This window comes from Polypterus senegalus, chromosome 16 (assembly GCF_016835505.1).
Source record: "Polypterus senegalus isolate Bchr_013 chromosome 16, ASM1683550v1, whole genome shotgun sequence".
Taxonomy (NCBI): domain Eukaryota; kingdom Metazoa; phylum Chordata; class Cladistia; order Polypteriformes; family Polypteridae; genus Polypterus; species Polypterus senegalus.
The window spans coordinates 35,289,556-35,361,644 of NC_053169.1; positions in this window are offsets into that span (position 1 = coordinate 35,289,556).

A 72,089-nucleotide genomic window follows, 5' to 3' on the forward strand; every position below is an offset into this window, starting at 1 on the left:
CGACACATTTGTTCTCCAGAGATGGATTATGGGTGGCATGTTTTTAACTTCTCTAGCTTTTTATAAAAAGCCCACACAACAAGGAGTATTGATTTATGTGCTTTAGCAAACAAAAATTGGACAATAACTGTTTTTTTCTGGCCCACAGAATTTATTTGTGTAATGGCACTCTAAATGATGTTTCATGTTGCTGAAACTGAAAAGCATGTGATGATTGATTGATATACTGAAAATGAATATTGCTTCTGAAAAGTGTTTAGACCCCCGTGCACGTTTCATGTTTGGAAACGTAAAGCTTGCAGTCATGGATATATTTAGCATATAAATACCCTTTTTCAGACATTCAAACAAAATAAAGTAGTACAGAAGAAAATTTATATTTGACTTTTTTGGAAAATAAATTTGAGTCAGTTCCCAATTTTGTTATATTCAATTCAGGTTTATGGAGAGTTAGAGCCTCAGCAGCAGTGGGCACAAGACAGGAGCCAGTCCTTCATGGGGCACCAATTCAAATACACTGCTTAAAAAATGAAGGAAACACAGAATTATCACAGTCTAAAACTAAGTCCATTAAGCTTCAGGGATATCAATCTGTCCAATTAGGAAGCATAAGCAATTGTGAATCAAGAAAAAAAAAAAGTGAATAGATTTGCAGAAGGAGGTCATAGACAGTTGCTCTCCTTGTCCTTCCTGGCGGATTCTTCTCTAGTTTTGTATTTTGCTACTAGCCTTGTCACTTCTAGAACCTTGAGGTGCTACGTGCAGCTGATTTAGGTTTGTTTTGTCTTGGTAGAGTTCTATATTACGCTACTTTCCCCTTTTGTATTCTTTATTGTATAGCCTTTGTCAGAATGCCTCAAGTCCCATATCACTCTTTATAAGGTGTTCAACTGTATAACTTCAGCCCATCTTCCCTTCTACATCTATAACCGCAGGCAATTACAAAGAGTAAAAGACAAGCAGGAGTTAAGTTACAACTTTAAATAATGTATAATTGATAATAGTCATAAAATAATGACAATAAGCAAAGTGCATGTGAATATTGGCAACCATAGAACCTGATAAATATTGACGTGTAGTTTCCGACAGCACAAAGACTTGTCATTTACTTAAATCATCATTTTTAGTCAGCTTTTTTCAGAACAGGCCACATGTATGACTGCTGAGCTGTGCTTCTCAGTGTGGTCTTCTTTTCAGTCCATGGTATGTGAGATGCTCCTTCATCATGATGGTGTGAAAGAGAGGGAGGGGTAAAGCAACCGAATTTATACATTCTTTGTCCAAATCCTTACACCAATAGGGTGTCGTGCTACAGAATGGTCTGTGATTCAAACCAATCCCAAACAACCATACCTATGACCAATGGGGACACACAATACCTTTCACATCTGCCCCCAAAACCATTTGATGAGCCGAAGCTTGCCAGATAGGTGATTTGGCTTTCCTGTTTGGGTTGATTGAGAGAGTCTACCAGAGAATCATTTGCCAAACTGGTTTTAGACACTTCCCCTGACCCTGCCATAAAATTCCTCACTCAGTGCTAAAGATTTTTAAAACTCAAACCATTGCTGTTTTTAATAATGATTTAACACTAATACTACATTGCTTTGTCTATGTTACAAATAAAGACATACAAAATATTTGTCAACTTGTATACAAAATTTCACACCACAACAAGGTTGCACTGGTAGTTCAGCTCTTCTAAGATGGCACGTCCATATGTGCCATCGCAAGAAGGGTTGCTGAGCATCCCAGCATAGTCTCAACAGCATGGAGGACATACCAGGAGATGGGAGTTACACAAGGATGGCTGGACATGGCCGGGGAAGGGCATCAGCAGCAGGACTGGTATCTGCTCCTTTGTGGGAGGAGGAACAGGAGGAGGAGCACTGCCAGAGCCCTAGAAAATTACCCCCAGCTGGCTACTGGTGTCCATGTTTCCGACAAAACTGTCACAAACAGACTCCATGAGGGTGAAATGAGTGCCCGATGTCCTCTAATTTGACTTGTGCTTACAGCCCATCTCACTCAGCTCAATTGGCATTTGCCGGGGAATGCAGCTCTGCCACTGGCACCCCGTTCTCTTTACAGATGAGAGCAGGTTCTCACTGGGCACATGTGACTGACGTGAGAGAGTCTGGAGATGCCATGGTGAACGATATGTAGCCTTCAACATCATCCACCATGACTGGTTTGGCAGTGGGTCAGTAATGGTCTGGGGAGACATATCCTTGCAAGGTCCATGTGGTAGGCAATGGCACCCTAACTGCTGTTATGTACTGGGATGTCATCCTCAGGGCCATTGTCAGACTTGACACTGGTGCATTGGGCCCTGGTTTTTTCCTGGTGCAGGACAATGCCAAACTGCATGTGGCCAGAGTGTGTTGGTAGTCCCTGGATGATGAAGGCATTGACGCCATTGAACTAGTCTGCAAGTTCCCCAGAATTAAATCCAACTGAGAACCTCTGGGACATTATGTATTAGAGCATCTGACACTGCCAAGTAGCATCACAGACTGTACAGAGGACATCCCCCATCACACCATCCACCCTCTCAGTAGGAGCATTCCCAGACATTGTTGGGGGTGCAAACAGGCACACGGGGGGCCATACACCGTACTGAATCACATCATGAGTTGCCGTGCTGAAATCCACACAAGTTGCATCAGCCTGTGATTTCAATTTTTGTTTTTGGTTGTGATGTTTAATCCAGCCCTTGGCGGGTTGGCGATTTTGGTTTCCATTGACCACTGTTACATCAATTTATTTTCAATGAATTACACAGTATTACTCAAGAACTATTTTCCAGTTGAATATTTTGTTCATCACAATACGAGGTGTGATTGAAGTGTATAGTGATGGAACCAAGAGCGTCAGCAAGCCCCAAAACCTCAAACACGAACACACACAGTGTCCTGGGTTCAAATACAGGTGTGTTTATTACACCACAATACTCAAAAGTAACACAAAATATAGATTTCTCTCACTTCCTAAAATATTCTGTCTCTCACCCGTGCATTGCCCTCCTCCAGTGGAGTATTGCCTCTCTTCCTCCAAGCTCCGACTCTCCTAGATAAGGGAGTGGGGTCCGTTTTATTACAGACCCGGGAGTTCTTCCGGTGCCAGGGTGATTGCCTAATGGAAGTACTTCTGGGTCACATGGAAGCCTATTAAAACAGGGAGCTTGTCTCCCCGCAGTGCTGCCTCCCGGGACCCAATGACCCTAGCAGGGCTACTTTGCCGGACTACATCTCCCAGCATGCTCGGCTGGTTTCGCACTGAGGACCGACATACAGGGCTGCCATCTAGCATGCTGGGGGAGAAAAAGGCCCCCAGAGACATCTTCATTGTTTAGTGGGCTATCCGTTCACCGTTTCTGGTTGTTTTTTCAGGGTTTGATACACTTCTCCTCCCCGGCTGGGATGCCTGTCAGCAATGATAACCTGTTTCACTGTTGTATAAATATGAGACGACACACAAACCACATTTCCCTGAGTCATCCGTCATAATGGGAAGCACATGAGAACAAAGTAATGATATAAGACAAAAGATTGTTGAGCTGCACAAATCTGGTAATGGCTGTACAAAAATGGCTAAACAGTTGAAAATGCCCGTTTCTACTATCTGAGCAATAATTAATATTTTTAAGGCAACTAGAGACGTTATGAAATCGGCTTGGAAGAGTATGTGTGTCTATATTGATTCCACACATGGTGTACAGGATAGTTTGAGTGGCCAATAATCTCTAAGGATCACAGCTTTAGAACTGCAGGACGTCTTCCAAACCACGATCAGACACCAGCTACATAACCACAGGTTGTTTGGTTTGCCAGAAAAAAAACCAAAACATATCATAGACCTTACTTGGTGCCATCGAATGCTCCGGTAACAACTGTAGGCACTTAACTTTGTTGTTTGTTGACAGCAGAAAATGTTTCAAGCCACCCTCCCAAACAATTTGTGGACAAGTAGGTGGTGTCTGATTGTAGTTTTGGAGAAGTTTGTGACATTTAATAATTCTGCATTTTTTTTTCTACACAAATGAGTGTCATGAACCTTTTCCCTCTGGATACTGCATTTTGATTAGTGTTTCATTATTCTGTTTTAATTACATTTTGGAACTGACTCTCCTATTAATGACTCGCACTGTATTCCTATGTAAATACAATCTTTTTAGACTTTTTACTATAACTTTGTGTGTTTACGTGCACGTGGTGTGTTGTCTCAGATCTAGCACTGACTGGTTGGGGAGCTTTCTTCTCTTGGTTTTTTTTTTTAATATTTTAAAATAAAGCTTTATTATAAAGAATATTTTTCATACCTTCTTTGGGCTAGGGTTTAAACAGTTTCCCTCTTGTTTTTGGATTTTAATACTAGAATTGCCAGAGCCTACAAAAACACTTGTAGATCCAACCCACCTTAAATCTGTTCGCACCTCTCCGTCAGTGTCTTTTGTCCTGTAAATGTGCCGATAAAGACAAGCAGCAAGCAGCCTGCTATTCCATCCCCCCACAGCCACAGAATGTGCACAAAGTTCTCCCAGCTCATGTCTTGATTGATTATCTGGGAGTGAAGTGCTGGAGTTTTTGAGTGGAAATAATTGATTGTTATTTGGAACACATGCAGTTCTTGTGTGTTCTGTTTCTACAATAATCTGTGTAAACACATTGTTAAAACAGAAACGTTTTTCATATTTTAGTGGTAAATGGCAAAATGTTGGCATAAACTATATAATGTGTGAAGCCTGAAGTCTAAAGATCAAATAAACACTTTCCCAAAAGGTTCAAGGACAATACAACAGCTTCCATGGTGTAGCAGTAAGATTTGCTGACTTGTAATCAAGAGTCCCCGGTTTGACCCCGACCGCCTCCTATATTTGCTTTTTCAGTAGTGAGCTGCTCTTATTGTTAATATTATACAGTACACACATACATTTGGTTTGTGTCTATAACAGACGGTGTACATTTATAGGACTTGTAAAAGGTACCTTTTTTTTTCACTTTTATTCTCTCAGTCATGATCACGATATATACTACCGCCCTAGGGATCTGACACTGTTAGTTTTTATTTAAAACTTGGAGTAACTGTAGATGCGAGTGGTGTTTAGAGGCAATGGACCTGGACATTCTCTGATCTGGATGGATAAAAGCTGACACACAAACGCTGGTGAATCTGCCTTCTTCATATCTCACTGTCACTGGCACTATTACTTAGAGTCAGATCAGGAGGGGCGGGGTTTGGTGGGGGGTACAGCATGATCATGATTGAGAGAATAAAACTGAAGAAAGCTAACTATTACAAGTACAATAAATTTATACCCAATGTCCCATATATTTGTCTCTTTCTTTTTTTCTCCGTGCTGCGTTGACATCATTCACCAGAAGGCGTGAGCTTATTCAGTGCGGCAGGAACACACAGGTGGCCAGTTGCTGTGTGCTACAAAAAGCTTGACCTGGCAGCGATCAACACACATGCAAGGGGGCCACTGAGAAAAGAAGAGTGTTCATGGCTCACATGGCAGAGGAACTTCATTGTTGCATCTTACTAGAAAAGGTGATGGAAAAAGAAAAGGAGGATGCTACATCGACAAGCTTCTTTTCCAAGACAGCCGCTTTCTCCAGGAAAGTAAACTGAGTCAGTGTCAGGTGCCCTTTCAATGTAATAGGAACCACAGCATAGAGAAGAGTGTGCGCATTGCAACAGGTACAGACATCGTAAATGTAGGAAGGACGGTCCTTGCGTGTGTGTAAACTGTTAACATTTGAATTTGATGATTGCAAATATTGCTGAACTGACCTCTCTGTACTATTCTTTCCTCTGCATGTCCTGGAGTACAAAAGAAAGAGCCCCATACAGTAACATGGAGAATGGCAAGATTGAGAATAGCAAGATTGAGAAAAAAAAAACATGCAGTCACTGATAACAACCGCAAGATGTTATGCGAATTAATATGAATAACATTTGCATCCGTGCCACAATGTTTTCCAAAATGTACTATACAGGTTATAAAATGAATAAGTCCAAATATCATATATCCATATGTCTCTGTTTTGTTTTTTTTTTTGACATCATAGCCTATAAGGTGCATACTAATTCAGTGTGAGCAGGAACACTCAATAAAACTGAATTCTAGAAATCAAGTGACGGTGAAATACAAAGAAGGCAGATTCACCAGTGTTTGTGTGTCAGCTTTTATCCCTCCAGATCAAAAAATGTTCAGTTCCATTGCCTCAAAACACCACTCACATCTACAATTACTCCCAGTTTCAAATAAAAACTAACAGCGTCAGATCCCTAGGGCAGTAGTATGTATCGTGATCGTGACTGAGAGAATAAAAGTGAAAAAAAAACCCAATAATTTTTACAAGTCTTATAAATCTACACCGTCTGTAACAGACACAAACCAAATGTATGTGTGTACTGTATAATATTAACAATAAGAGCAGCTCACTACTGAAAACGGCAAATATAGGAGGCAGTCGGGATCGAACTGGGGACTCTTGATTACAAGTCAGCAAATCCTACCCCTACGCCACGGAAGCTGTTGTATTGTCCTTGAGCCTTTTGTGAAAGTGTTTATTTGATCTTTGGACTTCAGGCTTCACACATTGTATAGTTTATGCCAACATTTTGTCATTTACCACTAAAATATGAAAAGCGTTTCTGTTTTAACAATGTGTTTACACAGATTATTGTAGAAATGGAACACACAAGAACTGCATGTGTTCCAAATAGCAATCAATTATTTTCACTCAAAAACTCCAGCACTTCACTCCCAGATAATCAATCAAGGCATGAGCTGGGAGAACTTTGTGCACATTCTGTGGCTGGGGGGGGGAATAGCAGGCTGCTTGCTGCTTGTCTTTATTAGCACATTTACAGGACAAAAGACGCTAACGGCGAGGTGCGAATGGATTTAAGGTGGGCCGGATCTACGAGTTTTTTCGTAGGCTCTGGTAATTCTAGTGTTAATAGTACTGGCTTTTTGAGGATACCATGTGCAAGCCTGAATGTGAGTTTTTAGGTCCACGTCTACTTTTTGAAATCTTTTTGAAGTTTTGTGTGCTGGAATTTATAACACAATCTCTGCGGACCGAGTGTGCATGCCTCAGTGAACATGTCCTGAGAAGGACAGACAACTGTGATGGGTTGCATCACAGAATTTGTGTTGTTTTGACTGTCATTATGCTTTACTTTTTTCTTTATAAATAGTTACAGACACATATTTTGGCAGATGAGTAAGTGCTAAGGGAGAAGCTCAGTAAGAAACAGTGGTACAGGTGCACAACTTTGCATTTCCAGTGGAGAGGGGCTTGGGGTATACGTACCTCAGAGCGATAAACCATGTTGCCATCCCAACGTGAGGCCGAAGCTACGAATTAATCTGTTGCACTTCACTGAAGTCATTTACAGAAAAAATTACCTATCAGAGGGAGAAACAGGGAAGTGGAAGATCGTTTGGTTGCAGGCAGACTTGCATGCAAGTCTGTGCTCCAGCAAGGGAGGGAAGGTGACACATTGCCAGTGTCATGTAGTGGCGCTTATTGGAGGGAATGGGACTTGTGTCATCAAACTCTAGCCGTGCCAACCCTCTGGCAAACACTAAGTGTCATTCTTTGTTGACCAGAGGGTTTTGGTTGAACTGTCTGTGCCGTGAAAGGACAGAAGGTGGCTGTGAAAGAGAATTAAGTCTTAGAGTGTTTCTATAGAGCTTAGTTTGGGTGAACACATCGCTCATTTAGTTTTGAAAATATTATTTATTTTTCCTGTGTTCGTTTTATTGGGTGTTGTTTTTTTTTTTTGCATGACACTGCAATTGTTTTGTTTGATCACTAAAAATACAGATTTGCTGTCTTTTCTCTTTTACCTTGTTGTTTGTGACTCGATTCTCATCACCACTGATCTGTTAAGTTACACCTCCAGATGCCAGGAGTCTGAGTTGTGCTAAGGATCAAGAGGCAACAAAAGCCCATCCTGGGTTTTCTTTGCGCCTTCTACCCAAGGCTGAAGGATAGGCACCAGCTTTTCGTGACCGTAACCATATAAACTGGTTAGAAAAAGGAGGGATTAATCGTAATGTGTTATCAAACTAATGTCCTTAAAAATATGGAAAAACAAGACTAACAAACAAATGTAAGTAAAATACAATGCATATTCATCATTACCTTTTTTTCAAAAGAAAATAAGAAACCAGGGAAAGTCTCTTTATTCTAAGATTAAAAAAAACCTATACGTAAATAATGTTAATACCATCTTAGAATGTAATGTCTCTGTCTTCTAGACTACCGAGCCTTGCTGTTTCAGCCGCCTCTGATAAGCCTCACACATATAATAAAGGGATTGCTGAAAGACAGCAAAAGCTGTCAAAGCTTAAAGCCACACACATCTGCCTTTGTTGCTTCTGATTATTCCTGAGATCTGAGAATTATGTAATCTTTCTTTCAACTGCACCATGGAAGGTCCACCGAAGGCCTATGTGGAATACAGTAATTAGACTGGAAACTGTTTAACCATTCACCTTACCTTCTATACTTCTTGAAGGATTATCAAATTGCCTGTCATTTATCTGCACGCTTGAAGCTTATAGATGCCCCAAAAAACGCCCTTCCCTGTCTTGATAAATGTAACTCTTTGCAAGCGTCATTTTCATATCTGTAAGCAAGAATTACAGAAATGATGAAAGGAAAGACAAAAATGAAGCTGCATTTTTCAATTTATTGCTTAAAGGGTATACCTGATTTTGCGAAAGATAATAATGAGGCAGAATGAAACACTACGTGTACCTTTTGGAATACCAGCTCCTTTGTTGCCATAATTGTAAGAATTATTGGAAAATAAATATTTTTTGCATTGTAAAAGATTTTTGAAGGATTTAAATGATCAAGGCAGTTATAAACCTAACCATACATTTGGAAGGAACGCCAATTTAAAGAAAGGGCAACTGAATTATTTGGGAACTAAAAATTAAATGAATTGACATTGCTTCCTTTTGCTATTTTTCAATATTATCAGTTGATTAAAAAAACACTTAAGTAATTGATGTTGTGCTTTTTTCTTTTTTTTAACATTTTATTGAATTTACTAAAATCAAATAACATTTAGTACCAGCAAGTCAAGTTTTACAAAACTAGGTTCAAAGCAAAGCGTGCTTTTTTTTTTTTTAGTTTGGTAATATTTTGACTGATCTGTTTTGAAGTTTGAACTTTGCCTCTGGTTTAGATATTTGAATTTCGGATTGACCATTTTGGTTGGGTTTGTTTGAGTGAGTCCTGTTCCCTTTGATTTTTTATTTTTAACTTTGGATTTTTACTCTTTTGTTTTGATAATTGATTATTTTCTGATTTTGCTTTATTTTTTCTTTCATTTTAGTTTAGTATTTTTTGTCATGTTACAGCCCAGGGGCCTCATGTATAACGCCGTGCGTAGAACTCGCACTATAACATGACGTAAGCACAAAAGCCGAAATGTGCTTACGCACAGAAAAATCCAGATGCAGGAATCTGTGCGTACTCCAACTTCCACGTTCTTCCACTACATATATCCCGATCAGCGTGAAAACTAACGCTTGTGCACACGCTTTATGTAACGCCCCAAATCCTCCCAGAATTACGCCTATTTGAATATGCAAATCAATATAAATCGCACTTAAGCGCAGCCTTCTGTGAAAAGACAATGGGAAAAGTACGGGGGAAAATATAAGAATTTCAGCGAATACCAAGTGGAGGCAAAGGAAAAACATACTATTTGTTCAAATAAGTCGTGGTATAATCAACAAAAGGAAGTTGATCGAGTGATATAGCGTGTTGGAGAAACATGAAAGCTCACATCCACAAAATCGCACAGTGCCGGAAATAAAAAAGAAGTCACATATCAAAGTCGCCGTGAAAAGCCGAGTTGTAGCCCACTGTCTGAGTGTCATATGAAAGCTTATTAGGGTACAGAGAAAAAAGGCACACGGTGGGGAAAAAGCACGAAATGTCCACTTCAATCTCGACATTTCCACTTTAATCACGTAGTTTATTTTGTCATTAAAGTAGAACATCATAAAATTCATCTTAAAATTGTTTAATTAACCAGTTTCTAAAATCACATCGTAATTAAAGTAGCACGTTAAATGCTTTGTTTTGTATTTGATTTTCTATGTGCTCTATGTGTGTGAATCACTACTTGTTTCTTAAACCGGCTCTCTTCCTCCAACTGGACACAGAATCCATTACATTCGTGATATTACAGCTCTCTGAATAACTAAAATACTGAGATGTATACGTGATGTCATTTTCATGATGATAGGAGTTAAAGCACGTTATTAAACATGTTTCACTTCGATGAAATAATTTATTGCAGCAGTACTCAGGGGTGGCTCTAAGCTTGTGGTGGCACTGGGCAGAGGAAGAATCGGTGGCTGGCTCCTTCGCCCGCCAATGTCAGTAAAGTATCTTATGCACGGTGGATGGCCACGTATGTTGCAGACACTAGCCGCCTCGTGCTCATGACACAAGCATTTAACTTTTGCCGAAATTTGTCGGATGCGTTTTTAGCTGTGTTGTTATTTTCTCTTTCTGTTTTATATTCAATATATATTGGCGTAGCCGTCACTGCAGTCAGTGCTTTTCTTTCCCCAAGTAACCGATCGCCATACAATCAGCTCTGTAATAGGCGTTAAGCCATCTGTAAGCTTAGCCGATTCTTCAAAACGTTTAAAGAACATTGAAATATCTTCGTAGTACATGTTTAATTATTCTATCCTTAAAGACACTCCCAGTGAAGAATATAGATTATTTAAATGAAGTTAAAGTTTTATCTGTATAATTTAACAAACATATTTTGCTGCATTTCACCTTAAAAATGATATCGTCATCATATGTAAAACGCTTTATAAAGTGGCTCAGGTTGTGCGATATTATAACTATAGTGCAAGTTTACAGTGGGGTGATTGTACTTATAAGTACAAACAGTTCTACAAGGAGCAATTGATTGAGTGCATTTAAAGTTCTTGGGATTAAACTGTTTCTGAACCGGGAGGTCTGTACAGGAAAGGCTTTGAAACGTTTTGCCGTGGCAGAGACAGCGTGTGCTTAATGCCGTATACCAATAATTCTCTTTCCGATCAGCTGCTGCTGTGATTCACACTCAGATACAGTGATATAAATACTCCGAGTGGTGCAGTGAGAGAAATATGGAAAAAGATGATCCGCTGTGGCAACTCCTAACGGGAGGAGCTGAAAGAAGAAGAAGAAGAAGAAGAAGTGAGAGTAACAACGCTAAAGCAGTTATGGTATTTGGAATACTATGGCTGTTCCCTGGACCATTATATTGTTACGAGTTAATTACAATCAGATGCATTACACTAATAAACAATATGCGGTTAGTTTCTGTGTATTTATAAAGCCGCGTCATGAAAATAATGAGTAATCACACAAGAACAGTAGCACTGCTTTGACGCTGGGTGCCGCCAGTTTGCAAAACCGCGAGGAGAACTTGCGTACGACAAGGCATGAGGTACCGTGGAAAAGTGTGTGGCTTTACGCCAAGTGTAGGTTTTATACATCACGATTTGAACCTGGAAAAGTTCTTACGCAACATTTCTGTGCGTACGCACCGTTTATACATGAGGCCCCTGGTATGTTTCCTGGTTTATGCTCTTGTTCCAGTTTATTTTTATTTTTTCATGTGTTTGTCATTTTATCATTATTTAACACATTTTTGTTTTGATACTATTTTTGTTAATATTTTATGTTAATTTACTATGCATTGTGTATTGAAGTTAATTGAATCTCTTTCCTGTGTTTTGTTGGTGAAACTGCAAGAGGCAAGGCCATGATGACATTGCTACTGTGTGACCACCCTCATCTTTTATACAGAAGATGAGGAGATTGTCCCGCTAAAGTATTATTGGAGTTTGTGAAGTACAGATATATTGTGTTGTTGGATTGTCTAGTTTTTGTGATTTTTTTCCTTATTGATTTATATATTTGGTTTTGTTTGCCTTATGTTGCCTTTTTGGTATATCCTTTTCTATGATTTTTGCCTTTTCGTCTCGTTTTTGTAATTTTTGTGCATGCTTTGTTTGTATAAAGAAATTCTTTACTTTTAAAAATATTTTGTGCCGTCATAAAAGCCAAAGATTTGCTGTTTGACTCTTGTTTGAAGGGCATTTTTATGGTTTTGGGACATTTAAAGGTGCCTGTGCAACCTTGAATGCCTGTCACATTTGGGGCCTGGCTGCCTGAAGTGAGGCTTTTTTTTTTCTAAACCTGACAAGTGAAATACCAGTGAGATTTTTGTTTATATTACGGGTTGGCTTACTCTTTTGCCTACCAGCATTCTGTAATTCTCACTTCAATTTTCTATTTCGCTCCAGACTCTAACCTTCCTTCTGACCAACAGTGAAGTGCTTGCTGACAGCTGTCTTCTCTATAGCAGACTTCCCTCTGGTAGAGTTAAAGGAAGGAGTACAGGGACACCAGGGGCCTCATGTATAAACGGTGCGTACGCACAGAAATGTTGCGTAAGAACGTTTCCATGTTCAAATCGTGATGTATAAAACCTACACTTAGCATAAAGCCACGCACTTTTCCACTGTTCCTCATACCTTGTCGTACGCAAGTTCTCCGCTCGGTTTTGCAGACTGGCGGCACCCAGCATCAAAGCAGTGCTACTGTTCCTGTGTGGTTACCCTTTATTTCTTAGAACCACATTCCTGATGCGGCTTTATAAATACACTGAAACTAACCGCATATTGTTTATTAGTGTAATGCATCTGATTGTAATTAACCTGTAACCATATAATGGCCCAGGGAATAGCCAAAGTATTCCAAATACCATAACTGCTTTAGCGTTGTTACTCTAACTGCACCTTCTTTTTCTTCTTTCAGCTGCTCCCTTTAAGGGTTGCCACAGCGGATCATCTTTTTCCATTTTACTCTCACTGCACCACTTAGAGTATTTGTATCACTGTACCTGAGTGGGGAATCACAGCAGCAGCTGATCGGAAAGAGAATTATCGGTATACAGCATTAAGCACACGCTCCCTCAGCCACGGCAAAACGTTTCAAAGCCTTTCCTGTATGGACCTCGCGGTTCAGAAAGAGTTTCATCCCAAGAACTATAAACGCACTCAATCAATTGCTCCTTGTAGAACTGTTTGTACTTATAAGTAAAATTACCCCACTGTAAACTTGCACTACAGTTATAATATTGCACAACCTGCGGCACTTTATAAAGCACGTATTTACATATGATGACGATATCATTTTTAAGATGAAATGCAGCAAAATATGTTGGTTATACTATACAGATAAAACTTTAACTTCATTTAAATAATCTGTATTGTTAATAATTAAAGATGTGAGGACACGGTGCCACAGCGCTAGCAAGTTCACGTATTGTCCCTGGCTTGCGCTGTATATTTACTGAGGCTGGCGCGACACTGGAAGGATAGAATAATTAAACACGTACTATGAAGATATTTCAAAGTTCCTTAAAAGTTTTGAAAAATTGTTGTTGTAAGCTTACAGATGGTTTAACGACTATAACAGAGCTGATTGTGTGGCGATTGGGTATTCGGAGAAACAAAAGTAAGGATAGGAATTGGAGGATAGTATGTTTGAAAGAGACAGTACTGCTACAATAAATTATTTCATCGAAGGTCGCACATGGCGCAGCAACATCTTGTGTGAGACATGAACAATCACTGCGTCATCATGTTTCCATGTTTAATAACATGCTTTCATTCCAGTCATTATGAAAATGATATCACGTATACATCTCAGTTTTTTAATTATTCAGAGAGCTGTAATATCACAAATGTAATGGATTCGGTGTCCTGTCGGAGAAAGAGAAAGAACAGAAGCACATAGTGATTCACACACAGAGCACATTGAAGATCAAATACAAAACAAAGCATTTAACGTGCTACTTTAGTTACGATGGGATTTGAGAAACTAGTAAATTAAATGAATTTAAGATGAAGTTTATGATGTTCTACTTTAATGACAAAATAAACTACGTGATTAAAGTGGAAATTTCGAGATTAAAGTTGACATTTTGTGCTTTTTTCCCCACTGTGTGCCTATTTTTTTTTCCTGTACCCTAATAAGCTCAAACGGTGGGCTACAACTCACCTTTTCACGGCAACTTTGATAAGTGACTTCTTTTTTATTTTGGCACTTTGCGACTTTGTGAACTTAAGCTTTCAAGTTTCTTCGACACGCTATGTCAGTCGATCAACTTCCTTTTGTTGATTATACCACTGTTTAAATCAACAAATAGTATGTTTCTTCTTTGCCTCCACTTGGTATTCGTTGAAATTCTTATTTTCCCCGGTGTTTTTCCCATTGTCTTTTCACAGAAAGCTGAGCTTAAGGGCTATTTATATTGATTACATATTCAAAGAGGCGTAATTCTAAAAGGAATTGGGGCGGGACAGCAGACGCGTGCACGTGCATTACTTTTCATGCAGACCGGGATTTATGGAGTGGAAGAGTACACACAGATTCCTGCATCTGGATTTTTCTGTGAGTAAGCACATTTCGGCTTTTGGGCTTACGTCTTGTTGGCTTACGTCTTGTTATTGTGCGAATTCTATGTACGCTGTTATGTATGAGGCCCCAGGATCACCTCCAGTGATTCTATATATAAATGTGTATGTCTGTGTGTATATATATATATATATATATATATATATATATATATATATATATACAAACTAGCAAAATACCAGCGCAGTGGAGAAGTAGTGTGTTAAAGAAGTTATGACAAAGTAAAGGAAACATTTAAAAAAATGTTACATGATTGTCAATGTAATTGTTTTGTCACTGTTATGAGTGTTGCTGTCATATATATATATATATATATATATACACACATACACACATTATATATATATATATATAGTGGTAGATAGGGGGAGCTCTCGCTCCCTTCAACCCCTGTCCACGACTCCAAACACCAGGTAAAAGTCCTCAAGTTGACTTTATTAATTCGCCACAGTGTACAAAACACACTCCCCACCACTATACTCATAAATCCCACCAATACAATCAATAAACAATCCTGCAGCACCCAGGCGCATTGCCACCCAGCTCAGCTCGCCGTCTGGAAGCTTCCACAGTCCTTTTATATCTCCTGACCCGGAAGTGTTCCCAATCCCTAGTCCATGTGATTCTCAATCACTTCCGGGTCAGGTAAAAGTTCTTTTCTTCAACCCGGAAGCCCGTCGCTCTTCCTATGACAAACTTCCAGGTCATAGGGCACGAAAAAATCTTCGGTCCTCCCTGCAGCTCCCTCTTGTGGCCCCCATGGCATCCAGCAGGGCGGTGCATAAAAACGCCATTGTCCATAATGCCCTGCTGGTCTTCTGGGGACCTCCATGCGGCAAGGAGGGCTCCACCTGGTGGCTTGGGGGTATTGGCCGGGATAAACGGCCGGCCGTCCTCGGAAAGACCAAATCCGTACCTTCGGGCTCCAAGGCGCAAACAGCGGGATGTCGTCCTCCTCCTTCCCAGCAAGCATCAGGTTTCTTGCCGTGTCCCTCCTCGGCTACCATCACGCGGAAGTCAGTTCCTAGGTGCTCTGGCTTAGACAGGAGCAGGCCGTCGTCTTCGGGGCAGTCTTCTGTTTCCCTCTGAGCCTCCAGGTGATCATCTCCAAGGTACATGCATGGGACAAAGTGAGTAATAATAAATGGATTGTTATTAACGTTCCCAGCACGTACCTCAGAGCGCTCGTTGAATCCTGGAGGTTTCTCCGGACTTATAAGGCCGCTCCTTGACTCCTCCCGAGCGTCGGCCATTGCACCTAAGGCACTCCCGCTGGCGTTGTCGCTCTGCTTGCCCTTCCTCTTCCCCATTTTGGAATTTTCGGGTTTTGACGATGCTGTGGTGATTCCTGACTCCGTAGTCTTCTCTGGGTTCACTACCCACAGAAAATTTTGATTCAGGTCCTCCGCAATAGTCGCTGGGGTATCCTGCCGACTATGCCACTGTGGTAGATAGGGGGCACTCTCGCTCCCTTGAACCCCTGTCCACGACTCCAGACACCAGGTAAAAGTCCTCAAGTTGACTTTATTTAATCTCCACAGTGTACAAAGCACACTCTCCACCACTATACTCATAAATAAACACAAATACACAATAAACCAATCCTCCAGCTCCCAGACGCGTTTCCACCCTTCCACCCAGCTCGACTCACTGTCTGGGAGCTCCCACAGTCCTTTAATATCTCCTGACCCGGAAGTGTTCCCAATCCCCAGTCCATGTGATTCTCAATCACTTCTGGGTCAGGTAAAAGCTCTTCTCTTCAACCCGGAAGCCCGTCGCTATACCTATGACGAACTTCCGGGTCATAGGCCACGAAGAAGTCCTCGGTCCTCCCTGCAACTCTGTCTTGTGGCCCCCATGGCATCCAGCAGGGCTGTGCATAAAAACTACATTGTCCATGATGCCCTGTTGGTCTTCTGGGGACCTCCATGCTGCAAGGAGGGCTCCACCTGGCGGCTTGGGGGTATTGGCCGGGATAAACGGCCGGCCATCCTCCACAATATGTATATATGTATATATACTGTATATATATATATATATCTACATATACACATATATACATATATACATATCTACATAAATATACACACATATATATATACATATTTACATATATACACATATATGTACATATCTACATATATATATACACATATATATATATACTGTATATAGCAAAATCCCAGCATGCACGAAGTACTGCTTTTAAATTTTTATTAAGAAGAAAAGAAAACCTTTTTAAACTGAGGGAAAATATACCAATAACTATTTGTTAAGGATTTCTTTGTATACCACATTGTCAGTTCAGCACTCCGGTTGTAATATGACCAAGCTGTGCGAGATAACTCTTGAGAATGCAACATATAGTTGTCCAGGAGAAAAGCAATCTTGCCTCAAATCAATGGAAACCTTTTGTAGGGTCTGTCCCTGAGACTTATTACTTGTCATCGCGAAGCAGAGCCGTACTGGAAATTGGAGGCATTTGAATTGAAATGGGAGATCAGAGGGTATAACGGGGATGCGAGGAATACATTGAGTGTGGAGAAACTCTAGAGACTGTGTATTAACTTGTGGATTTTTCTGTGAGTATCTGGTGGCAGCGTGACAAAGTTGCTTCCGCAAGACTGCGTTAGCTGTGGAGCTCAGCTCGAAGCATATTCTTCTTTTCCTACCTTGTCAATTGTGTAATGTGTTTTTTGAACAGGTTTGATTCATGGAAGTGATCACTCGTACTGCGTTCAGTCAGTTCACGTGAGCTGCTCTCTTGTGTGATACTGCGATGTCCATGGCGTTATTTAATGTTAGCTAAGACCCGGCACTTAAAAGTTTCTCACTACAGCAATTTTAACTCCGTTACAAAGTGATCCAAAGTCTCGTTTATACCTCGTGTCTTCTCATTAAACTTGTATCTCGCGAATAAAGTATTCGTCGAAGGCATGACAAACGGCAGCGTGAGCGTGTCTAAAAACTTAATTTAAACTTACGGTTTATACCGTGCTTTGTTTCCGCAGTAGCTGCACTTATGAATATGCTTGTATGCGTTTTTACGTCAGCGCTCTTTGGAGCTCTTCCTTGTTTTCTACGTACTGCGTTCACAGTTAGTTGACGTGATTACGTGGGAGGTGTGATGATGCGACACGCCGCTCCCACGGCCATTGACCTGTAGTCTATTAAAGTATATGGATAAAAATAGGTTCCAGTTATGACCATTACGCGTAGAATTTCAAAATGAAACCTGCCCAACTTTTGCAAGTAAGCTGTAAGGAATGAGCCTACCAAATTTCAGCCTTCTACCTACACGGGAAGTTGGAGAATTAGTGACATTGGAAACTTCAATATGGCGACCGACAGTGGCATCATACCACTGAAATAAGTACGTACATCGGTTTTGGTTAGCGAAGCCACCTACCAAATTTCGTGAAGATGGGGCCATAAATAAGAAAGTTCAACATGGTGAACTTTGTCAACCGTTATGACCGTTACGCATAGAATTTCAAAATGAAACCTGCTTAACTTTTGTAAGTAAGCTGTAAGGAATGAGCCTGCCAAATTTCAGCCTTCTACCTACACGGGAAGTTGGAGAATTAGTGATGAGTGAGTCAGTCAGTCAGTGAAAGCTTTGACTTTTATTAGTATATATATATATATATATATAAATATAATGTTTCTATAGGCTTTAAAAAAACAGCTCTCCAAGGCAATGACACAGGTGGCTGTATTCCTTTGTAGTGTAGTTCTACATATTCCTTCATGGTACTGTAAACACCATAGCAGATTAGCAGGGTTATCAACTTAAAGATGACTCTCTTGGTCTCTATTGTTGCAATAATGCAGATTCAGAGAATCCAAGCAATAACTTCTTCTTTAGCCAACCCCCAAACCCTCCCCCTTTTTTCAGTGGTACCATGTTGCTTTTCTGCAACACCTCAATATTCATAACAAGTTTTTGGTACATGTTTTAGGATAGTCAGTGCTTGCTCTCTCCTATTCTTCTGGTATAAGGATCCTGCCCGTCTCTTTGACTTTATTATCTGTCCCATTTAGTGCCATCTTTTAATCACATTGCCCTCTTTTATTTCCCTGAGATCGTAACATATACACACACATTATTAGGGTTATCTTGTACTGTCTCTATCTGACCCAACCTAGGGCTTTACTACAATGCATACATTTAATTTTCAAACTTTATATCATGATGAAAAATTCAGTGTTCAAGACTTAACAAAGCATTTGAGAACTCCACAGTTTCAGAGCAGTGTAATGACAGTCATAACTAATTACTAGCATGTATGGGGTAATTTGATTTAAACAGCCGACACAAACATCTTGGGGGAGCCGATTAAATTATACGGTAGTTTGAACAATGTAAATAAAATTGATGTATGTCATTGTTTATAGAATTGTTTGGATTAAAATGAAAAGCTCTGCTGAGAGATTTTATATCCAGTTTAGCAAGCACATTTTGTGCCTTTTGTCATTGTTTCCATTTTTTATTTGATCAGTATTACATCTGCCAAAGGTGCAAGATGACCAGCATGTAATACGGGCACCAGGTTACCCTGTCAACATGATCATGTAGTGTGGGCAGTTTCCCTTCACAAAAGCTGACTAATAATCAGATTGTAAGCCCTTTTGCCTTTTTATGATTTTAATTTTTAAAGCACTTTGTTACATTTATGGCTTTACAAATCAATTTATTTACTATTTTTCAGCACTTGTTTGTTTGTGTGTTCAACACTGTGGCCCTTTCTCTTCTTTACAGTATCTTTTTGCTCTCTAGGAGATAGTTTATGTGCAGAAAAGGCAATCATTGCCGTCTACATATAGCCAAGTGAGGTGATTAAAGACATTCTTATAGATTTGACCATAAGCACTTCATAATTAGCTAGCATTCGGCCTGTTAGTGTTTTCACAAATTTTTTTGCATTTGTTTCTCTCTAACATTTATACGTGTGCGCTGTTATGGAAGATTATAGTATAGTAAAGCTTATATAGTTTTGTGCAAAAGGACATGATGTATCTTCCCATTTATCACTACTTACAACTAAAGTGGTTTTCTTTGAGATCCCAAATTTTGAAAAAGTACGGAAAATACTAATAAAAAGCAGGAATTTGTAAATTCATTTTGATTTGTAGTCAAACAAAACCAGCATTTTGGCAAGGTATATTGCGTTTTACTTAATCAAATGCATTGTTTTATGAAGGTACTGTATATATTTGGTCTGAAAATATTACTTGCCGCACATTCCATGAAAGTTGGGACAGGGTAGTTTAGGACTAATAATAAAACTGTGACAAGTTAAAATAACAAGAGGATGTGAAACAGGTCATGCAGTCGTGTTATAATGTGTAAGGAGCCTCTAAAAAGACCTCACCTTTCAAGATCAAGGATAGATCAAAGCTTGTCAATTTGCCAACAGATGCATCAGCGAATAACACGTCATTTTGAGAACAATGTTCCCTAAGGACAAATCGGCAGGATTTTGGGCATTTCACCCTCTTGTCCAATCTCAATGTGTAAAGGACAAGGCCAGAAACCACTTTTGAAACCTCCTTATCTAGGATCACTCAGAAGTCACTGTCTTAAAAAATGTTATGTGTCTGTAGTGGATATCATGACATGGGCTCGGGAATATTTCAGTAAATCTTTGTCAGTCCACACCATCCACAGATGTAATTTAAGACTTTCCCTTGCAAAGCAGAGGTCACATACTAACACTAAGAAGCTCTGCTGACTTCTTTGTGTTTGGTGTCATCTGAGATGGAAAGTAGAACAATGGAATCGTGTTTTGTGGTCTGGCAAGTCAACATTTCAAATAATGCATCAGGTTGAAAAGCCAGCATCTGTCATGCTATTGGGGTGTGTCAGTGTTCATGGTATTGGTCACTTGAACATCTATGAGGGCACCATCAGTGCAGAAAGATAGGCAGATATTTTGGAGCAACATATGGTGCCATTCAGACTTGTTCTTTTCCAGCAAGTTAACGCCAAACCACATTCTGCCCAGACTACAAGTACATGCCTGTGAGTACTTTATTAGCCTGACCTATCTCTGACCGAGAATCAGAAAAATTCTGCTAGCTAATTTTAACCGTCATGCATCTTCAGTACCCTGTTAATAAAAGAAATGGAGATGTTATGCAGTGGGAAACACCCATCTGTCCCAGTTATTTGGAGCATGTTGAAGCCATCAGACTTGATATGATCGATTTTATTTTTTGTCTAAAATCCATTACTTGGGACACTAGTTCTAGTCATTTTCACTCTCTTTATTTATCTCTTTTCACAGCTTTCCAATTGATAGTAGAATAATTTTCCGCATCTTCTGATTTTGTTCTCCCATTTATGTGTTCACTCCACCATCATTATCCTCTCTATGTACATTTTCTACAATTTTTTATCTTTTAACGTTCTCAGTTATCCTTCACCTTCAATATTTGCTTTGCAGTTCTATTTTTCACTCTGTGTACAGTCTCTTCTTTTAGTTATTTTCATCCATCCATTTTCCAACCTGCTGAATCCGAACACAGGGTCATGGGGGTCTGCTGGAGCCAAACCCAGCCAACACAGGGCACAAGGCAGGAATCAATCCCGGGCAGAGTGCCAACCCACCGCAGGACACACCAAGCACACACTAGGGCCAATTTAGAATTGCCAATCCACCTAACTGCGAGGCAGCAGCGCTACCACTGCACCACCATGCCGCCCTATTGTTATTTTTTCCTTATATTTAGGTTTCTTATTCCTTGCCCACAACAGAACCTCCTTCGCAATATTCACTACAATCCACTGTTTTTCTTCAATTGCAGTTGTTTCTTTTCACATTTTCACTCTGTACATCACCCCTTCTCAATTTAACTCAAATGAAGGATACTCTGATTAATTGAGGAATAACAAAATTAAAACTGTTTTATCGAAGTAGGTTTATTTCAAGAGCCCAGGCTTGACAAACAGAAAAGATAAAATCAGTATAAAAATGTCTGTCTGTGCAGGCTGAAGCCTTTGAAGCAGGGCATTTGGTGGGCTCCAGGTTCTTATCTAGAGTGGCTACAATATGCCGTTTAAAAAAATTGATGGATAATAAGCATGTGGTTGCTTTCATTTTCCCAATAACCACAAAGCCAATGTAAGCAAGCAGGCTTTAATTTCAGACAAATCCAACAGATCATCCAATATGCAGTTGCTTTCTGTGGTCATAAAGGGACCCCTATTATGCCAATCTGTCTTGAATATTCCAAATGATTGAATTCTTATTGACTGCAACCACCCATCCTTGAACTGAATCATTGTCACTGTTTTGTACTGTGGACTTTGGTGACACTCTTTAGCTCAGGCCAGTTACTTGGGCTCCCCTGATATCTCTCTCTCTTGTTCCTGAGTATTGTCTACTTTGTTAAAAATGAAAAGCCATACTTTGATTTGCTGTAATACTCCCTTGACATGGAAAGTGGTATGTAGAGGTGGACTATAAATATAACACCAAGACATGTCACTTGCAGAAATTCTCAGATGGGGTGAGAATTGGGGTGGGGTATATTGATAAGGAGGGGCAGGGGTGAGACCGAGTATAGGACTCAGGTGGAGAGCTTTGTTTCTTGGTGCAAAGTGAATTGTCTGCATCTTAACATCAGTAAAACCAAGGAACAGGGTGCTGACTTTCACCACACCAAAGAGGCTTCGTGTCCAGTCACTGTTCAAGGAGTGAATGTAGAGGTGATCCGCTGCCTCAGGTAATTGAGGATCCATGTCAATGACAGGTTGGACTGGTCATGGAACACAGAGGAACTGTATAACAAAGGGCAGAGCAGGCTCTTCTTCCGTAGGAGACCGTGTTCTTTTAATATGGGAAGTGACATTCTTCACACCTTCTATAACTCTGTAATGGCCCTTGTGATTTTCTATGCTATGGTATGCTGGGCTGGTAACATCACTTCAAGAGAGGCCCACCAAATCAACAAGCTAATTAAAAGGGCAAACTCAATTATGGGACGCATTCTGGACCCTTAGGAAGTCGCAGCGAAGGAGAGAATTTAAACAAAAGTGAGTTCCATTATGAACAATGCTGCACATCCTCCCTCTGACACACAAGAAACACTGTGGGGGCTTCTTTATACCAACAGCAATATGTCTGCATAATGCCTACTGAGACTGCAACTGCCCAGTCTAAACTTTTCTTTCTTTTTATATTTGCTTTCATTTTAGTCATTCTGGTGTATGTTTATAATATAATATTTATATATATATATATATATATATATATATATATATATATATATATATATATATATATATATATATATATATATATATATTTAAAGAGCTTCTGTAAAAAGCTAAATTTCCCCCATGTACAAATAATCTATCTATAAAATCTGTTATCATAAATGTAACTGTGTGATTTGTGCTAAGTAGTCCCATAGGTGAATCAGGAAGTGCAATGGATTAGAAAGGAGGAAGTAAGGACAGCTACGAAGAGGATGAAAAATGGAAAGGCTGTTGGTCCAGATGACATACCTATGGAAGCATTGAGGTGTTTAGGAGAGATGGCAGTGGAATTTTTAACCAGATTGTTTAATGGAATCTTGGAAAGTGAGAGGATTCCTGAGGAGTGGAGAAGAAGTGTACTGGTGCCGATATTTAAGAGTAAGGGGGATGAGCAGGACTGCAGTAACTACAGGGGAATAAAACTGATGAACCACAGCATGAAGTTATGGGAATGAGTAGTAGAAGCTAGGTTAAGAAGTGAGGTGATGATTAGTGAGCAGCAGTATGGTTTGAAAGAGCACCACAGATGTAATGTTTTCTCTGAGGGTGTTGATGGAGAAGTATAGAGAAGGCCAGAAGGAGTTGCATTGCGTCTTTGTGGACCTGGAGAAAGCATATGACAGGGTACCTCGAGAGGAGCTGTGGTATTGTATGAGGAAGTCTGGAGTGGCAGAGAAGTACGGGTTGTACAGGATATGTATAAGGGAAGTTTGACAGTGGTGAGGTCTGCAGTAGGAGTGACAGATGCATTCAAGTTGGAGGTGGGATTACATCAGGGATCGACTCTGAGCCCTTTCTTATTTGCAGTGGTGATGGACAGGTTAACAGACGAGATTAGACAGGTGTCCCCATGGACTATGATGTTTGCTGATGACATTGTGATCTGTAGCGATAGTAGGGAGCAGGTTGAGGAGACCCTGGAGAGGTGGAGATATGCTCTAGAGAGGAGAGGAATGAAGGTCAGTAGGAACAAGACAGAATACATGTGTGTAAATGAGAGGGAGGTCAGTGGAATTGTGAGGATGCAAGGAGTAGAGTTGGCGAAGGTGGATGAGTTTGAATACTTGGGATCAACAGTACAGAGTAATAGGGGTTGTGGAAGAGAGGTGAAGAAGAGTGTCAGGAGTAATTTGTGACAGACGGGTGAAGGTCAGCTCAAGTTGGAAGGTTGGGAGACAAAGTCAGAGAGGCGAGATTACGTTGGTTTGAACATGTGCAGAGGAGAGATGCTAAGGATAGAGTTGTCAAGGAAGAGGAAAAGAGGAAGGCCTAAGTGAAGGTTTATGGATGTGGTGAGAGAGGACATGCAGGTGATGGGTGTAACAGAACAAGATGCAGAAGACAGAAAGACATGGAAGAAGATGATTCGCTATGGCGACCCCTAACGGGAGCAGCCAAAAGAAGAAGAAGTCATCACATTCTTTAATAATTATGATTCTGTATTATTTGTACAATTGGACAAGCCTTACTGTATGAGCACTTTAAAAATTTTATTTTTATCTGTTCATTTATTTATTCTACCTCATATAACACTAAATACTTACCATGTTATTCTGATTTGTCCAACTAAAAGCATCTTCCAGTTGATTTCTACGCTACATGAGTGTAATTCATTTTAGCAGCGCTGCACATTGCCTATTGATGCATTTTTTATTTTAAACATATACCACAGAAAGTGTATTATATAAAATGGACAAAAATAAAAACTGTAGTCTTTGCTCTTTGAATTCATTAGTCTCTGTATATCAGTTAATGAGTACTATTTTATAATAGGTCGAAATGCAAGTCTTGCTTTATTTGCAAGACTTTATCTAATAGCAGCAGGCAATTTCTTATTCATCTTTTCCAAAGCCTTATTAAATTCCGTGGCTACTCTTACTGGAATGTCACCTAGCTGTGAAATTTGTATATTAATGTCAGCGAACGTGCAAATGTAATGCAAACCCATTAAAAGGGAGTCATTCAATAAAACTCTCACTATTCCTGCTAAACAGACTGCCTTTTCAAAGCATGATTTCATTTCAACCTGAAATTAAAACCAGACAGTATCTGCCTTTTCCCTATTAGTTTTTTTTTTCTTTTCTACTTCTTCTTCGTAGTATCCTCTGACTAGATCAGCACTTTTGCTTTGATTCAGAGACTCCATGTTCTTTCACATTCTGCTTGAGTTTAACTAAGGATAGGAGTTGCATTTTATCAAAGATCACCACCTTGTTGACTCCAAATCCCTGTAATCTGACATCAAACATTTAATTGTTACAGATTTTTTTGGAACAGTTGTACTTTTTTTCCTTGCTGAGTTCATTTACATCATCCTTACGTTGTGATAGACCCTTATTCAACAACTTCCCTCTCTGGTTGCATATATTATGGGGTAAGGTTTGATGCAATACAGCAATTAAAATGCCACTGTGTCAACTCACGAAGAGTATTTCTGTTCTAAAATATAACGATTTGTGCTCCTAAATACATGCAAGTGCAGCTGCACTAAGAAGACGAGTATATATTCACTTTTGTAAACATCAAATTTGATCTCTGAACCCTAAAATAACATTTTACCCATAAATTACATTTTGACAGAATCACTTCCGAATACTTATTGTCAGTTTTTTCATTTGGAATTGTTTCAGTTTTGATTTAGTTAAAAGGCAGTTCAGGTCTGTGTAGCCTGTAAAGTTTGGGAATCAAGCTGTCTAGGGTGAGGCCTATTTTAGAAAGGCTAGAGAAGGCCTGGCCTGGTTTTGGAGTGTTTTAGAAGGTGTTACACCTGTTTAGCTATTTGTATTGCACTGACTTTCCATAAAAGTCAGTGTTAGGGCCGCTGCTTTTTTACTTATAAAAATGATTTGGATGGGAATATAAGTAAGAAGCTGGTTAAGTGTGTAGATAATACCAAGCTAGGTGGATTTCCAGATAATCTCGAATCCATTGGATCATTACAGAGGGACTTGGACAGCATACAGAGTTGAGCAGATTTGTGGCCGATGAAATTTAATGTCAGTAAATGTAAAGTAATATATGTAGAAAGTAAAAATGTTAGGTCTGAATACACAGTGGAAGGACTGAAAATCGAAAATCCACCTTATGAGAAGGATTTAGGAGTCATAGTGGACTGGACAGTATCAACTTCCAGACAATGTTCAGTAGCCATTAAAAGGCCAAACAAATGTAAGTTATATAGGCTACATAAATGACATAGACATGCTGTGCCTGAAACTTAAGTCATGTCTCCTCTTAATTCCTATTTCCTTAATTAAAAAATATCAACTGTTTTAATTATTTCTCATCATTAATCCACTGTAGTACTAGAATCAGCATAGTCGCTGTTTTCTGGACCTTTTCTAGTACTGCTATGTCCTTTTGTAGCTTGGAGACCAAAACTGCATACACTACTCCAGATGAGGCCTCACCAGTGTGATATAAAGCTTGAGTGTAACCTCCTTGGACTTGTACTCCACACATCAGGGCGCTACACAATATAACATTCTGTTAGCCTTCTTAATGTCTTCTGAACACTGTCTGGAAGTTGATAGTGACATTTACCTATTTTAATTTTTAGTTTTATTGATTTTATTGTAATCATTCCATACAGATAGATCAATTTTTACAAAAAAATACAATTGAAAACAAATCAACTCAACCCCCACCCCGAGAAAAAATACATAAATTGATGAGTTTAATAGGCGGATAAAAAAAAAATGGGAAGAGAATCTATTTCCTCAGTACTTTAAGAGCTTACTTTAAAATATTATTGATTAGATCCTGCCAGGTTTTGAAAAATTTCTGCACAGATCCTCTAATTTTTTCCAATTTTACCTAATTATATTTCCAATTACTAGTTAGTAAGTCCAAACCTCTTTCACTTGGTTGTGGTATGAATCGTCGTATTGTATAAGAAGGTGGATAATGTTACACTAACAAAAACGAGAGTGATGTGCAAGAATGGATTAAGCCCCTGCAGACCCCTGGGTGACACAATAAAAAGAGCTCCTTAAAAGAATGATGATCATACTTCCAACAGTGCAGGGTGCAGATACCTGGTAGTTTTGTGGTAATTTCCACTTTCGCTCTTACTGTGCAGACACATGACATGGGCTGTTGGGTGGTTCCCTTGGTGATTTAATCGTGTGGGCACCCGATTAGATCCATCCCATGAAAGTGGCATATTTAAAGTAATAAACTTTAAAAGTTCATTTACTGTGGACACACACATATTACTGTCGTCTTCTTGTTAGTTGCCCAATAGCCATAATCCCTCATCACAATAGAAATCCCAACAGTTTTTCAGCATACTGCACATGATTTTGTAATATCTAGATTTAGTTTTACCTAGTTTAGGTAATTATTCATTTATATTTCATTCATTCATTGTTATTTTATTTTTGTATTTCATGATAACATCATATTGCCATCTTTCCAATTTTATCTGTACCATTGTGGGTATTTTTTTGAGCACAACCATTGTATTGATGGCAATGTTTTTGTTGCTAGTCACATGTTTTGTAACAGACACATATGATGTCATTAGGGACTATTGATGTCCACATATTAAATTAAAAGCTTAAAAACCTTAAATCTTTCTTTATGATTAGTTATACACCGAGGGGTAATTTATACAGCCCAGAACTTTGTTTTGATTTTATTTTAATGATTTTTGTCTCATGCTTTTGGCTCTTGTTCTCCTTGGTTCTGGCCCACGGCTTTTGTTTGACTGTTTTTTGTCTTGCCTTTAATCTATAGCTTCATTCCCTGGCTTTAAACTATTCAAATTGCTTTTCAAAGTGCATAATATAGGTTATGTTACTTTTCATTTTGGTGTCTGATTTTTCAATAATGTATTGTGCAAATTCTAGGAGAGTTTCTGGCTAATTATATATTGATTACAAGGATTTGAAACAGAAATTCCATATCTAAGGCTTCTTTTGTGTTTTTTTTTTGGGATGCTTAAAATTTATCTACTTTTGCTGTAATGCCCATTTGTTTTTTTTCTCAGGTGCTACTGTTTTGTGAAACCGTTACCATGATGCGACCTCTGATTGCAGGGGGTGTGTCCACAGAGGTCATGACCCTGACCTCGCTAGCTCAAGTGGCCATGTGATCTCTGAGTTTTACAGATGAGTCTTGAATCACTATGTGAAGTCTGTTCTTTTTAATTGTTCCTGGCTATTGCCTTTCTTACTTGAATTTGTGATCACGTTGTGGTTTTGATGAAAGAAAACTATCTGTTTCTGATTTCTTGTTCTTGGTTCTGACTTCCAATTTTTAGTCTACCTTCCCAGTTTGTTTAAAACATAAGACTGACTTTTGATTGCAAACTTGGCTTTCTTTTTGACTCTATATTTATATAGATTTATATAGATAGACTTTATTTGTCCCCTGGGGGAATTTTGGCTTTTTACAGAAGCCATTTAAATAAATGAATACATAAATAGGTAGATAAGTATACACCCCCACAGTATGGTCTGAATGTACACCAGAATAACTAAATTGTTCCAGAACTGGACAGGCTTTTAAAAAATGTCTTCTGGCAAAAGCCTTACCCGTCCTTCTTATGCTTGAGGATTACCCATGGCTTGCACCTTGTGGTAAACCCTCTCTGTCTTTACTTTCATGAAGTCTTCTCTTGATTATAGACTTTGGCAGTGGCAGGTCTACCTCCCAGAGAGTGTTCCTGGTTTGACTAAATATTGTCAAAGGGTTCTTCTTCATCAAGGCCAGAACTCTGCAGTCATCCCAGCACAGTTGTCTTCTGTGGTTTTCCAGACCTTCTGGAGTTGCTGAGTTCACAAGTGCAAATGGTTGATTTGACCAATCCTCGTATTTCTGCTATCTCTCAAAAGGGGTTTGTTTTCTTTTCTCAGCCTAATGATAGACTGTTTTTACTTGTGTGGACAGCTTTTTGGACCAGAGATTGAGAGTTCACAGTGACAGCTTCCAAATGCAAATTCCACACTTGGAATCAATTCTTGACCTTTGATGAAATAATGAGTAACCTGCTCCAGGCTGGCTGTGGAACAGCTTGTCAGTCAAACGTCCAAATACTTTTGAGGCCCAGAAAATAGGGGGACCATGTATAAAAATGGCAGTCACTCTTAAACAGCTCATACAGTATTTTTGGTAAACCACTTAAATTATAGCTGGAAGTCTACAATTCAGTCACATAATTGCTTTATTTCAAATCCATTGTGATGGTGTACTTCTCTGGTTGCATATATTATGGGGTAAGGTTTGATGCAATACAGCAATTAAAATGCCACTGTGTCAACTCATGAAGAGTATTTCTGTTCTAAAATATAACGATTTGTGCTCCTAAACACATGCAAGTGCAGCAGCACTAAGAAGACGAGTATATATTCACTTCTGTAAACATCAAATGTGATCTCTGAACCCTAAAATAACATTTTACCCATAAATTACATTTTGACAGAATCACTTCCGAATACTTTTTGTCAGTTTTTTCATTTGGAATTGTTTCAGTTTTGATTTAGTTAAAAGGCAGTTCAGGTCTGTGTAGCCTGTAAAGTTTGGGAATCAAGCTGTCTAGGGTGAGGCCTATTTTAGAAAGGCTAGAGAAGGCCTGGCCTGGTTTTGGAGTGTTTTAGAAGGTGTTACACCTGTTTAGCTATTTGTATTGCACTGACTTTCCATAAAAGTCAGTGTTAGGGCCGCTGCTTTTTTACTTATAAAAATGATTTGGATGGGAATATAAGTAAGAAGCTGGTTAAGTGTGCAGATAATACCAAGCTAGGTGGATTTCCAGATAATCTCGAATCCATTGAATCATTACAGAGGTACTTGGACAGCATACAGAGTTGAGCAGATTATAGACTTTGGCAGTGGCAGGTCTACCTCCCAGAGAGTGTTCCTGGTTTGACTAAATACTGTCAAAGGGGTCTTCTTCATCAAGGCCAGAATTCTGCAGTCATCCCAGCACAGTTGTCCTCTGTGGTTTTCCAGACCTTCTGGAGTTGCTGAGTTCACAAGTGCAAATGGTTGATTTGACCACTCCGCGTGTTTCTGCTATCTCTCAAAAGGGGTTTGTTTTCTTTTCTCAGCCTAATGATAGACTGTTTTTACTTGTGTGGACAGCTTTTTGGACCAGAGATTGAGAGTTCACAGTGACAGCTTCCAAATGCAAATTCCACACTTGGAATCAATTCTTGACCTTTGATGAAATAATGAGTAACCTGCTCCAGGCTGGCTGTGGAACAGCTTGTCAGTCAAACGTCCAAATACTTTTGAGGCCCAGAAAATAGGGGGACCATGTATAAAAATGGCAGTCACTCTTAAACGGCTCATACAGTATTTTTGGTAAACCCCTTAAATTAAAGCTGGAGGTCTACAATTCAGTCACATAATTGCTTTATTTCAAATCCATTGTGATGGTGTACAGAGCCAAAATTATTCAAATTGTGTCATTGTCCAAATACCTATGGATCTGACTGTAGATTTGTTTTATATGATGGAACACCTGGAGACTGGCATAAAAACTGTAGCTTTGTAATCATTCATTTGGCTGCAGAGAAAGTTCCTATCTGAGCTGTGCTGTAACAGAGGCTTTTATATAATTGTCAGGGTCACAATAGGAAGTCCATTTGGTCATATGCTTTACAAGTACATTTCAATAAGAAAGATTAAATAAAACAGAATATGCCACAGGAAAAAGAAAATGTATTCATGATAAAAACTGTATATTTAATTATTCTGTTTTGATCTGTTCATTGTGACACGACTCTTATGATAAAGCAGTACAAGCCTTCCTGTTTCTGGTCAGATGTTACCTAGCTTAACCTTCTTATGTGAGCACAGAACAACTATCAAAAGAACTTTTACCAGTGAAGAATCTACTCTATGGTATTTAGTGTCAGAGTCGCTTTAGAAATGATGTGTGTTTGTGTTCTTATATGCAAGTTACCAAGCAATTTATCTGAAAGTAACACCCTGAAGGCCTTATTATTTTAGATTCATTAGATGAAGAGAGATTATAGAGTTTAAGTTAAAAAAAATTTTTTAACATTCATATGTTCCTACCTTGGAGTAACTGTTTATAAATTTATACAAAAAAACAAATCTGATATTTAGGGCTTTCAGTGAGCATTAGTGTTATATAATATTCTCGAGTTTTATTTACTATTAAGTGGTGTTGCATTATTTTACAACTTCCAAACATTTGATATAGTATAATTTAGATGCAGTGACTTCTATTTTGCAAAATGATGGAGAATGGAAAACCACCAGTGCCAAAAAGGGTGACTGGGGGCTTACACTCTATAATGTGCACAAGTCATTTCTTACACAAAAATTACACTGAATTTCTAAAACACAAACTTAGCATAAAAATGAGCTTGAAGTTCCATCAAGTCTCGACCATCAGTGAGTCCTACGGAGATGCATTTTTGGTGTTGTTATTTTAGCGACTCCAGGCAACAAGACAATGAAGTGAACGTATATAAAGGGCGTGCAGTGTGTTGTACAATGGCACAGTGGCAATGGCAGCCTTGGCTCTTTGAGAGGATAATGCCAATGACAGGCTAAAGCTCAGGTTTCCAGGGATCCCAATGATTTTTTGGCTCTTGATGATATCTGGCTTATAAACTCATTTAGATTTCGTAGAGCCAACCTCTTAGAGTTGTGTCATGCAGAAATGACGTGGTCCCTGGTTTTAACAACCATGGGCTATTTGGCAATGGGCACATTTTTAACATGAACTGACTGACCAGTCAGGAATCCCACAGGCATCCTCGAGCTGAGTAATACCATCATTGGCATTTTAAAGTATTTATTACCCAGTTTATTTTAACCTTCACAAGAGCATTGAATATTGTAAGGGATTGTTTATGGACTTTATTTGCACTGCACTTTCTTATGTGGACTTTGTTTTAATGAACATGGCCTTTGTGCATTTGGAACTTTGAACCCAGTTGTTGTCTCCCACTAGCCGCCATCCTCATCCTCATGTTATGAACTATTAGGGGGTCATGTGAACTATTTGGAGATGGTGGAGAGCCCCAGACTTTGCCCCTTGATATAAGTTGTGAAAAAGGCACAACAACCCGACACAGACTGACAACAGTGGCATGTTAAAATCAACCAAAAATGATTTATTTTTCTTCTTCTCCTGGGGTCCATGTCTTCCCCCGTGCCCCTCAGATTTAACACAGTCCCAAACACTAAGCACACCAAAGTAAAGCACACTACAACACACTCTTCTCCACCACTCCTCTCGGCCAGCGTTGTCCTCCTCCTCCTCCCGACTCGGCCTCCTCAGTGGTGGCTGCTGGCCCTTTTTATAGTTCACCCTGAAGTGCTCCAGGTGCTTTATTGCCGAGTTCCAGGTGTGGTGAAAACACTGTCCATAAGGGCTCAGCAGTCCCAGTTGCAGCACCCCCTGGCGGTGCCTGTGGGACCCAACAGGGCTGCACCAAACTCCAATTCCCATGAAGCCGTGCAGGAGACCGAGGCACCGCTCCAATCCAAGGGGGGTTGCCACCTAGCATCTAGGGGGAGATAATGAATACTCCTTGGTTGCTAACCCTGAATGTATACTGAAGGGGCGTCCTGGCTGGGCATGGGCCCTGGCTGTCCACCAGAAAGCGTAAGGAAAGATTTATTATGGAATTTAAGTAAGGTGTTCTACACGAGTCCCCTTGAGATAAGCATGAACCAGAATAAGAAGTGAAATGTCTAGCTAGACGTGAACAACACGGGAATTTTTTACTAATGAAGTTTCTGCCATCTTGGAGGCTGACTAACACACGACCCCAACTTTGAAGGTGTCACATACAGAATGTGGCATCATGAAGCACAACTTTAGGAAGCTGCACCCCCAGGAACTGAGCATCATGTCTTGGCAACAGAGTCTCAAAAACGGCAGCCGACATTTAAAAAAACAACATGGCAACGCGATAATTACAGACACACATAAAAACATGAACTTTGTCCAAGAGACAATTTATAAAGAAAATGAAAATAAAAGTGGATTATCTCAAGTTCAAACTCGAAAGGTAATTCCGAGATTCATATAAAATTTGCCGCAAGCGTAAATTTTTTCTTAAAGTTTCCCAAATCGCAACATCCACGCAATCACTCAAATGGATGACACTCCTAATGTCGATTTATTAAATGAATCCGCACATCAAAAATTATAGACTCTTGAAATAAAATACCATCACTGCACATCCTTTTGCCATAAATATTTTTTTCTCCTTTCAGTGTTTTTCCAGCACTTCCATGCAGTTTAAAGTCCTTTTTTAATTACTGCTTATAATGTGCATCCAGTGTTTAAAAGTTTGCTTGACAGTAAGCATTTTAATTAAATTTGCCATAGGACAGTTCTCCAGATAATCACAAGGTTAAGTGGTTTAAATTCAATCTAGTAATCTATATGTAAATTAATTACTCAGCATGTCAAATTCTAAAAACTGTTGCAGTAGGCTGCACCATATATTTCTTGAAACCCGGTGAACATATTCTGCCGTGAATACACACCATATACCAACTCTCAGCACACAGCTAACATGTTCGGTGGAATGAAAAAATGAGGCAAAGTCACTAAATATTTACATTTATGGTTTAGTATGCTGAGCGCTTCCATTTTTAATATGTTTAGAGAAGTAAACTTGACAACTTTTAAGACGTTCAACCAATATGGAGCCAGGCCTTGCTGAGCCTCTGCTGGTTTCCTATCACATTTTAAAAGCTCAACACAAATCTGAACCCCTCACATTGATAGCATAAATATTTACTCCATTATCATGTTTGTAGAACAAGAGTTGCCTCACCTGCACTAAGTACTGTCTATGGGTAGCTGAAAAAAAAGATTATTCCTTGATACATCCTAGTTGGCAGTCATTTACTTGTTAGATTGCACACTAGTTACATGCTGCTGCTGCAAGCATCTAAAACAAACAACCACTGAGCGAAAGCTGATGATCGCCCGCTGCCAGGCATCTAGTGAATCAACGTGTTCCAGAAGCCTGGCAATTAAACAGGAAATGTTCATAAAGTACCACTTATCTTCAGGGCACTATCTGAAATGGAGATTGAATGATGGGATGTTCTACTGTTCCTCTGCTGCAGCGAAAAACGACTTCAGCAATTTCATGTCATGGTTTCTGTGTTCAAGTGGACATCGATAGGTACAGATAATTAGCAAAAAGTCGTAGATCTGAACATGAGAGATCCTTCCTCCAACTCCTGCATGATGAGTTTATGCCTACTGATATCAAAGCTTTGCCCTTATGAAAGATATGAACTATGATGCAAGATAGAAAGGTATAAAATTTCATCATAAACAATTGGAGATTAACAGAATTATTGATGTAGCATTGTTGTCACATTATCAGTGAAATTCTTATTTTTATGTCCAACTAGCATTCACGGTGTTGCCAACCATTATAAAGGAATTATGTAGAGCAGATGACTGCTGTCAAATTAAAATAACTTTTTGAACATTCCATCTATGCCTCCTTTGTCAAAGTACTTTTCGCCCAAATGACAGAAATGCTGTTTCATATACAAAACTTTGGATGCGCAGAGTGTCATATGAAAGCTTATTAGGGTACAGACAAAAAAAATAGGCACACAGTGGGGAAAAAAAACATGAAATGTCAACTTTAATCTAAAAATTTCCACTTTAATCATGTAGTTTATTTTATCATTAAAGTAGAACATCATAAACTTAATCTTAAAATCATTTAATTTACTAGTTTCTCAAATCCCATCGTAACTAAAGTAGCATGTTAAATGCTTTGTTTTGTATTTGATCTTCAATGTGCTCTATGTGTGTGAATCACTACGTGCTTCCGTTCTTTTTCTTTCTCCGACAGGACACAGAATCCATTACATTTGTGATATTACAGCTCTCTGAATAATTAAAAAACTGAGATGTATATGTGATTTCATTTTCATGATGATTGGAATGAAAGCATGTTATTAAACATGGGAACACGGTAGCGCAGGCATTGTTCATGTCTCACACAAGATGCTGCTGCGCTATGCGCGACATTCAATGAAATAATTTATTGTAGCAGTACTGTCTCTTTCAAACGTACTAACCTCCAATTCCTGTCCTTACTTTTCTTTCTCCAAATACCCAATTGCCACACAATCAGCTCTGTAATAGACGTTAAGCCATTTATAAGCTTACAACGGCGATTCATCAAAACTTTTAAGGAACATTGAAATATCTTCATAGTACGTGTTTAATTATTCTATCCGTCTATCCTTCCAGTGTAGCGCCAGCCTCAGTAAATATACAGCGCGAGGCAGGAACAATACGTGAACTTGCTAGGGCTGCGGCACCGTGTCCTCACATGTTTAATTATTAACAATACAGATTATTTAAATGAAGTTAAAGTTTTATCTGTATAATATAATCAACATATTTTGCTGCATTTCATCTTAAAAATGATATTGTCATCATATGTAAATACACGCTTTTAAAAAGTGGCACAGGTTGTGTAATATTATAACTGTAGTGCAAGTTTTCAGTGGGGTAATTTTACTTATAAGTACAAACAGTTCTACAAGGAGCAATTGATTGAGTGCGTTTATAGTTCTTGGGATGAAACTCTTTCTGAACCGCGAGGTCCGGACAGGAAAGGCTTTGAAACGTTTTGCTGTGGCTGAGGCAGGATGTGCTTGATGCTGTATACCGATAATTCTCTTTCCGATCAGCTGCTGCTGTGATTCCCCACTCAGGTACAGTGATACAAATACTCTGAGTGGTGCAGCGAGAGTGAAATGGAAAACGATGATCCGCTGTGACATCCCTTAACGGGAGCAGCTGAAAGAAGAAAAAGAAGGTGCAGTGAGAGTAACAACGCTAAAGCAGTTATGGTATTTGGAATACTATGGCTTTTCCCTGGGCCATAATATTGTTACAGGTAATCTACAATCAGATGCATTACACTAATAAACAATATGCGGTTATTTTCAGTGTATTTATAAAGCCGCTTCAGGAATGTGGTTCTAACAAATAAAGGGTAACCACATAGGAACAGTAGCACTGCTTTGACGCTGGGTGCCGCCAGTTTGCAAAACCGAGCGGAAAACTTGCGTACGACAGGGTATGAGGTACCATGGAAAAGTGTGTGGCTTTACGCTAAGTGTAGGTTTTATGCATCGTGATTTGAACGTGGAAACGTTGTCACGCAGCATTTCTGTGCGTACGCACCATTTATTCATGAGGCCCCTGGTCATTGCAAGATCTTTGGTGACAAAATTCAACTTTTTTCTCCCTAAGACAGTCGATATTTGCCTGTTGGAGTCTCCTGAGTAGTTTGGAGTAGTACATCTTTCCTGGTATGGGTAGGAGGATGATGCCCCGCCATTTAGTGCATTTGGAGATATGGAGAGGCAAGGCAACAAAATATCTGGATCAGAGCATCTCATCATTGAATAGGCATTACTTACCTAGACACTACATTTAGTTGTCAGACATACAGTCACATCAAAACCAAAAACAGAATTAAAAATAAAGCGTAAAAACAGCAAAAATACAAGAAATAAACTTATGTCAGAACAAAATATCTGCCGGAGCAATAACAATCAGTAGATTGGCCCATACCCTGGATAGGCAAAATTCTAGCATGGTAAAATCCAAAATCACCAGACTGTTTATAGATGATTGAGTATTTTGTATCCTGTAGGCAGTACATAAATACATTTTTATACCACTATATCACTGTGATTAAGTATTACAAACATCCACCCACATGGATGCTCTCAGACTGCTCCAGGCAGCTTCATGGTGAAGTGCAGACATAAGAAAATATGAGTTTGGGTAGAGTGTCTCTCAGTTCAACAGAAGGAAATGGTATCGGCCTTAAGGCCTCAGGAGTTATTTTAGGGGTCTCACTGACGTGGATGATTGTACACTTTATTTCCTTCCAGTGTATGTTTCATTTAGGCCTAAAGAGGGTCTCCTGAATGGGATGCTAGGCAACCAGTCAACATTTTCATAGAGAAGGCAACAATCTAGCAGGGGGTGCTTATTGTGGCTGCCACTTTAAGTCAAGCAAATTGAATTATTAGTAATGTGGCTTAACAGGTGTAAGAGATATGGCTGCAGACTACAGTACACACCCATCTAATATCTAGAGAAAATGCATTTAGGCCACAACCTACAGGAGGCCAGACTGGGCACCTCTTGGAATTCTGAAAAGAATGAAGGAGTTGTGCGATTTAAAGATGCTTCATATGATGTGCAAATCTTTTGATCTGTTCTATTATCTTGATTGGAGTATGCTTCACTGTGATAATTGTGTCAATTACCGTGAAGCTTGCTGACTACTAATTGACGAGGCATGCATTAATGCCACGGAAACAACCCCAGTAATCTGACGCAAAACAAAATGGCCCAGCTGGGCCAGCCTAAATGTGTCACATTGCATAGTGTGTGCAACAGTTCACAGTTAATATTGTTAAGATCCATTTATGTAATTAATCTTTACTGTGTGTTTAACCTAATCTGTAATTTAATGCGTGTGCATTATGAATTTGTAAAATTTGCAATTTGTATTTTACCCTACGATGAAGAAGGCTATGCACAAAGGCCTGAGATATATTGAATATTACATATGCAGTGTATTAATTCTTGCTAGTTGCCGTGTTGGTTCATTACACTGAATTCCTTGAAATCTACTTTGGCTTTGTTGTGATTAGGCATTAGATTGTGGTGAGTGGTGTTGTTCCAAAGCTTGAACCCAAACATAGTAAAAGTGGATGAACTTGATATATAACAATATAATAAACGCCCCAAAATACTGAAAACATCTACATCTACATGTGTACAGTCACAACTCCATAGCTGCTCAGATTTCTAACTACAGGAGTGAGCAGCTTCTCTTCATTTCCTTTTAAGTCCTCATTCTAATCACCTTCACTCTGCTCACTCATCATCACCCTCAGCATGCCGGTGGCCACTACCTTCACAAGCCAAGCTTCAAAAGGGTCACGGTGGCAAAAAAAAAAACCAAAACAAAACTCCCATTCAATGCACTGGCATTCCAAATTGCAACACAACACAAAGGCACGACGCAGAAGAATACGTTACTTACAGCCTGCACACCTTTTGTTATTCCTCTTGTTTCTGTACGCCGCGTCTTCAGCACCATGCAGGCTGAAATTATTAACCAAATTGGAGACCCGAGAAATCCGTAGTGCTGTTTCTTTATTTATTTAATGAGACTGCTGCAGATACAATAATTGTTATCAAATCAAACAGTGTTTACTGTAATTATATAATTTTGAATAATTTCATCCACTTTCATAAACTTCAGTTCAAAGCATTTCACGCTCAGACTGTGTAATAATCACCGCCTGAAATGAATTAGGCAGCATTCTGAAATGGGCGTTCGGCGGAGCTCAGAAGTTCACAGTATTTTCTCTGCAGTAAGTCCTATCTTTCTTTTTCTTTTTTTTTCTAGATGTTATTATGCATTTGATAATATGAATGCATAGAATTCTTTTTCTTAGCTATTTTCCTTTTTCAATTTGTCACCTTTAAAAATACATCTAGATGAAAGTGCTGCTAAAGTCTACTGGTATTCAATTCGTCTGTCTGATGCTTTTTTTATTACACTTTCCTGGTGCCCTCTCTCTTTGAATTATTATTGTAGTAATTGTAGAGACTAAAAATAAACTAATATGAATCATCCCAAGACAGTCACATATCTAATGTAATCAACCCTCTATGTTTATAAATGAATACTATATTAGCCTGTGCCAGTTTTTCCTTAACATACTTTTCATCTTTTTCCTGAATTGTAAAGCCTGATGTCATGAATGCTCTTGCCAAGCCATCATAACAGTGTTAATAATAAACATGTATTCCAGCTGCAGTAGCCCTGGAAAAGCCAAGATTTCTGGAAACTGTACATTTTTCATAGAGATGCTGTGCAAATTGTCCACCTAGAAAACATATGTCCACCCTGGCGCACTGACAGCACAATTAAACTGACCAGGTGTGCCACCATATTGCTAGTAATAATTACCCAGAGCAATGAAGAATAAAATTCCCTGACATCATTTCTGTGAATTGATAAGATTGTTTGTGAACGGAAGAGAATTTCAGTTGGAGCCGCCAGTGGGTGTAGTGTAGTGATTTGGCATTCCAGCTATTTACAAGCTGTGCTTGGGTTCAGATCCCTCCGTTGACTCAAAATATACGCCTGTATAGAATTTCTATATTGTTTGCAATGGTCTAAGAACGGATCAGCGTTCACCTCATGGAATCTAAAGGCTTAATGGAGTATAAGCTTATACTGAGGGAGCCTGTGATGGAGTATAGCTGGTAAAGAAAAAATATCAGCAAGTATTAGAAATTATTAGCAAAGAAGACGTTGTCAGTAAGCGAGCAAAAATCAAAACCAGAATAAACCCTAAGTATGAACCAAAATTTAAAATCAAAGTCATGAAATTAGTAAAGCAGAAAAAACAGATAATCAATAAAAAAATATTTTAAGCAATGGTCAGGGGAAGAGACAAAATCAAAAAACCAGGAGTCCAAAAGAAAGTCTACTAAACCAAATCACTCAAAAGGTCCTAAGCTAGCTTCTGTTGTCAGGAGCCACAAAAAATAAGAATCAGAAAATCACTATTCAAGTCAAACTCAAAAATGACCCAGAATTGCATATGGTGGTCTTTATACTGATGATGTCTCCTGTCATGAACTCCCGGTGCATCGTTGGAAAGATTGCTATGGCAACAACAATGCAATGATCCCAAAATGGTGGCCTAACAGCAGTAACTAATTATAAACTTTGCAGAGAAGCTTCTGATTGAAAAACCAAGGTGTCCCTTTGAATTACTTGTGTCAAAATTCATTGGGGGTTTTTAACCTTGGGAAGGAGACACAGAAAAAAATCATAAAAGATGACATTCATAACATCAAGTGCTTCGGTTTTTGGAGTTGCCCATAATCTCAGATAAAGACTGGACATCGACAACGACCTTTTATCTAATTGTTCCTATTACGTCACATGCCTGTTCTGCCTGACGGTGAGAAGAAGACCAAGAGATGAAATATTAATGATGAAACGTTTTTGCACCAAAGCCTAATTGCTAACCTGAAATCAAAGTCAGAGAGAAAACATTAAGAACTGAAGTTGGAAACTCAAGAAGGAAATGCTTAATAATTTTGACAATGTTTTTATCTAAATCACAGATACAGAATGAATCTTTGTACTGCATTTGAAGGATCACACTGATGATGCAAGATGCAGTGACATCTGAAATGACGTTCCATGGCAGCCGAGAGCAGCATGCTGGTAACGTGAGTCGTAACACGGTGGCGCCCAATGGCAAAACAAAAAAAAAATGGCGGCACCACTATAATGCAAGGAAACCACACAGAGGAGTTCTAAAGAAACAGCAACCCACATTCCCACCTATATTGTTGCTCTAAAATATTTATTCCAAAAGAAATATATTCTCAAAATGAGCAAATCTTAACAGTGCCATGCAATTCTGGGGTTGTTGCCTGGGAAACATATCAACAAATGCCAGTGGCTCTAACAAAACATTTTAGAATATTATGTTAATAATATTAAATTATATCATCATCATTTTCACAGTTAACAAGCACTGGGTGAGAAATTTAATGGCATTATAAATTCAAAACTCACCTATTATCTGACTGTTTTGATTTTTGGTAACATTTGAAGATGTTCAATAAACTTTGTAAAGCTTTAGGAACATCAATCTGTCAATCAGTCTAAATTTCGAGTTTCATAGGAGCTCTAAAATGTACAATCCATTATGGTACAATTTAATTGTGCTATCTGAGATAAACACCGTCCCAGTGAGTTTGACGTGTACGCTATAACTCTTTTCGTTTTGTGGTCATTTGTAACAAAAACCTTCACTTTTAAATTGTAATATTATTTATATACACTGTCAAACCCACCTAATTCAGTTCCGAGTCAAAGGAGGAGAGCATCCTGGCAGCGCAGAATGCAAGGCTGGAAGGGCGCCAGTCCACCTCCAGGCACACATTCACACTGACCCAGTTCAGAGTCACCAGTTAACCGGTCCTCATTAAATTTATACAGTAAGAAGAAACTTATAACTGGAGGAGGACACGTGCCGAGAGCGGTGAACTTAGTAACAATACCTGAAACTAAAAATGACCCATAATGCTCTTTACTCTAAATGCTTGCCAAAAATTCATAAATTGTTTGTTTAAACTCAGTTTATAGTGTCTTTCATGTTGACTCTATTCTCAAAGTGCTATTCCTAGTGCTTTGCACTGTGAATACTTTCCACATCCACTTTACATATACTGTATAACTACTGTACACATGTAGTGACTTTCATGTTGAATGCTGGTTCCTATTCTTAGAATTTACATGCAGGAAGGTGTCTTGGAGTCACATAGCACAGGACCTGTGGGACTTGACCTTGTGCCTTACTGCCATTGAGTCATTTTATGTTGCTGTACACTGCTGGCTAAAGAGATTTTTTTTTTAAATAAATCATTACAATACACTTCAACAGTGGAGTGTAGTATGAATTGAAACAAAAAATACTAATAATTAGATTGTAGGAAAGTGGATGTGTTTTACTGCAATAACAACTTTAAAATCATCAATTATGTAATTAGAGCTGTCATTCAAAGCTGTCTAATGCATAGAACTGCACAGAGTTATTAGAATGACTGAAATGGCTGCTTTTAAAATGGAACAAAAAGGAGAACTTTGAAGTCTGGAAAGAATTTGGCCTGCAGCTGTTTCATTGTTTCCTATACATAGAGCTATCAATGGCACAATGGCACGTTGGGCATGGACCTCTCACATTGTTGTGAAATGACCTGGCTTCGCCCCGGCTCTTCAGAAACTTTTCAGATTGTTCGATTTCACGGCAGACACTGAGAGAGAGCAGCAATCAAAACGAGAAAAGTTGATAAAAGGGAGGCTAAGGGCCTCTTGTACATAAGTGGACACTAAAACACACGGCAGCGTCGAAGATAGGCACGGATTTTAATGACAGAAATTCTTGATTTGTATATAGGCTCGTGAAACTGACGTTAAAAATAGTTTTTGAAGTGATTTCACAATTATGAAATTCAAAACTTACCAAAGAGAGATTTTAAAAGCGTTTTTTAAGAAAATCAAGGAATTTTTACTCCCTGCGGATTCATTCACACACCCACGTTTACCTGCGTTTTTTACTGCAGATAAACGTTTCCACACCAGTAAAAATGTATTCTATTCATGGTTCTTGCTCACATCACTGCGGAGTTGCAGTTCATTCTATAAAAATTGCCCATGCTGCATATTTTCCATAAGGCCACAAACCAGAACACGCCATCGTGCTGTGCTTTCTCTACTGGAAAACTTGCTACACAGATTGCTGCTTGACCCAACCTCATCACAACTGCCCTCTACTGTTTCTTGATTCTTACAAAAGAGAGTCTGCCCGCTCTTTTGACAGGTGGAGCCTTGGGTTTCATCTCTTTCTCCAATTTATTGTTCAGGTGCCGATCACCAAGATCAATGTGGGTGTCCTTAGATAATTACAAACATAATTTGCATCAGATAGTTCAAAAAAAGTCTCTATATGGGAGAGGAAATGAGTCTGCTGACTTATTTATTTATTTAATACTATACAGTATGACAGGCAGACACATGCGGAATTAATGTATGAGAATATTAGCTGATTATCCATTGGCTTCGCTCACTGAGTGCAAAGGAAAAAAATAAAATGTAGTATATAAATTATTAAACAGTAAAACATTAACATTTAAGAAGTAAAGATACATTGAGCAGCACTGGAGTGCTTTCGGGTAAAGTACATTTTAAAGACTGTGTAACACAACAGGTAAGCAGCACTAACAGCAGCTTAAATGTATTTGGATCATCTCTCAGTAGTAGATCCCTTGTGAAAGGCGCTACACGACCGCTGTGGTATAGAAATTACATTTTCTATGCGATCCTCCAAATTTCTGCCTGACAACGTTGCACTATGTACCTATGATTTAAGAGAAAAATTGTTCTGAGAAATGTGGACGCTACCCTTCCGTGCTTAACGGGCAGAAGGTCCAAGCAATTCCTAAGTCCAAAACTTAACATGAAGAGGTCGGTACATCTTCTTAGATGTGAACTCTCCATCTTCTTAAAAGAATTTATCACAAAAGCAACCTTGAATGTTGCGGAGTTAAGGGACAGTAAGTAGGCATGCAGTGCAATTTACAAAGCCGATCACACTCATTCGCAAAGATTTCCACTCTCCCACGAGCCGACGGGGCACTCAAAGTGTCACAAACAGTGTGAGAAGAGAGGACACCGCCCGAAACTGCGAAGCTCTCAATCAAGCAGAGCAGCCCGACATTCCGTGCCTCCAAGCGTCCACTTTGTTCTCACGACCTTTTGTCGATGAAGGCAGTGTCGTCTTCACATTGTTTACAGCTCAACGCATTTAAAAAGTAGAAAGACGGAAAGCTGTTTTCCTCATCTCTTCTACTATCAAGTACAGCCAATTAAAAAAAAGTTATAATGTGGCAGTCATGTGGACCAATAAATAAAACCTCTGTCAGAACGGGCCTGGCGGCGGATGGCTCAGCACTAGAGTCCAGAGAACAGGGCTGGGAGAGGGCGATGTGGGGCGAATTTCTATGGGATAGATCGGTGTGTTTGTGTTTACTTCTTTTCAATAACAGTAAAATAACCCTCACACAAATTATAATTCGTAAAGATGATATAAAAATGGCATCCACAAACGAAGTGATTAATTCTTATTATAATATGTTCTGTGCTCATACATAATTTCTGTTTCGCGTGGTCATATGTAATTTCCGTTTCAGACGTGAAAAGAATTATATATATATATATAGATATGATAGAAACTAACACAAATTTCACTGCAAGTGTCTCGTGATTTTTTTGCAATGTGAAACACTGTTTTATTGCAGATTCGGTTTTGTGTAAAACATTTCACTCATCACTAGTTCTTTCTTGCTGGATACCATAAAGGAGAGTGAGAGCTAAACAGACTCTGAAGCTCTCTGATCTCGCAATGCTTTTTTTTCTGATGGGTTTCCTGGTTTTAAAGGTGTGGCTGTCAGACCATAGACTCTGTGCATTTGTATTTCCTGCATGCTACTACTCTGCTAATAATGAAGCGGGAAATAGAAGAGAAACCAACAATTAACAGGCTAAGATCGAAAACTGTCAAAAACAAAGAAACCATAAGTCAAAGCCCAACACCCTAACTAGAAACGTCATAAAAACCTGCCTAAATTCTCACATCAAGAAACCTCTTGATAAGCTCTCTAGACTCTGCAAATTTTATCCAGAAACTTGGACAAAGAGCTGGCATGCTGCCATCTTAAATTGTGGAGGCCTGCTGACATCACCAAACACAACCTCCTGTAATGACACCTTAACAACTCACACTGTTGTTTACAATGAATAGATGCAAAATGGAGTGCCTAGAATGAAGCAAAATTGGTGGGGCATAAAATAAAATAATAAGTGTTGGGAGTAATGTGTTAAAAGTAACAATGTTACATAGTTATATTACATTTAAAAATGATGTGTAGCTTAGTGCAAAACGTATGTTATTGAAGTAAAAATACCTGTATTACTTGTTCAGATCAGTTTCATGAAGGTTTGTGTACAAGCTTAGGATTTAATAACAAATGGTGAGTTAGTGTCACGCATAAGTGTGTCACAGTCCCTCCTCAAAGGCTCTGTCGATGTAAGTAATAACCCACCAGGATGAGAGGAGGTGCAATCACTAACACTCTCATCTTCTTTCCCCACAGTGCTGAGAAGCCACCCAATGAGGGCAACTGACCCCGCCCCTTCCAGTTCAGTCTCCATAAAAACCCAAGCCTCCCAGAAGGAGGCGTCATTACTGGCATGAGAGACCCTCTGGATGGAGCTCCACTACTGCAGTGGCCTTGGCTAACCAGCCCGATCAGCCTTACCTCTTTATGTTGGTTACACGATTACACGCTGAAGATTGTAACCTTTTGTTTCACATTTTGTCTCCTCGAAAAATAAACAGGGCAACCCGGTTGGCTCCCTACATTTTCTTGCTTCACGGAGCTGCTGTTCCTTCACCCGGCAACATCAATCAAATGTGCTGTTTTTCATACAAAAGAAGAAAAAATAATGCAAAAGTGACACACTGCTTGTAATGCACATTTTTTTTGTAAGTAATGCGTAAAGTGACTAAGCTACTTTTAAAAGTAACATTTCACAACACTGATAATGCTAAATATATTAATAACCAAACTCAAAACAAGAACAAAAATGTAGTCCTACACTACTTTAAACCTACAAATTCGTAAAATCTACAACCAGGCAACAATTCTTCACTTCACATTAATTAAAAAGAACAATAAAAAAAACAGTGTAATCGGAATAGTATTGCAAGTGCTTGGCTATCTAAAGATTTTTTTTATCATAAAGGCAGATGCAATCATTTTTTACAGTGAAGTAAATATGGTAAACTATGGGGGCCAAGCCCCTTGGCACCTTTGGTACCCAACCCCCAGTTGAGGCCAGAATATTGTAAAATCTGTAAATGTACAAAAGAAACATTATTATTTATTGGAGTAAAAATCATGAAATTCTAGAAATATGAAAAAGAAAAATTAATTATTATTTAACGGAGTAAAACTCATGAAATGAGAATAAAATATTTTCTCTCTTGCCGATTGGAGGTCCACTATGCTCAATGAGTATTTGTAAGAGACTAAATAAACAATCCGTTTGTTTCAACTGACATTTGTATAGATAAAAAATTTAAATAACAGGAAAAATCACATGAAAACTAAAGTGGTATACAATGGGTCATCGTAACTCGACCTTCAGCTAACTATTTCACCTAAATACAAACATTGGTGTTATGAATAGATCATTTTTTTTTAATAATTTCTTCCAATGAAAGAAAGTTTACTTGATCAAAAATAAAAACCATGACTTTCTTGGTATTTTAGTTTATAATTTAAAAATGGAATAAGAATCAGAAAATCTAACAACATCACATCAAAGTTCGATACATTCTGAACAGAATGATACCAAACATATATATGTAGGTTTTAAAATAAGCCCAATTTAAAGCGTGACATAAAATCATTGCACAAAATCGTTGAACGTTTAGGCTTAGGATTTTATATATAGAGAGTAGATAATTGTACAATTTAGTTAAATTATTTAGTATTTTTTAGATATACTGTATACAGTACATTCTCCCTGTGTCTGCATGGGCTTTCCTCCCATTTCCAAACATTTGCACGTCAGACTAATCCATCTATCCTTCCATTTTCCAAACCCGCTTATCCAGGAGAGGGTCATGAAGCAGCTGTGGCCTGTCCCAGCATGCATCGGGAGCAAAGCAGGGAAACACCCAAACTGGGTACCAGTCCATCAGTTGAAGTGTTGGTTGTAAGTTGGCATCTGGCGGGTGTGGCCATGAGTGGGCTATTAAATGGGTATGGTTCCTGCTCTGCACCCAATGCTGCTTTGGATAGACTCCACCACCTATCTCTGACTTGGATAAAGGAGGACTGAGTACGCTACTGCATGTTACAATTAGTTTGGAGACATACTCTGGATTATTTTAATTAGCTTCAAGCCACTTGAAATACTGAAGGAATTCAGGTTCAGTTCGTTTTTGCGCCAGAGCTTGCAATGTTATGTTTTGAAGCTATTGATCCTAAAAGGACTTTTATTGCGGGACGGCCTGGTCGATACTTTTTAAAGCAGATTTCCAGTGAATCATTCAATTTAGCCTTTAGCGGTGAACACCGTGGTATGATATTCCATACATTAAAACATAACTGGTTGCACTTCTCATTTCAAAGACCAAATTGATTTTTGAAGAGAAAAAAAGTCGACAGAAGGTTTTGTGTTTTGATAATGAAGTAAACAACTTAGAAATGAGATAATACAGGTCTTGGATACATTTACTGTTAAAGACATTCAGTTCCCTTTAACTTTTAACAAGCAAGGCTCTATAAGTGAAATGGGTATAAGAGACCACTGATGTGTAAAGTGTCAGTTTCTGCAAGGCTGCACCTCCAGAGGAAGGTGTGCATAAGTGGGCACAGGGTACAGTTTGGCCTACTGGACTTTGGTGGGAGCACCCTGAGTAATACAACAACAACATTTATTTATACAGCACATTTCCAAACAAAAAGTAGCTCAAAGTGATTTACATAATGAAGAACAGAAAAATAAAAGACACAGTAAGAAAATAAAATAAGTCAACATTAATTAACATAGAATAAGAGTAAGGTCCAATGGCCAGGGTGGACAGAAAAAAAAAAAAAAAAAACTCCAAACAGCTGGAGAAAAAAATAAAATCTGTAGGGATTCCAGACCATTAGACTGCCCAGTCCCCATTCTACCTAACATAAATGAAACAGTCCTCTTTGGGTTTAGGGTTCTCACGGAAGGACTTGATGATGATGATCACGTAGACTTCTGGCTTTTAATCCATCCATCATTGTTGGAGCATCATGATGCTTTGAGTAGGTGGTGGTGGCGCAGGCCGCCACCACAAAGAAACCAGAAAAAGAAACAGAAGAGAGAGTAGGGGTCAGTACGAATTTTAGAGCCACCATGAATAGTTATTGTGATGAACTGAACATACAGAGTATCAGGATTAAGTTAAAGTGAAGTTATGAGAAGGCCATGTTAAAGTAATGTGTTTTCAGCAGTGTTTTAAAGTGCTCTACTGTATCAGCCTGGCGAATTCCTATTGGCAGGCTATTCTAGATTTTAGGTGCATAACAGCAGAAGGCCGCCTCACCACTTCTTTTAAGTTTTGTTCTTGGAATTCTAAGGAGATACTCATTTGAGGATGTGAGGTTACAATTTGAGGTAATAATGTAATGCATGAAAGCATGGCCTGAAAATTAAAAGTGCACACTGTTTAATTTATGGAGCCTCTTGGATGGTGAACACCACTTTTAGACTCTTTCTTTGTGCATATTGATATCTGCACCTGCCATCTTGCTAGCTTAAAAGCTGGGCTAGAATTGGAATCTGAGCCGAAGGCTTTATGGTTACCTGTCATCCAGTCTGACTGCAATTTATTTATTTGTTTATTTTTTAAATAATCAGGGTGGCACAGTGGTTGATTGTTGTTGCCACACAGCTCTAGTAGTCATTGTTCACATCGCAGGCAGATCTGTGCTCTAAAAGATGGAAGGATGTGGAGTCCCAAAGATAGCTGTGGTGCCAACTGGGCCACCCCATTTAATACCACTGTTGAAAAAACAGGTCAAATACACATGCTCGGGGGCACAACAGAAGTCAGACGTCTCAAATGCCTTCACATCCAGCTTGGCTCTCTTCTATAAATCTCTCCTTTGAGTGGGTCAGTCACAGGGAGTTCTGGCATGCATGGTTTTTCTCCCTGAAATTAGATGCTCTCCCCATGGAAAGTGTTGGCTTAAAAGTATCCTGGCGGGTAGGGGTGGGACCTCAGGGACATTGTGGGCGGGATTCAGTTACCCTCATTGGACACTATAAGGAGAGTAAGAGATGATACTGTTAGTGACCGCTCCACTTCTCATCCCAGGGTGGTATTGCATACCATAGCAGAGTTCAGAAGGTGATCCAAAGGGCTCATTTATACTTCACACTCAGAACGCGTATGTGCCCGCATCATGGCTGCCACGTGTTCCCAGCGTTCATTTCACGCGTCCTCTGAGCAGGTCCTCAGAAATTAAAGCGACGCGTGTGCGAGTTGCAGTACCAGCAAAAAGTCGGGCGCAGTGTGCTAAAAGTCGGAACGTGACGTCCGAGTCTCTGTTTACTATCTACATGTGACAGCAAGCCTCTATGGAGATCCTTCGGGGATCGATGTGCGCGCTTTGCTGTTTGATAAATGGTTCAAATACAGCGCTATACATTATGTAGCCGATGTGAAGTTGCAAAAAAAAAAAAATAGACGGCACAGAAGATGGCATGTGAGACATGTATGTGTAAACGTCATCCCAGTTTTTAATCGCTACGAGCTTCTTGGACCTGACAGCAGGTAAAGTAAAACAATAAAAAATAGATGGCACAAAAGATGGTATGTGAGACTTTTAAAATGTATCGTGTCATTTATATGTCTTTTTATGTTTTAATTTTTGCAACTTAACAACAGCAACATAATGTATAGCGTTATATTTGAGCCACTGAGAAAAAATAAAGGACACGGTGAAAACGTGTATTTTGTGATTAAAGTGGAAATTTCAGCTTTAATCTCGAAATGTCCACTTTAACCTCGTAGTTTACTTTATCATTAAAGCAGACCGTCAGAACGTCATCCCAGTTTTTAATCGCTACGAGCTTCTTGGACCTGACAGCAGGTAAAGTAAAACAATAAAAAATAGATGGCACAAAAGATGGTATGTGAGACTTTTAAAATGTATCGTGTCATTACGATCGGGAATATGCGACGCTTGAATATAAAAGCACCACGAATGCATCTGTATGTCGGCATTTTGCTTCAGCAGCGGAAAGCAGCAATAGATCGCCAAACAGAACAAATTAAATGTATGATATTCCAACTCTCTTCACATTTAGAATCTTTAGATTTATACTTGATATCACTTTAATGATGAAATGCATTAAAATGTGCATGTTACATTTTACATATAATTTCGTTTAAATAATGAATACTGTTAATAAATACACACATGGGGGAATAATTACACACATGGGGGTGTCACGGTGGCGGAGCGATAGCACTCCACCAGTTATGTTGCTGGTATTTCCTGCTTGTATTCCATACTGTGCTCCGGTTTCCTTCCAAAGATATACAGATTTGGGGATTTGGTGCCGCTAAAATGACGCTAGTGTACGTGTGTGCTTGTATTCACCTTGCGATGAGCTGAGGCCTCGTCAAGGGACTGTTTCTCACTCGTGCCCAATGCTTCCTGGAATGGACACATACATTCCTGGATTTATGGATTTAATCAATAAACATCCTTTTCAGAGATATTGCGGTAAGGTGTTATCGGAATTTAATAGGTGTTTTAGGCAATTCACAACACAGAGAAGCCGAACATGTTCTCACCGCGATAATATCTCGCACTGCCACCTGATGGATTTCTCCAGATTTACTTAAAGTACGGGTGCAAGTATAAACACTACAACGCTTGCGTAGCAGGAGCGTCCGCTGCAGCATGCGTCGCGTGGTGTGAAGTATAACTCTGGCCGTAGATGCCCATGTGTGGCATGGCCAATATGGGGTTTGCACCCCATGCCTTTGTCCTAAAGACAAGACTGGCAAGTCTAAACTGACCTCAGTATAAGTGATTATGGAGGTATGAAGGAATTATCTTGAATGCAATGAACCAGAGTCACCCTCCTGGTTCCTACCTTGTGTCCAATGCTTTAAAAGGTAGGTTTCAACGTCCTATAATCTTGAACTGGATTGACTATGTTTGAAAATGAAAGGATGGTTGGAAGGTTTAAGACGAGGTTTAATCACTGAACAAATAAACTGCTTCAAAGCTAGAACTGATGACCATAATGTTCTGATCCTCTCTCCTAAATTCACCAAAGTAGTGTAAGACCTCCAAAAATAGCCAAGAAACCAGGTGAGAATTCACACAGCCTGTCCAGAGGAGGTGCACAAGAAGGAGGCCTAGCTTCCAGTAAATTGGCTGGCTTCAGCCTACTCCGGGCCAAATGTGCTTTTAACTTCAGACTTCCAAAATCTACTTAGAAATCTCAAAGATTCAAAGCATCTCTCAGAAGAATTCATGATAAAACTTTAAATCTTTAAAAATAAAATGATTTATTGAACAAAAAGCATACAAAGATTCAAAATGAGCCAAAACGTTGCCAAACAGGCAATCCAATAAACACCAAATCTAAGTCACAATCCTTAAATGAAATCTTTCGTTTAGACCCAAAATGTCAGGGTCTCCTATTTTGAATATTTTTTGCATTTCACCTAGGGGCTATCTGTGTAGACTTTTACTTCAGTTGGGGGTTTTAACCCAAGAAATCCATAGATTTCATTTATTTGTAACATTTGAATTTATGATTTAGATTTTTTTTATTTGGGTCATTTTATCATGGTCATTTTTATGTCATTGCTCTGTCAACAACAGCACAATGGGATAAAATGTCATCAAAGGCTATACCTCCCCATTCGACCCTTCAAATCTTTCTAAAAACGTGTTTTGTTTCTCTCGTTTTGAACTCTACGTTCATATTTGGCTTTGGTTACTGATAGTTGTTCTCCTGGTTCTGACCCTTGCTTCAGTTTTTTTACTATGTTCTTTTCTTCCAATCACCCCCTCAAGTCTCATGCCTGCTGGGCTTAACACACAACTGTGAAAGTAAGCCAGAAATACAAACTAATATACAGTAAACAACATTCACAATCGGAAACCATATGCACCAGAGTGCATTCAAAAGGGAACAGGGATTTCAATTATCAGCCTCCCTTTAAGGGGCTGGGGGGTGGTGGTCCCTTAACATGACTGACGGGTGGCCCAACCCCTTGAGGACCCACCTACAAAATACATGAGAGAACCAAAAAACAAACATAGGAACATTTTAAAATGTACACAATTAAACAATACATCTTGCCTGAAGAAGGGGCCTGAGTTGCCTCGAAAGCTTGCATATTATAATCCTTTTAGTTAGCCAATAAACGGTGTAATTTGGTTGGCTTTTCCCCACAATTAAACAAGATAATTAGACAAATTAATAATAAATGAACAGACCAAAGTTATTAAAAAATTATGGCAAACAATGAACAAAAATGAAAAGTGAACAAACAATACAAAAAGGGCGAATTAAGCTTAAGCCTGGGGAGAAACTCTGACTTGATCATTACACTTAGTTATGTAAGGTGTATACTTTATATACTACTCACTATCCCAAGTCATTACTAGCACAAATACATTACACCTTTCTTTTTTTTTTAATAATTAGAGCACACAAAGTTGAATATCACACAATGATAGGAAATGGAGATTTAACTGGCAGCTTTGTAGTGCAGAGCCCGTCTCCTTAGCCTTTATACCACATGTCTTCCAAACTGCATATCATAAAGCAGGAAAGCCCAGCATCTCTGGGGGACTCTCTAACATACGTAGTCATTAGTCAGACAAAAATAGTTTGTGATACTTGTCCTCCTCTGTCCTATTCAATGTTATGAGACAGTGGTGACAGACACAGTGTCAGGTCACAACGGCAAAGACAAAAACGAATGCTTATGTCCACTTAGTCATGCAGTAAGTGGCCTGTTTGAAAACAACACTAACCCATTCTCCCCATACTGTACCGTCGGCTTATTGGACCTCTTTTGTTATCACATTTTTACTGAGTTCAATAAATATAAAATGTTAAAAAGTTATTTTTTTTATATAATAAAACAAACAACACTGCTTGCCTTCTTCAACACCTCAGATGTATAAGGAACGATGAACAGAAAAGGAAAATCTAAATAACAGACTTGGTCCAAAAAAAACCCAAAAAGGCTGAATAAGCCTGGCAGAGAGGATTAAAATGTCCCCACATCACTACTCAACAGGCACCCAGCCCCAACCAACTGAGCTGCAGAAAGCTACTTCTTGATATTGGATCTGGATGTAGTGATGGGCATTTCGATTCTCTTTACTGATTTGATTCTTTAAATCCGCCCATTTAAGTGATTTGATCCGTTTCATTGATTTAATTTGTTTGATTCATCAATAGGATTTGAGGCCTGATCATATGGGACGCCTGGGGATGTAAATATGTAATTTAGTAACTAATGCATTATTATCTATCTATATAATAAAAGCCCAGCGCAGTGTCCGTGTCTGGGACTGCGTTCCTTTTGGCTGTATAGCCACCCGTAGAAAAGCGCCAGTCTATCCCCTCTCAGAATTCCTGCTGACCCCCCTCCGTTCCTTCCCCTTTGCTTTTATTTTTCCTGTTCCTGAAAATCTTTTCAAAACAAAAGTAAAGAAATAGACAGAGTGTCACATTAACGCCTTCTGCCTATTAAATAATCAATAAAATGAAATAAAAAAATCACGAAAGAAACAGAAACCACAACCTACCCTTACAGTGTCCACCGTGCTTCTGGCGTTACTGCCAAACACGTGGTGTATGCAGGTTATGAGGTGTGACGCTAATTAACGCCCGTACTACAACAGATTATATTGTTCATATACTATTAACTATTTACAGGGATCAACTCTTTTGGGGAAGTTCATACCAAAACAAAAAAATTTCAATTATAAATAACATGTGCACTTGAGAATTTCGAGCCCCGCATCTGAGTCGGATGGTTCCCCTGGTCACCAATTCGTGTGTTTCACTATGTCCACTATGCCTTTCCGTCTTCAGCTACCCATGTGCACTTGTACGGAGGAGACCTTACGGAACAATGCCAAAACGAAATGCAACTAAACCTGCTGCTGCGAGAGAGGACACATTACAGCGTGATCAGCGAAGCAAAGAGGCAAAGGCGTGACAGTCGCCGCAAGAAACGGACACTCAGCATTCACACAGATTAGCTCAACGACACGTCTCTGCCGCACAACGAAAGGAAACTGAAACCCCTACAGAGAGAGAAGACAGATTACGCCGTGATCGTGAAAGAAAGAGGCAAAAGCGTACCACTGAGACACCCGACGAGAGGTCCTTAGGATTGAGTCCTTAAACTGTGGTCATCCAACACGCAGCGTAGCGTGCGCCAAGTTGCTAGTAATTATATATTTAACATGCTGATAAGTCATATGGCCTTGTTCAGTTTCAGTATATAAAACATGACAACACAGTTAGAATACACAATTAAAAAATGAGAATGTGCTTGAGATGTGGTTCCTAAACTTCTTTTTCTCGTTATCCAGTGTTGCTTTTCTTAGTGTTTTCGAGGCCCAGTTCATGACGACCAAAAGATTTGGGAAGTTTTCCTTTGGAGAATTACGCCGACAGTCATAGCAGAGAAATCTTGATTGCTTAAACTGCCTACAGTGTTGCGAGCTACTTCACAAACTGTATACAACCCTTTCCCATTGAATACAATGGTGAGTTACAACCCAAAAGGCAGCAACCCACATGGGACTCAGGTCTGAAGGGTCCAATAAAGAAGACACCAAGCTTGTAGCAACAGTGGGAGACAACATTATGAACACAGTAAGTGAAGTCCTACTTTTGCTTGGTGTGATTACTAGTCTGTGATGCATGGAAATACAACCTCGAAGATGGCGGAAAGCCTTCAATTATTTGATGGTTTTTCGTATAGTCCACTGATCCATCAATGATGTTGTTCCTCTCAGATCTTTCTAGAAGTGTTATAAAATCCTTTCAAGGTCGCTACTACAGTTTTGCCAGCATTCCCCCATCTGTACCAAAGTGTACCGTGACACATGAAAGTCACTCATTTTCCTCACAAACAATCTGTTCATACAACTGACAAATATGATGTCAAGTCATTCTTGGAGTGCCCTAGTGGTAGTACACGTGTCCCTGGCTCACCACTAATGCACAACCCACTTAATGGACATGCAAGTCTCTGAATGTGCTCCATCGATGTTCATGCAGATGGGACCACTGCGACTTGTTGTTGTCACAGAATGCATATCTCAGTGTCATCCTGGTCTTTAGGCCACAAAAAGAATGAAGAAGTATTTGAGACTTTCAATGGGAAAAAAATGGACTTTTCAGGATTTTGCATGATGAACTATCAAGAAAAAGAGGTAAGAGCTAAGAAGAGTTGTGATGGAAGAAACATTTGAAATTGAGCAGGATAAAAAAAAACAATGTTAATGGCTGCTTTAAAGAAGGATAAGGAATGATATCTGAAAGACAATTTAGAAGGGGATTTACACAATAACCCTTTTATTGGAAAAAAATAAGTTCTTATAAAACACATGGACAATCTGGAAATAATTAAAAATGACTTGGATAGTCTTGCACTTGGGAAGGTTTAGAACAACCATACAGTGTGTGGCAAACAGCTTGCACAATCTTTGTTTAGCAGCAGCGGACCACCCCTTGCCCTCTTCTATTTAAGAAAGAGCACGTCACATAATGAAGCAGCGCTTCACATATCTACACATGAGTGTGATTCAAAGAAATGGGTGGAATGTGTGCGCCGCCGCACCCAGGAATGAAAACGTCTAATGAGAGCTGACCCTGGTAACTTTGGCCCTCATATTCCTCATTTGACAGCAAAGTTCAGAAAGAGTGACCTTGCAAATATGAAAGAGAAAGATTTAGAAAGAAAGTAAAAATGAACAAATATGAAAATGTGTTCCTTACGGTAGCAGCTGGCACATGACCTTCACTGCTTTACATCTTCATTCTATTGTACTCGACATTCTTTTTCCTGACAAAGCCTGCTTTAATTACCCCATGAACTTCAAACTCCAAGCGACTGATGGCTGACGTGCAGCCTTGACACAGATTCTCTGTTTAATTTGAAGAAAACGCAGTGATGCCTCACTGAGGCAATTACTCATTTTTATTTTATATGGTTTCCTTAAAGCTGGCCACCAAATCAAAATGGTGTATGAATGGCCAATGGAATCTTCAAGTCCAGAAATGTGAGGAAACTTGTTCACGGAATGTGGTTCTAAAAGCTGCAGTCTAGAAGCCATTTAGGATAGCACAGCTGCAGTAACTTTTGGAGATCTGCCACCATCTCCTCTGTTAATTTTCATAGGTGTGAGTATTCATTGGACATGCAGGCAACAAGAGACAATTGTGCGCTTTGAGTCAGAAGATAAGCACTTCAGAAATAAGCCGGGATGTGTAAATGAACAAAGGAAAACCAGAACAAAGCACCCATTCCTATTATTTATAATGTCCATCCATCCATCCTCTTCCGCTTATCCGAGGTCGGGTCGCGGGGGTAGCAGCTTAAGCAGAGAGGCCCAGACTTCCCTCCCCGCCACTTCTTCCAGCTCTTCCGGAGAATCCCATGCTCCCAGGCCAGCCGGGAGACATAGTCCCTCCAGCGTGTCCTGGGTCTTCCCCGGGCCTCCTCCCGGTTGGACGTGCCCGAACACCTCACCAGGGAGGCGCCCAGGAGGCATCCTGATCAGATGCCCGAGCCACCTCATCTGACTCCTCTCGATGCGGAGGAGCAGCGGCTCTACTCTGAGCCCCTCCCGGATAACTGAGCTTCTCACCCTATCTTTAAGGGAAAGCCCAGACACCCTGCGGAGGAAACTCATTTCAGCCGCTTGTATTCAAGGATCTCGTTCTTTCGGTCACTACCCATAGCTCATGACCATAGGTGAGGGTAGGAGCGTAGATCGACTGGTAAATTGAGAGCTTTGCCTTACGGCTCAGCTCCTTTTTCACCACGACAGACCGATGCAGAGCCCGATCACTGCGGATGCCGCACCGATCCGCCTGTCGATCTCACGCCCATTCTTCCCTCACTCGTGAACAAGACCCCGAGATACTTGAACTCCTCCACTTGGGGCAGGATCTCTCCCCCAACCCTGAGAGGGCACTCCACCCTTTTCCGGCTGAGGACCATGCTCTCGGATTTGGAGGTGCTGATTCTCATCCCAGCCGCTTCACACTCAGCTGCGAACCGATCCAGAGAGAGCTGAAGATCACGGCCTGATGAAGCAAACAGGACAACATCATCTGCAAAAGCAGTGACCCAATCCTGAGTCCACCAAACCGACCCCTTCAACACCCTGGCTGCGCTTAGAAATTCTGTCCATAAAAGTTATGAACAGAATCGGTGACAAAGGGCAGCCCTGGCGGAGTCCAACTCTCACTGGAAACGGGCTCGACTTACTGCCGCAATGCGGACCAAGCTCTGACACCGGTTGTACAGAGACCGAACAGCTCTTATCAGGGGTCCGTACCCCATACTCCCGAGCACCCCCACAGGATTCCCGAGGGACACGGTCGAATGCCTTTTCCAAGTCCACAAAACACATGTAGACGGTGGGCAAACTCCCATGCACCCTCCAGGACTCTGCTAAGGGTGAAGAGCTGGTCCACTGTTCCGCCACCAGGACTAAAACCACACTGTTCCTCCTGAATCCGAGGTTCACTATCCGACGGACCCTCCTCTCCAGAACCCCGAATAGACTTTTCCAGGGAGGCTGAGGAGTGTGATCCCTCTATAGTTGGAACACACCCTCCGTCCCCTTTTAAAGAGGGGACCACCACCCCGGTCTGCCAATCCAGAGGCACTGTCCCCGATGTCCATACGATGTTGCAGAGACGTGTCAACCAAGACAGTCCTACAACATCCAGAGCCTTAAGGAACTCCGGCGATCTCATCCACCCCGGGCCCTGCCACCAAGGAGTTTTTGACCACCTCGGTGACTTCAGTCCCAGAGATGGGAGAGCCCACCTCAGAGTCCCCAGGCTCTGCTTCCTCATTGGAAGGCATGTTAGTGGGATTGAGGAGGTCTTGAAGTACTCCTCCCACCGACCCTAACGCCCGAAGTGAGGTCAGCAGCGCACCATCCCCACCATATACGGTGTTGACACTGCACTGCTTCCCTCCTGAGACGCCGGACGGTGGACCAGAATCTCCTCGAAGCCGTCCAAAGTCGCTCTCCATGGCCTCTCCAAACTCCTCCCATGCCCGAAGTTTTGCCTCAGCAACAACGAAGCCTGTTCGCTTGGCCTGCCGGTACCTATCAGCTGCCTCCAGAGACCCACAGGACAAAAAGTCCTATAGGACTCCTTCTTCAGCTTGACGGCATCCCTCACCGCGGTGTCCACCAACGGGTTCGGGATTGCCGCCACGACAGGCACCACCACCTTGCGGCCACAGCTCCGTCAGCCGCCTCAACAATAGAGGCACGGAACATGGCCCATTCGACTCAATGTCCCCACCTCCCTCGGGACGGGTTGAAGTTCTGCCGGAGGTGGGAGTTGAAGCTACTTCTGACAGGGGACTCTGCCAGCCGCTCCCAGCAGACCCTCACAACACGCTTGGGCCTACCAGGTCTGACCGCATCTTCCCCACCATCGGCCAACTCACCACCAGGTGGTGATCAGTTGACAGCTCCGCCCCTCTCTTCACCCGAGTGTCCAAGACATATGGCGCAAGTCCACGACACCACCACAAAGTCGATCATCGACCTGAGGCCTAGGGTGTCCTGGTGCCAAGTGCACATATGAACACCCTTATACTTGAACATGGTGTTCGTTATGGACAATCCATGACGAGCACAGAAGTCCAATAACAAAACACCGCTCGTGTTCAGATCGGGGGGGCCATTCCTCCCAATCACACCTTACAGGTCTCACTGTCATTGCCCACGTGAGCATTGAAGTCTCCCAGCAAAACGAGGGAATCCCCAGAAGGTATGCCCTCTAGCAACCCCTCCAGAGACTCCAAAAAGGGTGGATACTCCAAACTACTGTTCGCGATACGCACAAACAACAGTCAGGACCCTTCCCCACCCGGCGGAGGGAGGCCACCCTCTCGCCCACCGGGTAAACCCCAATGCACAGGCTCCAGTCGGGGCAATAAGTATGCCCACACCTGCTCGGCGCCTCTCACCGGGGGCAACTCCAGAGTGGTAGAGAGTCCAGCCCCTCTCAAGGAGATTGGTTCCAGAGTGCAAGCTGTGCGTCGAGGTGAGTCCGACTATATCTAGCCGGAACCTCTCGACCTCGCGCACTAGCTCAGGCTCCTTCCCTTCAGAGAGGTGACATTCCACGCCCCAAGAGCCAGTTTCTGTAGCCGAGGATCAGACCGCCAAGGTCCCCGCCTTCGCCACCACCCAACTCACACTGCACCCAACCTCCTTGGCCCCTCCCATAGGTGGTGAGCCCATGGGGAGGTATTTATAATGTAAAAAGGGTAAATTAATAAAAGTAAGCGTTTACTGTGTAATTTTTAACTTGCCGTTATTTTTTTTTTGTAATGTAAAAAGGGTAAATAAAAAAATAACGGCAAGTTAAAAATTACACAGTAACCGCAACAGACAGAAGCTGACACAATGCAACATGTGTGTGATGGCTTATGGGTAGTTTCAACACAACAACAACAACTTTTATTTATATAGCACATTTTCATACAAATAATGTAGCTCAAAGTGCTTTACATGATGAAGAAAGAGAAAAAATAAAGACAAAGTAAGAATTAAAATAAGAGAACACTAATTAACATAGAATAAAAGTAAGGTCCAATAGCCAGGGAGGACAGAAAAAAACAAAAAAACTTGTGCTGGAGACAAAATAAAATCTGCAGGGGTTTGAGGCCACGAGACCGCCCAGCCCCCTCTAGGCATCTACCTAACATAAATGATCAGTCCTCACTGCTTAGCACTTAGCACTGCTTAGCGCTCTGCTGTTAGTCCAGCTGAAGCCAAAATCAGATGAACAAGGACGGTCCACTGTGAGGTTGCACCATTGTTGAACAACAAGCCACAGTGAGATTTTTTTAGGTGGAAGGAGTGAAGCCTGCTGAAATTCACTGAAGGATGTTGGCTTGTGTAGATCAGAAAGCTGTTTGGGAAACCATCTTGCACAAACTTTACGGTACCCTAAGTCATCCTGCACCATGGCACGTGCAGATCCATAGCTGATATCCAGATGTGCAGCAATGGTGGACAATGTAATCCATCTTCTGTGATGAAGACATTCGCCATATTGATGTGGGCTTGTGAGTATGACGTTGATGGTCGACAAGATCAAGCTGTGTCGGTTACACTTATTCTTCATTCATACCCATTGTGATAGATTAGGACTTTCTCTCGTTCGCTTGGACCCTCAGACACCACGTCAGACACCAGATAAAAAGGCCAATAATTATTTATAATAATAATAATGTGCACAAAGCACCCTCCACTCCACAATACTCAATAAACCATACAATTCCAAATTACAATCCTCCACTCCCAGACGCTTAGCCACCCTGCCTCCCAACTCAGCTCATTTGTCTGGGATTTCCCACAGTCCTTTATAGTCCTCGACCCGGAAGTGAGCCCTCAGTCCATGTGATTATCCAGCACTTCCGGGTCAGGTAAAAACTTCTCTTTTTCTTCAGCCCGGAAGTATATCATTTCTTCCGTTCCTGTGACTTGGAAATACTTCCGGGCTATACGGGAAATATAAATCCCTGGGCCTCCCTGCAGCGACTCCTGGCGGCCCCCTTGGTATCCAGCAGGGCTGTAAATTATAATTCCACTGTCCATAATTCCCTGCTGTTATTCGGGGCACCTCTATGCTGCAAGGAGGGCTCCATCTGGCGGCCTGAGGGTATTGGCTGGGGTGGATGGCCAGCCATATCTCACACCATTCATAAACTTTCTTTTTATTAATTTATTTATTTATTTTTGCTTTTTATTGATTTTCTAAAATCAGATAACATACCATACAAACAAGTCAAGTTTTACAAAACTAGGCTTGAAACAAATCAACTCCCAATCATGAGAAAGAGAGCTAGGCCAGCAGAGTAAAACTTTAAACTGGTAAAAAAAAAAACAACTAAATAGATAAATTAATAAAAATAAATAGAATAAAAAAGAGGGGATAGAATCCACTTCCTCAATTGAAATGCTTATTCTAAAATGTTATCGATCAGATCCTTTAAGTGCGAATTTGATTTTTTTCCAATTTCAAATTGTATATAACATCAGTTGCCCACTGACTTATCAGAGGTGAGTTAGAATTCTTCCAGTTGAGCAAGATAAGTCTACGTGCCAGTAGTGTAGTACAGTAATCCCTCCTCGATCGTGGGGGTTCCGTTCCAGAACCCCCCGCGATAGGTGAAAATCCGCAAAGTAGAAGCCATGTTTGTATGGTTATTTTTATATATTTTAAGCCCTTATAAACCCTCCCACACTGTTTGTAAATATTCCCCGCACAGTTATACAGCATAAACCCTTTGTATTCTCTTACATATTAGGTAAGATTCATTGAAATTATGTATGTAAACACACTGTTTATATACAGTAAAACCTAAATATTATTTTAAAGATATCGAGCGTCTCCGATATCACATATGTTACAGACAAATAAATACGTACAATGCAAGAAAAATTGTATACAGTAAATGTGTGTACAGTGACACTAAACGTATGTATATGTACTAAGTACTGTAAGTAGAAAATTAATTATGGTTACTCACCAACAATGACACGATGACTTGTCCGATAACAATGAGTTTAATTTTACTGCACAACAAAGGAGAGCGTTACAGCTCTTCCAAAGGAGCCACTTCAGGTGATTGTGTAGCACTGCCGTTGTTCTTCTTCTGGCAGTCTTCAATCCAAATCTCTAAAGCAGATTCCATCCAGACTACTGCCTTATTACATCCACTTACTCGTTTTGCACCCTGGTTAAAAGGCCACTGCGGCCGTAGATCTTATATTCTTTTCCTCCTTTTTAAATAAAAAGAATCGTAGACTCATTGATGCCGTAATGGTGTTCAACAGTGGTGTAGCTTTTCTCTTCCTTCTACATATCCAAAACTTTTACCTTTTCGGGAATCATTAGCATCTTCCATTGGCGCTTGGGCACGGCCCCTGAAGCAGTAGCAGTAGCAGATCGTTTTGGAGCCATAATGAAGGGCTTGACTACACACAAAGATAAACACAAAAGAGCACAAAAGTTAACTCTTTACACAGCGAAACACGTTCATGCTGAATGAGCAAGACAAGTCGAAGCATGATATAGCGTTGGATTACTGTAAAGGCAATTACAGCTTGTGTGTCCTTCTCCAATTTAAGCCCATTTGGAAGAACACCAAACACAGCTGTTAATGGATTAGATTAAGAAAGATTTTGTTCCAGAATGATGTCAATTTGGTGCAGGCCCAAAATATGTGACCCAGTGAGGCTGGAACTTGATTGCAACGTTTGTAGGTTGGATCTCGCCCTGAAAACATTTTGGACAATTTTAAACGAGACAGATGTGCTTGATATTTAATTTTAAGTTGAATAATTATATGCTTTGCGCATATGGAGCTGAAGTGAATTCTGTGCATTGCTATATTTCATTGAATCATATTATTTTCGAATTCCGCACTGCACTGAATTTCAGCAGGATTCACTCCCCCTGCCCAAGGAAATCTCGCTATGATGCATTGTTCAACAATGGTGCAATCCCACAGCAGAGCGTCCATGTTCATTTACCCTTGGCTTCAACACAACTAACAGCCGAGTGCTGCGCTGTGCATATTCAAGCTAACCATAAGCCATTGTGAATGTGTTGTATTGTGTCAGCTTCTATCCATTGAGGTTACCACAAAATTTGGTCCAGATTGGTCAAAGGGAGTATGATTGTATAGGGGACCATACAGAATGACAGACAGACTGACATTCTATTGTATATATAAATCTAAGATGGGTTGAACTCTAAGTAATCAACATAAAGCTCAGCGTTAATGTTTGCAGTGCACCATCTATTCCAGTGTTTCCCAACCTCAGTCCCGTGGGCACACTGTGGCTGAAGGTTTTTGTTCCAACCAGATTCCTAATCACGCTGATCTCATTTAATTAGCTGGTATTATTTTTCTTTTATTCAACATTCAGAAAAGCACAGCAGCATGATTTTTACATTTATAAGATATTTACAAATATTTCTGCTTTTGCTATCGATTTAAATGATTGACTCTCTTTTGTTGATATCATTATATTTTGCCCTTTCTCTGTGCAGTTTTCCCCCTTCGTTGTCGATCTTATTAATGACAATTAAAAATGAGCAGATCAGAAACGCTGGAAAACAACACTGAATAATCAAAGGCTGCAATTACTTTAGAGTCAGACCCATTAATTAGTAAATAATGGATTAATTAAACAATTAAAACACCTAGAAAAGTAGAATGAAAATCAAGATACAAAAAATACATTTTAATATATATATATTTTTGCCAAACTTATTTTTCTAATTTCTATATTGTTTCCAAAACACAGAACTTGGGAAATATCAGTTCACTTAATTAGCCCAGGAATCCAATTAAAAATAGAAGCTGGTTGGAACAAAAACCTGCAGCCACAGGTATTCACCAGGACCGAGTTTGGGAAACACTGATCGACTGGAACATATTTTGTAGTTCATGTAGCAATAAAATGCATTGAATTTGTACTTCCAACATGTGGCACATCACAAACATTTTTAGTAATAAAAGATATTACTACAAATATTTGTAATACACCATCTGCTCCCTGCTATATTCCACTTAGATAGATAGATAGATACTTTATTAATCCCAAGGGGAAATTCACATAATCCAGCAGCAGTATACTGATACAAAGAAACAATATTAAATTAAATAGTAATAAAATGAAAAAATTAAAATAAAATTAATGTTCGCATTTACTCCCCCGGGTGGAATTGAATAGTCGCATAGTGTGGGGGAGGAACGATCTCCTCAGTCTGTCAGTGGAGCAGGACAGTGACAAAAGTCTGTCACTGAAGCTACTCCTCTGCCTGGAGATGACACTGTTAAGTGGATGCAGTGGATTCTTCATGATTGACAGGAGTTTGCTTAGTGCCCGTCGCTCTGCCACAGATGTTAAACTGTCCAACTTTAATCCTACAATGGAGCCTGCCTTCTTAACAAGTTTGTCCAGGCGTGAGGCGTCTTTCATCTTTATGCTGCCACCCCAGCACACCACCGCGTAGAAGAGGGCACTCGCCACAACCGTCTGGTAGAACATCTGCAGCATCTTACTGCAGATGTTGAAGGATGCCAACCTTCTCAGAAAGTATAGTCTGCTCTGACCTTTCTTACATAGAGCATCAGTATTGGCAGTCCAGTCCAATTTGTCATCCAGCTGCACTCCCAGATATTTAAGGTCTGCACCCTCTGCACACAGTCACCTCTGATGATCACAGGGTCCATGAGGGGCCTGGGCCTCCTAAAATCCACCACCAGCTCCTTGGTCTTGCTGGTGTTAAGGTGTAAGTGGTTTGAGTCGCACCATTTAACAAAGTCTTTGATTAACTTTCTGTACTCCTCCTCCTGCCCACTCCTGATGCAGCCCACAATAGCAGTGTCATCAGCGAACTTTTGCACGTGGCAGGACTCGAGTCATATTGGAAGTCTGATGTATATAGATTGAACAGGACCGGAGAAAGTACAGTCCCCGGCGCCGCCCCTGTATTGCTGCACACAATGTCAGACCTGCAGTTCCCAAGACGCACATATTGAGGTCTGTCTGTAAGATAGTCCACAATCCATGCCACAGGTGTGAATCTACTCCCATCTCAGTCAGCTTATCCCTAAGGAGCAGAGGTTGGATGGTGTTGAAGGCGCTAGAGAAGTCCAAAAACATAATTCTTACAGCACCACTGCCTCTGTCCAGGTGGGAGAGGGATCGATGAAGCATATAGATGATGGCATCCTCCGCTCCCACCTTCTCCTGGTATGCGAACTGCAGAGGGTCGAGGGCGTGACGGACCTGTGGCCTCAGGTGGTGAAGCAGCAGCCGCTCCATGGTCTTCATCAGATGTGACGTCAGAGCAACAGGCCGGAAGTCATTCAGCTCACTAGGACGTGATACCTTTGGGACAGGAGTGATACAAGATGTTTTCCAAAGCCTTGGGACTCTCCCTGTTCCAGGCTCAGGTTGAAGATGCGCTGTAGAGGACTCCCCAGTTCCAACGCACAGGCCTTCAGCAATCGTGGCGATACACCATCTGGACCCGCTGCTTTGCTGGCACAAAGTCTTTTCAGCTCTCTGCTCACCTGGGCTGCTGTAATTGTGGGTGGGGATGTCTCACCTATGCTGGTATCAGCAGAAGGATGGTTGGAGGATGCAGTACTCGAGGTGAGAGTGGGTTACTGTGATCAAACCTATTAAAGAAGTTGTTCATTTGGTTTGCTCTCTCCACGTCTGTCTCGATGGCGGCACCCGCTCGAGCTGCAGCCAGTGATAATCTTCATCCCATCCCACACTTCCTTCATGCTGTTGTTCTGCAACTTCTGCTCCAGCTTTCTCCTGTACTGCTCTTTCGCCACCCTGAGCTGGACTCGAGTTCCTTCTGCACGCACTTCAGCTCATGCTTATCACCACCTTTAAAAGCCCTTTTCTTCTGGTTCAAAAGGCCCTTGATGTCACTTGTAATCCATGGCTTGTTGTTAGCATAGCAGCATACTGTTCTTACTGGAACTACAATGTCCATACAGAAGTTGATGTAATCAGTTGTGCATTCAACAGCCTCTTCAATGTTCTCACTATGTGACCCAAGCAATATATCCCAGTCTGTAGTTCCAAAGCAGTCTCTCAGAGCCTGCTCTGCCTCAGGGGACCACTTCCTGAATGAGCGTGTGGTTGTAGGTAGCGCCTCACTCTTGGTTTGTATTGAGGCTGAAGCAGAACCAGGTTATGATCTGCTTTCCCAAGCGCAGGCAGTGGGGTGGCCTGTATGCGTCTTTAACGCTTGCATATAGTAGGTCAATAGTCCTGTTTCCCCGAGTGTTACAATCCACATACTGGGAGAAGGCAGGTAATGTTTTATCCAGCGTTACATGGTTAAAGTCTCCAGCGATTAGCACAAGTGCCTCAGGGTGCTGCGTTTGTAACTTAGCAACTGCGGAATGGATGATGTCACTCGCCATCTCGCGCTCGCTTGAGGGGATGTAAAAAATAACAGCAATCACGTGTCCAAACTCTCTGGGCAAGTAATAGGGGCGCAGACTTACGGCCAACAGTTCGATGTCCCTGCAGCAAGTGGAGATTTTAACGCTTACATGTCCTGAGTTGCACCACTTTGTATTGACATAGAGAGCGAGTCCTCCTCCTTTCTTCTCTCCACAGGTACTTGCGTCTCTGTCCGCTCTAACTGTGCTAAACCCGGGTACCTCCACGTTAGCATCTGGGATGATAGACGTTAGCCACGTTTCACTAAAACACAGCAAGCTGCATTCTCTGTAGGTTCTGACATTTTTCACCAGCACAGCCAGTTCGTCGATCTTATTTGGTAGTGAGTTTACATTTCCCAGGATCACAGAAGGCACCGACGGTTTATAAAGCCATTTTCTTTCAAGTTGTCTTGATTTAATCTTATCTTTTATCTTTGCGCCGGCTCGGCTGCCCCGATATCATCTTCTTACCTCGTCAGGTAAATAAGGAACCACACCGCCATAAGCATTTCTTCTCAGTGCTTTAAGCTGACTACTTGAATAGGCGATTCTCGGAGTGTAAAAATCCATGTCAAGTAGTAAAATAGTAAAAAGTGTCCAGGGAGCAATTTCACATAAAAGAAAGTGATAGAAGTGATCAGTGAAATAGAGAAAAATAGAGATAAAAAGGTAAAAAGATAAAGTCATATACGGAGCTACTGGAAAGGCTGCCACTCGGATGCGGCGCCGGAAGAGTGTAAGTATGTGATTCATAAAAGCAGTGTTAATGTTTTATTGGTGCTCCATCTGTTGAAATGGCAGAGACATAGCAACCGGACAGACACACAGACACTTATGCTTTTATTTAGGTGGAGTTCAGTGAAATTCTTTCTTGCATGTGCTAATCAACATACAACGTGTCTTATGTTACTGCTGTGAAAATCCTTTATGTTAATATTTAAGATATTTTTAATTAGAAAGAAAAATCTTAATAAATTTTACATTAAAACCTGGGTATTTGTGTAATGATTTGAATTTCTTTTGCAGTGTTTTGCTTTTTGAATCTCTAATCTAATAATAAGTCACACTAAACATGCAGCACAATTCTTTTGTGAAAATGTCATATTGTGGGCGTGTTGTATTGTGAAGCCTGAATCGTGATCTGAATTACTAGCCACAGCACCTGTCAAAAACAAATAACAGAATAATTAAAAAATATTTGCTATCTCTTGCCCTACATGCACCTTCAGCGCCCTTTCCTCTTTATTCGTGTGTGCCTGAATGTCTCTTCATCGGTGAACCCTTTCTCGAGTGCGTTTCTGTAAAGCCTCCTTCTACAGCGAGTGCGCAAAACAAGATTTACACTTGTGAGTTCAAAACACAGAGTTTATCCTTGTATAGCGGTGTGCAAAAGTAGGTTTACAGTTGTGAGTGTGAGAAACAGTTTATTCTTGCACAAAAATAGGTTGACAGTTGTGATTTCGTGAAACAAAAAATTTTTATTTGTATATTTGTGACATTCTTTTGAGTTAATAATGTTAATAATCAGGTATTGTGTTCATGAGGCTATTGGAATAACAACTGTAAACCTACTTTTGCCCTCGCCGTATAAGCAATCGAAGTACAATCGTCTCCTCTCCAGTTTTATACTTGCTGTCTTTGAACAACAACAACAACAACAACAACAACATTTATTTATATAGCACATTTTCATACAAACAGTAGCTCAAAGTGCTTTACATATTAAAGAATAGAAAAATGAAAGACATAATTATAAAAAAATAAATCAACATTAACATCGAATAAGAGTAAGGTTCAATGGCCAGGGGACAGAAAAACAAAAACTCCAGGCGGCTGGAGAAAAAATAAAATCTGTAGGGATTCCAGACCATGATACCGCCCAGTCCCCTCTGGGCATTCTACCTAACATAAATGAAACAGTCCTCTTTGGATTTAGGGTTCTCACGGAAGGGCTTGATGATGATGATGGTCACGTAGACTTCTTCCTTTTAATCCGTCCATCATTGTTGGAGCATCATGAAGCTTTGAGTAGGTGGAGTAGGTTGCTGTCTTTGAAGGCGACTCTCTCAATATATGCTGTTACTCCTTCTCCTGTTTCTCACACTCACACTTTGTATTTCTTTGTGTTACCAAAGCCAAAATGACCAATCACACCAAAGCTAAACTGACCAATCAGATTTCTCTGTGAGAGTGGACACATAGACGTTAGTGTTTTATTATACAGTAGTAGATAATGTAGGCTAAGAGTGTTGTCGCAAGCCTAGTGGGGTTACAACCAGTCATTGCTAGATGTAATAGGGCTCTCATCGGAGAGTGTTGGAGTACGGAGACAAAAATAAAACAACCATCACACCACTAGACCACATCCTCTGCCTCACCATGCAAATAGCAGGTGATGATGAGTTTTGTATCCACTTCCTTTCTGTGGACACCAGTATTAGCTGACATGGGACAGATTACTGGAGCCGTCCAAGCTTTAACAGCCTTTTGATGACATCAGGCGAGCTCTACAATAATCGATCCAGAGCACACCGTGAATCAGTGCTGGGCTCAGGCCTGATGTATCGATCACCAATAGATCATCTTACACTCAACAAGCACAGCACAGCAAATGCCCTAATTTTTCAACTAGATTGTCACTGGATGCCTGCTAACACAATTTTTAGATTTCTTCCAAATACTTGACTGGCACACTCTAGCACACACGTTTAAAAAAAATCTAAAGGTGGGCATTCTTCTGTGAAGTGTTTTATTATAATCTAAGGTTTAAATTCAAATTTAAGGCGGAGTGGTGGCTCTGAGGCTAGGGATCTGCACTGGCAATTGGAAGGTTGCCGGTTCGAATCCCATAAATGCCAATAGGGACTCTGCTCTGTTGGGCCCTTGACCTGCAATTGCTGAGCGCTCTGATTAGTGAGAATAGCGTAATATACATGCAAAGAATTATTATTACATTTATTTACAGCTCATACGGCTGCTTATTCATAAAACTGTTTTTATAGACATTATAATACATATAGACATTTAATAGACATTAGCATTCAGAAACAAAAAAAGGCCAAGCTATTAAGAATGAATTTTTAGTGTTCTGATTGTCTACCACAGAGGACTTCAGAGTGCAGACCATAGCAAACAATAAGTGCATGAGCAACGTGCGCTGATGGGCATTGCCATGATGTAGCAAGCATGCAGTCATCAATGAAGGAGAATGAAGAGGACAGAATTTAGAAGACTAAAATCCTACAGATTAAAAAAATTGAATAACGAAGTAAAAAATCAGAATACAGCACACTGAGTGTAAATGAAACAAAGTGGTGAAAAGGGCATCAGTGTGAATTATAATAACCGACCATCTGCCAAGATGAAAGACAAGATTAAAAGACAATCCCATTGAGAGAATGGGAGAGTCTGCAATAGCTGTGCAGTTTTCTTTGCTTTCTGTTGCTTGTTTTGTCCAAAATGTGCCTTTAGTTTTACATTATATTCAGCTTGTCACTTTTGTTCTAGTAATTAGTGATAAGCCAGTGATTTGCAACCAGCAAAATTCATGCCATTGATGCAAGACAAAGGGTGTTAAGTTGCTGTCTGGAAGCTTTTTCCTGCGTTAATTCTGCATGTGTCTACTAAGTTCTCTAGTTTAAAAAAAAATCACCAGGATCATTTCCTGTGATCTGTTAACAGGTTGTTGAGACATGACGCTTGATTTGTTGTTGTTCTAATAGTATGATGCCTGCTTTGCCAGTTATGATGACAATCATGAAGTTGTATCGAAGGCAGAAACAATACTTGGTACATTCTTTCATGGTACTTGGAGTGGGCATGTCCAGAGCCAAATCTGAGTACTGCCTTAGAGATGACGACGCCTGTTTTGTAATGGAAGGATAAGGAGATGAAATGTAGTTGTAGGGTTAGTATCGCCAAAGATTACTGTGAGGACTAAGGTGACCAGGAAGATCAGGCAGAGTCACGAAGAGGGACAGGCCAAGGTCAAAACCAAACTAATCGTATGAACTGGCAAGACAAACCACAAGGGCAAACACAAAGAAAAGTCTGGAGCAGAAGGGAATCGAAAAATGTAATGAAACCTAACACTTGGCCTACTTGAATTAAAGCTAACTACACTAGATAATAGCTTTATTGGTGTTTAAACCACAAGGGGATAATATGGCGGAGCCACTGTATTCATAATGGGATGTCTGGTAACATCTTTGGACCACCGCTCGTGGTCACATGGCACATTTCCAAATGATGCATAAACAAAAAGACGGTAACGGAAAAATTTAAATCAGACTTTGCCCAAATAAAATATCGAATCAAAGCTCACAAAACTGATTCACAATGATTAAAATCTTAAATTTGGTATCTACTGTATAATTAAATCAATAACTTTATTTTTGACAGTGGTTTAAAGTCTAGCTAGGTTCTTTACCCAGAAAAATCAAAACCGGTGTCGTCAAGCCCAAAGCCATACCAAAATCAGTCAGAAGAGAACAAAGTCTTCTAAAGAAATAGCTTACACCACCATGACATTCACAAACTCAGATAAGCGGGAAGTCCCTGCCTTGACTTTTTATACCTATTAATCCTTGATGTCATTTGCTAATCACATCTTGTCATGCAAGCTTTGCAGCATTGCAGTTACAGAACAAAAAAAATGGCAGAAAGCACAATACTGGAGAGGCTTCAGAACCAATCTCTGTCCTTGAACGGCTGTGATGATGCGGGTCCTGCTCCATGCTTTCTCTTCTAGATTTGGGAGACCTCGAACCCAACACCGTTGGTAATGTAACTGGATGAACTGGCAGGGGACAAATCAAACTGAGCAAGGGGATGGTACAAAATGTGAATAAGTCCATTTATTAAAAACAATCAAAAAAACAAAATAGTGTCCATAGTGCAATGATTCAAAGTCCAATAAATAAATAATCCATAAAAACAGGGTGAATAAAAGTGGAGGTTAAAATCCCAAATGAATACTGTATATCCATTAAAACGAGGTTAAAAACAGGCTGGAAATAGTCCCCTTTTAAAAACCCAGTGCCTTCTTCATACAAATGGCGTTTCCCCTGCTTCTCCCATATGGGACATGCAACAGGGCAGTCACCCTACCTGCAGGTGCAGCTGCCTTCCAAACTGGTCCAGTAGCCTTCTGACCCCTGGCTCCATACAGCTCCCACCGGACCAAGACTCGGGTTTCCCAATGGCCAGGGTGCTCATGCTGGGGCTGTCCCTTCCAAGCCTCCCTGACTGCCGCTACCTTCTCGGACTTATGAGGTGAGTCGTCTATGCTGCCAGTCAATGCAGTTCCTCTGGACCGCTGGGGTGACCGCTTCCTACTGCCCCCACCGAGTGTTGGCCAAACACTCCTGCAGAGGGGCTCTCCTACCAGCTGCCTGCATTCACTAGTGAGCTTGCTCGCTCGCACCAGCTCTCCACTCCTCCAGCCTTCTTCTCCCTTAACCTCCATCCTTTTCTTTCTTTCTTTCTTTCTTTCTTTCTTTCCCTCTCGCTCTTACTATTTATAATGGGGGTGTGGCAATTAGCTGTTCCCGGTATCAATTACAGATACGGCCGATCAAGCACCTGTACACTTCAGTGAGGAAACGCCCATACCCATATTGTACCAGGGAACCATTCAAGCCACAACAATGGTGATTATTTATTTAAAATAACTGACCATCCATTCTGAGCCACGGACCCGCTATACCACAGCCCAGACTTAAACCCCACAGAAACATCTGTTGACAGACCTGACAATGGCAGTTGGTAGGTGCTTCCTATCCAATCTAAAAAACAATTTAGACGATCTGTCAGGAAGAATCAAATAAACTGCTTGAATCAAGGTGTTCAAACTGTTTTGTGTAGATTGATGGACAAAAATGTCAAATTTATCTATGTAATATTACATCTAAAAACAATTAAGTGTGCTGAAAGTGAAAGGGTCTGAATACATACTTTCTGAATCCACTGTGGGTAGCTTGGAAAGACACTATAATTGACAGCTATTGAAGGCACTATCTATTAAATAGATATGTATATAGATACAGTAGATGGGTAAGGCATTATATAATAGACATGAAAAGCCCTATGTGATATGTAGATGTATAAATAGTTAGAAAAGGCACTATAGAATATGGATATATACTATAGTTAATATACTGTAGATGGGAACGACTTTCTAGATTAATAGATATATAGATAGATGGGAAAGAAGTAAAGCCCTTATCAAAATAACTTCTTGTTATGCATTAATTTGTGTTTTTATTTTTATTGTTTTTGAGTTATTATGTGTCATATTTCTATGTACTTACCAATATTATGCACTATCTTTTTAAATGTACCTCTGTTCCTGGTTCTTTGTGGGTGAAGCCACAGGAGGTGGGGCCCCCTTGACATCACCACTCCTAAGCCTGCCCTCTGGTTATTTGAGTTGGCTGAGAAGGCTCAGGAGCTGGAGATCATTTATTTATTTGGAGTATCTGTGCGTATTGTTTTCTGTTCTGAACAATGCAAACACCAATGTCACATATGAGTCCAGCTTTTAACAGACTAGCTAGGCCTATATGAAGAGAAAGTAATAAAGTGGAAAGTTTTAGTGCAACAAAAGAGCAAGGTATCTCAAATTTGCTTAAAAATGAGTTTAATTTAGATCTGCATAACAGACTGCTGATATGATACAGTAGCTAGATTTAATAAAAGCATAACCTGATTATGTGTCCTGAAACTCTGCATCTTATTGCTCTTGTGAAGTTGCAGTTTTCAAGTAATGGGATGTTTAATTTACTCGT